This window comes from Lampetra planeri, unplaced genomic scaffold (assembly GCF_965212315.1).
Source record: "Lampetra planeri unplaced genomic scaffold, kcLamPlan1.2.h2 scaffold_125, whole genome shotgun sequence".
Lineage (NCBI taxonomy): Eukaryota > Metazoa > Chordata > Hyperoartia > Petromyzontiformes > Petromyzontidae > Lampetra > Lampetra planeri.
This window is the reverse complement of record NW_027613965.1, coordinates 164,179-234,128: the sequence shown is the minus strand read 5'-3', so window position 1 is coordinate 234,128 and position 69,950 is coordinate 164,179. Positions and strand designations below refer to the sequence as shown.

General features: G+C 53.4%; 3 protein-coding genes across 12 annotated transcripts in view; 1 reads left to right on the top strand and 2 right to left on the bottom strand.

The window, feature by feature from the left end:
* LOC144738987 (TNF receptor-associated factor 2-like) overlaps positions 1-17,835 on the bottom strand; it is a 19,806-nt gene extending 1,971 nt beyond the window's left edge. Inside the window, exons 1-8 of one of the 3 annotated variants that reach the window (XM_078621999.1) lie at positions 17,741-17,835; positions 10,115-10,376; positions 9,312-9,390; positions 6,912-7,010; positions 6,455-6,526; positions 5,505-6,083; positions 5,144-5,321; positions 596-744 (exon numbers count right to left, since the gene is read on the bottom strand). In XM_078621999.1, the coding sequence (XP_078478125.1) occupies positions 596-744; positions 5,144-5,321; positions 5,505-6,083; positions 6,455-6,526; positions 6,912-7,010; positions 9,312-9,390; positions 10,115-10,359 (1,401 nt within the window). In that variant the 5' untranslated portion in view covers positions 10,360-10,376; positions 17,741-17,835. Of the gene's footprint in view, positions 1-595; positions 745-2,400; positions 3,489-5,143; positions 5,322-5,504; positions 6,084-6,454; positions 6,527-6,911; positions 7,011-9,311; positions 9,391-10,114; positions 10,377-15,305; positions 15,504-17,740 lie in introns of those variants that run through there. The other 2 variants (XM_078621998.1, XM_078622000.1) reach the window with 2 other exon arrangements.
* A 6,016-nt stretch (positions 17,836-23,851) lies between these two features.
* Positions 23,852-39,671, bottom strand: WDR5 (WD repeat domain 5). Of its 2 annotated transcripts, none has more exons than XM_078621967.1 (14): positions 39,367-39,671; positions 37,754-37,930; positions 37,130-37,238; positions 34,409-34,482; positions 33,489-33,578; positions 32,224-32,313; positions 30,641-30,724; positions 30,434-30,489; positions 28,414-28,460; positions 27,637-27,712; positions 26,764-26,797; positions 25,422-25,496; positions 24,675-24,762; positions 23,852-23,965 (listed from the first exon to the last, which is right to left on the bottom strand). In XM_078621967.1, the coding sequence occupies exons 2-14, from the start codon at positions 37,838-37,840 to the stop codon at positions 23,865-23,867; spliced, it is 1,011 nt and encodes a 336-aa protein (XP_078478093.1). In that variant the 5' UTR covers positions 37,841-37,930; positions 39,367-39,671; the 3' UTR covers positions 23,852-23,864. The 2 variants fall into 2 exon arrangements, with proteins under 2 accessions (XP_078478093.1, XP_078478092.1); XM_078621966.1 differs by having other exon boundaries at positions 32,224-32,323; positions 33,490-33,578.
* A 309-nt stretch (positions 39,672-39,980) lies between these two features.
* On the top strand, positions 39,981-69,338 carry LOC144738986 (bromodomain-containing protein 2-like). Of its 7 annotated transcripts, none has more exons than XM_078621994.1 (14): positions 39,985-40,788; positions 51,508-51,892; positions 52,136-52,261; positions 52,514-52,652; positions 53,195-53,331; positions 54,192-54,524; positions 56,970-57,140; positions 57,937-58,065; positions 59,216-59,602; positions 61,959-62,296; positions 62,993-63,155; positions 63,274-63,394; positions 63,954-64,091; positions 65,122-69,338. In XM_078621994.1, the coding sequence occupies exons 1-14, from the start codon at positions 40,724-40,726 to the stop codon at positions 65,259-65,261; spliced, it is 2,772 nt and encodes a 923-aa protein (XP_078478120.1). In that variant the 5' UTR covers positions 39,985-40,723; the 3' UTR covers positions 65,262-69,338. The 7 variants fall into 7 exon arrangements, 6 of the variants coding, with proteins under 6 accessions (XP_078478120.1, XP_078478122.1, XP_078478121.1 ...); XM_078621996.1 differs by having other exon boundaries at positions 39,986-40,788; positions 52,124-52,261; positions 54,192-54,497; positions 56,976-57,140; XM_078621995.1 differs by having other exon boundaries at positions 39,986-40,788; positions 52,124-52,261; positions 54,192-54,497.
* Positions 69,339-69,950: the final 612 nt, after the last annotated feature.

Here is a 69,950-nt window from a genome sequence, read left to right as displayed (position 1 = left end):
GGGTGAGTGGCTGGGTGAGTGGGTGGGTGAGTGGGTGAGTGAATGGGTGGGGAAGTGGGCGAGTGGGTGGGCGAGTGGCTGGGTGGGTCGAGTTGAAACAATCAGAACCTTCACGTCGTGAACGCTCTTGCACCACGAGACAATTTAACTTGTTTGGCTGCGCGACTCACCATCTCGTGTAACCGCTCAGCCATCATCACTCACCCATTTACTCATTCACTCACTCAACTACCATCTCCCTCACTCGTGCCCACTCAACTGGTCTCGTGATCACCTCTGACTGGAGTAGACTTCTCCTGGACATTCAGCAGTTCGCCTGCTTAATCTCCTTTCATTCCTCGATTCTAGCATTACACCCATTCCCTTCATCTCCCCTCACCCCTCCACTCCTTCCCATCCCTCCCCTAGAGCCCTTTCGTAACCCCAGGCGCCCCGTGGTACGGCGACTCATTCCCCGGCGCTTGCACGTCCCTTGCCATTTAAATCACTCTGTTGTTGTTGTCAGTGCGTTGAAACTATGTTAGGCGTGCATTGAGCGAAGGCGGCTTGATGCATATAAGATAAGATAATCCACCCCGAGACTCCAGTGAGGCACCTTGTACTTGAACGGCCACGGCAAGAGGGCGTCGTGATCCCCCTTCATGATGACGAAGAACAGCGAGAGGTGGCTGCCACGGCCGGCGCCGTCCCCATTTGGGTAGAGCCGGAGGCACATCTTGTATCCATGCTGGCTTGTGTAGAACGCTGTGTGTGTGCACGCGTGTGCGTGTGTGTGCGTCACGACGAGGTACGGGTTAGTGACGTGGAACGGGACGAGCAAAGACAACGTGTACCACCGCCGGCATCGCCACGAACGCTCGCTCCGTCGATCCGATCATCGGCGCTGCAGAAAAACAACGGTCGAGCGACGGCGTCGCCCCTCGTGGCACCTTGTGACGCCACGTAGCACCACGTGGCACCACGTGGCACCACGTGGCACCTCGTGACGCCACGTGGCACCACGTGGCACCACGGCGGCTTGCTACGCTGACCGCACGGTTCTGCCCGCGACGCCACGGCACCTCCTGTAACGAGACATTTCTACGCGACGCCACCTCCAGTGACGCGCTTCCTGTAGCGAGTCGCTGCTTTCTGGTGACATCACTTCATGTGACGTCACTTCCTGCTACTGCATGCCACTTGCCATGACATCACTTCCTGTAAATGAGACACAAGCTCACGGTGACATCAGGTTATGGGAGACCACTCCCTGTCACAGCACGCCACTTCCTGTAACATCATAACTTGCTGCGGTATTTCATCAGCAAGAACATTTGTGATTGCGCACTCTTACACGAGTCCAGTCCCTCACGAATGCGCATTGATCACGCGCCGCACTCGGCTCTCCGAAACAACTTCGTTCTGAGGCTCTTGCAGAACTGGCTCGAACTCATGGATCCCGATCGTGAGCTGGTAGCGGCGTGCGAGGCTCCCACGCGGGTACAGCAGCAGGTCACCGCGAGCCGCGGGTCGGAGTCGATTTGGGTCTCATCACGAATCAAACTCGTGATCAGATCATATTTCACCACTTCCTCCAATGTCACTTCACGTAACAGCACGTCACTTGCTGTGGCGTCTCATCACTTCCCGTGGCTTCCCATGACATGGCTTCCCATGACATGGCTTCCCATGACATGGCTTCCCATGACATGGCTTCCCATGACATGGCTTCCCATGACATGGCTTCCCATGACATGGCTTCCCATGACATGGCTTCCCATGACATGGCTTCCCATGACATGGCTTCCCATGACATGGCTTCCCATGACATGGCTTCCCATGACATGGCTTCCCATGACATGGCTTCCCATGACATGGCTTCCCATGACATGGCTTCCCATGACATGGCTTCCCATGACATGGCTTCCCATGACATGGCTTCCCATGACATGGCTTCCCATGACATGGCTTCCCATGACATGGCTTCCCATGACATGGCTTCCCATGACATGGCTTCCCATGACATGGCTTCCCATGACATTGCTTCCCATGACATGGCTTCCCATGACATGGCTTCCCATGACATGGCTTCCCATGACATTGCTTCCCATGACATGGCTTCCCATGACATGGCTTTCCGCGACATTGCTTCCCATGACATGGCTTCCCATGACATGGCTTCCCATGACATGGCTTCCCATGACATGGCTTCCCATGACATGGCTTCCCATGACATGGCTTCCCATGACATCGCTTCCCATGACATGGCTTCCCATGACATTGCTTCCCATGACATGGCTTCCCATGACATGGCTTCCCATGACATTGCTTCCCATGACATGGCTTCCCATGACATCGCTTCCCATGACATCGCTTCCCATGACATGGCTTTCCGCGACATATTAACATGATTAATCTTCCTTCCATACGGCGTTCGAAAAGCGCACGGCAACCGGGCGCTCAGTTTGCTCGTCCAATCGGCGTGCGGCATCCCTGTACCCTCCAGCGCAAGCAAATGGATCGCGCCTCGCTTCCGTTGGTCCCACGTTGCCGTCCTCGCGATCAGCCGTCAAGCCGCGTTCCTTCCACGTGAGTCGAGGTTGGGGTGGTTCCTGCATCGGGTCGTCCCAGTCACTCGCCGCTTTTGTTCGCGACGTCGCAGGGCCGGACACAATCCGACTTCCCGCGCCACCGATCGCCAAAATTCCGTCTCGCCCACCGTCCGCGCATGTCCACGTCACTCCCGAAAGCTTTGCAGGCCCTTGGGCAGCGCACGGCAACGTCCCGGTGCAATGTTCTTCGCTGCAAGGCCCCGCGGCGGCGGCGGGTTACGGGTACCCCCCTGACATGTGGGCCCTCCTGCCCACCGACATTACACTAAAGTGAAAACACCCCCCCCAACCACCCATCATCATCCTGCTGCTGCTGTAAAACCCCCAATGGTTTAAAATGGTGTCGTGGACCTCACACTGATGATGTCCTATCGACCAAAGTGACCCCAACCCCTCTGAAAATTAGAGAACCCGGTCCAGGTGCGGTTAAGATTGCTGGGTTGGTCATGAATCTCTCAATACCCTCAGGAGCACACGTCCACAGTTTTATTTTGCCGGTGATGACTTGGCTCCAGCGGTGGCGCTTTGGCGCTTTGGCGTGCTTGTTGCAGAGAGGCACGCGCTCCGAACCCAGCCGGCCGCCCTGATGAATACTGCCGGCGAGACTTGGAGAGTAATTCTGCTGCTGTTCGCCGTCCGATTCGCCCGGAGTGGACGTGAGAGACCCCGCGACGTCGCTCACAAGAGTCGGCCCCGTCTTCGCGATGCCCGCGTCACGCTCCGCCATTCGCCCGCCCAGCGGCGGTGACGTCACCACGGCGCTTGCGCCAGGCTAGGTGCACTTTAAGGTCACGTGGGGTGTCGAACGGCCGCTTGTCAGGAGGTTCGCGGGACAGACCCAGGTGGTGCCATGGGTCGACCCACTTGAGATGACCGATGCACCACCCGTGTCCGCTACTGTGCACGCGCACCGCAGCAGCAGCAGCAGCGGCAGCAGCGGCAGCAGCAGCAGCGGCAATGACCACGTCCCCACTGGCAGCAGCAGCAGCGGCAATGACCACGTCCCCACTGGCAGCAGCAGCAGCAGCGGCAATGACCACGTCCCCACTGGCAGCAGCAGCAGCGGCAATGACCACGTCCCCACTGGCAGCAGCAGCAGCGGCAATGACCACGTCCCCACTGGCAGCAGCAGCAGCGGCAGCAGCAGCAGCAGCAGCAGCGGCAATGACCACGTCCCCACTGGCAGCAGCAGCAGCGGCAGCAGCAGCAGCAGCAGCAGCGGCAATGACCACGTCCCCACTGGCAGCAGCAGCAGCGGCAGCAGCAGCAGCAGCAGCAGCGGCAATGACCACGTCCCCACTGGCAGCAGACCGATGCCCCAACGTCGCTCATGAAGAGCTCTCACCTGAGTTTTGGCCTGGGTGGTGCTGGTGGTGGAGGGGGGGGGGGCTCAGGGTTCCAATTAAAATTAGTTCCGAACATCAAAGACAAAGATGCCCCCGTGGAGCCTCGACGGAACTTGTTGGGCGAGTGCCGACAGCGAGTAGCAGCGCCTATGAAGGCCGGAACGGCACGCGAAGGGGCAGGTCGGTGGCCGGCACCATGCCGGCTGCATTTGTCTCCCTAGCGGCGATCTTTATATTCAGGTTCTCGTTTGAGGCCGATTCAAGCTTTGGGAGGGCTCAGGACCGATTCAGATAATCATCACCGATGTTGGTGGCTGTGAGTGGGAATGGAACTCGGTTTGTAGCCGGGCTCATAGAGCAGCGCGCTAATCACTACACCACCGCTCCCAACATCCCAACATCACCACCACCTTCACTAGTGCCCTCGCCATCATCACGATCGGTAATATCCTCACCACCACCACCAGTAATGTCTATCATCAACTTCATCACCATCAGCTAATGCCACTCATCATCATTATCACCATCATCACCATCACGGACATCCCAAACAATGACAACGATTTCCCGTGTAGTCTGTAACAGACTGTTGGGGCGAGTAGCAGCACCTATGAAGGCCGGCACGGCACACGGTGGGTGGCCAACACGATTGTGCCTGGCCCACCTGTCTCCCCAGTGTTCATTTCCACACACCGCACCAGGTCTTCTCATTTGAGGCCTGGGGAGAGGCCCAGAACCGCTTCAGATAACGACCACTCCCCACAACTTCAACGCCACCACTACCAGCACCATCAGGCAGCCAACATCCATCATCATCATCATGGACACCATCATGCAATGTCTATCCAGCAGCCAGTGCCTGCCGTCATCATCATCAATATCCTAACCACCAAAACCACCACATCCAACATCATCACCATCACTAACATCCTCACCACCGCGCCTCCATCATCGTCACCATCGCGACGGCAAGACGTTAACTACCTCGCTTGGTCAAGATCGAACCCACGGCCTCCTGGATACCGGACAAGGTAGTTACCATCTCATAGCCACCGTGCTGCTGCTGCTGCTGCCATCGTAGCGGTGACAGAGCACAGAAGAAGTCTGTGCAGCCCGTGGCTGGCGCCGGGGTGGACGGGGCGGAGGAGGAGGAGGGGACGACGGTGGCGGCGGTGGGGGTGGGTGGGTGGGGGGGTGGTGGGCAACCTGGCGAGTAGAAGGCAAGGTTGCGCCCTTCGCTGGCGTCGCGACTGCGCTGGCGGAAGCTGGAGATCTTCCACAGGAAGACTCCGTCGAAGGTGGCCGCCTCGAGCGAGAGCAGGCGGCCCCGCAGCTCGGCCAGCGCCGCCTCCTTCGCCGCCAGCTGGCGCTCCACCTCCCGCATCTGAGCACGGGGGGAGCAAGCAGGGAGAAGAACTGCGGTGACGGTGGTGGTGACGATTGCGGTGCTGACGGAGATGATGCTGATGGTACTGATGGAGATGGTGCTGATGGTGCTGATGGAGATGGTGGAGATGGTGGTGATAATGGAGATGGTGGTGGCGACGATCACCGCCACCGCCGCTACCTTGGCCTGCGCCGCGTGCAGCTGCTGCTGCTCCTCCCGCCGCTGGCGCTCCGTCTCGCGCTGCGCCACCGCCACCCTCTCCGTCTCGCGGTCCAGCACCTTGACGATGTTCTCGAACGCGGTGAGCATGCGCTCCACGCGCGCCAGCCGCCCCAGCACCACCGCCGCACCACCCTCCTCCTCCGCCCCTCCCTCGGCCACCGGCGCCGCCGCCGCCGCTCCCTTCTTGCGACCGCCCTTCGCGGCGCCGGCTTGCCCCCGTCGTGGCGATACTGACGTCAAGCTGGCGCTGTTTATCCCGGAGTCCACCTTGTTCCAGCTGCCGCCGCCTCCGCCGCCGCCGCCGTCGCCGCCGTTGACGTCGAGCCGTTCCAGGAGCTCCTCCAGCTTGCGCACGCGCGACTCGACGGCGCCGACTCGCCGGGGGACGGCGCCGGCGACCCCGTTCTCGAGGGCGGAGCGCTCCGGCGCGGGGGGGACGAGGAGCGCCGAGCGCAGGGACGCGAGCGGCGCCAGCAGCAGCCGCAGGTGAAGCGGCACCGCCGCCTCCTCGTGCCGGGAGAGCTCGCCACGCGAGACCTGGTGCCGTAGGGGGGGGGGGGGGAGACGTGGGGGGGGCGTGCGGGGGGGGAGTGCGGACGGGATCGTTGCCATGGCGACGGAGCGAGAGAGCGCAGTCGTCGCGTCGGCGGCGATCGTTGCCGTGGTGACGACGATGTGAGGCTCATGGCGGTGATGAGAGCAGCGATGATGACGATGATGGTAATGGTCAAGCTGATGAGCATAACGCTACTGCTCCGACCGATGCCAATCACGACGACGATGTTGGTGATGGCACCCAAGCAATTGCTCGGCAGAAATCGCTCATCGGTAACCGACGCGCGACAGGCGTGACGTGACCACCACCGCCGCCACAAATTCGTGCTGGAATCCATCCGTGCGGCGCTCACCTTGACCGTGCAGCCGACGTCCTGGAAGGGGCAGGGCAGGGTGGAGAACTCGCAGTGCTCCTCGTGCGCTGACTGAGACGCACACACAGGGGAGAGAGTCAGGGGAGAGAAAGCCGAGATGGGAGGGGAGAGAGGGCAGCGATGGGAGAAAGGAGGGAGGGTGGAGAGGGGATGTGAGGGGGAAGAGAGGGAAGTGAGGAGAAGAGAGGAGAGATTAGAGGGGAGAAAGAAGAGAGAGACAGAGAGGGAGGGAGTGCAGAGGGAGGGGAGAGGGTGTTCGTTGCGTGGCGCGCTAACGACTGCACCACCGCTCCCCCCTATCTATAATGCTACACCCCCCACCACCACCACCACATGCATAGCAGCCCTGGGACCCTATCCCCCCCACCCCCCCTATGCCAATCCCTGAACGAGGTCCCAGGCGTGGCGCCCGCCCCTCCCTCCGCCCCCCCCTCACCCAGTACTCCTTGACGGTTCCGGTCCAGGGGCAGCCTTCGTTAACGCAGCGAGCGGAGAGGCAGTCGATCTCCCGTTGAGCCGCCCTGTCGTGAAAGGCCTGCCAAAGCATCACCATCATCATCGTCGTCGTCGTTGTCAGCAAAATCATCATCCGCAGCAGAATTACCATCATCCGCATGAGCAGCAGTGGCATCATCATCAGCAATATCATCATCAGCAGCATTAACATCACCATCGGCTTAAAGCTTTCACGACTGCAGGGATTCATCTTCTTGGTTCTTTCGTGACTTTACCGAAAGAACCAAGAAGATCACCATCGGCGTCATCGTGATCAGCATCCAAAGCATTATGTACCCGTAGCATTATGTATGTTGAACTTTTTTCGCACCGTACGTAGTCAACCGTGCTAATTGGATGTGCGGGGGGGGACAACAAACTAAACCCAAGGCAGTTCTCACGAAATTAGTTCGTCAATCTACATCATTTAAAAGTGCACAGCTCCAGTAGCTTCCTAATATTTGGAAGGAAACAGCGTTCCAGACGGCCGCCGAAGGGCATCTGAAAGTGCGCGCGACACGGTGGACCGTGTTTGTTCGATGGCGAGCGAGCAGCAGCGGCGTCAATACTTGAACGGCGCCAACCGGAATCATCAGCTGGCACCGCTCAGAGCCTGGCTTCCAACTCGAGTTTAGCCGCTGCCTGTGGTCAAACAGTGTCACCCTCAAGTGGTCTCAGGCCCCATCACCGGCGACTCGCAGAATGTTAAGAGCTACACGGATATCTACGCAGACTTGCCTAGAGACTCACCGGCTTACACGCCGATGAACAAGACTCTCAAACGAGAGACACACGGACTCGCACAGAGACACGCAGTCTCGCAGAGGGAACCACAAACTCGAATAGACTGAGTTGCGATTAAACTGGGTTCTCAAGCGCCGAGGGTTGGTGGCTTCAGCCCGGTATCCGACGACTCGCGTAGAGACCCACAGACTTACGTGGAGGCTAATGGTATCACAGACTCATAGACTCGCACGGGGACGCACAGACCAACACAGAGATCCAAAGACTCACAGAAAGACTAGACCCACAGACTCAGTGGATGGTCTCAGCCCGGCCACCTAAGACTGCACAGACAAAAACACAAACCGTCACAGGTGTGCTCCTCATGCGGATAAAGGTAAAAAAAATATGTCTATTCTTCTTGGACACAAGGTGCTGCAATGCTCGCTGCAGAGATTACAATGGAACATCTCACATTGCTGCCTTGCGTTGAACCGATGGTTCAAGGCAATCCTGACCCTGCTGATGAGGACCCTGAATGTCGAAACCGGTCCAGAGTTTTGCTTGTGTGAGACACGGGCTGTGTGTGTGAGACACGGGCTGTGTGAGACACGGGCTGTGTGTGTGTGACATGGGCTGTGAGACACGGTCTGTGTGTGTGAGACACGGGCTGTGTGTGTGAGACACGGGCTGTGTGTGTGAGACACGGGCTGTGTGAGACACGGGCTGTGTGTGTGTGACACGGGCTGTGAGACACGGGCTGTGTGTGTGAGACACGGGCTGTGTGTGTGAGACACGGGCTGTGTGTGTGAGACACGGGCTGTGTGTGTGAGACACGGGCGGTGTGTGTGAGACACGGGCTGTGTGTGTGTGACATGGGCTGTGAGACACGGGCTGTGTGCGTGAGACACGGGCTGTGTGTGTGAGACACGGGCTGTGTGTGTGAGACACGGGCTGTGTGTGTGAGACACGGGCTGTGTGTGCGAGACACGGGCTGTGTGAGACACAGGCTGTGTGTGCGAGACACGGCTGTGTGTGTGAGACACGGGCTGTGTGTGTGAGACACGGCTGTGTGGGTGAGACACGGGCTGTGTGTGCGAGACACGGGCTGTGTGTGCGAGACACGGGCTGTGTGTGTGAGACACGGGCTGTGTGTGTGAATCACGGGCTGTGTGTGCGAGACACGGGCTGTGTGAGACACGGGCTGTGTGTGTGAGACACGGGCTGTGTGAGACACAGGCTGTGCGAGACACGGGCTGTGTGAGACACAGGCTGTGTGTGTGAGACACGGGCTGTGTGTGCGAGACACGGGCTGTGTGTGCGAGACACGGGCTGTGTGGGTGAGACACGGGCTGTGTGTGCGAGACACGGGCTGTGTGTGCGAGACACGGGCTGTGTGTGTGAGAAACGGGCTGTGTGTGTGAGACACGGGCTGTGTGTGCGAGACACGGGCTGTGTGAGACACGGGCTGTGTGTGTGAGACAGGGGCTGTGTGAGACACAGGCTGTGTGAGACACAGGCTGTGTGAGACACAGGCTGTGTGAGACACAGGCTGTGTGAGACACAGGCTGTGTGTTTTAGACAGGGGCTGTGTGTGGCTGTCTGTGTCTGGCTGTACCTTCGTGTTGTCGAGAATGGACAGGTGGGGGTCGAACACGTTTTCATCTGTGCATTTGGCGCAGGTCATGTGCCTCTGCCTGCCGAGGAGACACAAAGGGGGGCGCCACGGCAGCGAGATGTTGACTACCTCGCCTGGCACACAGGAGGTCGTGGGTTCCATCCCGACCCTGACGCCTGCTGCTGCTGCTGTGTGTTTGGAGTCTGCGTGTCTCTCTCATCATCATCACGGTGGCTATGAGATGTTGACTACCTCGCCTGGCACACAGGAGGTCGTGGGTTCCATCCCGACCCTGACGCATGCTGCTGCTGCTGTGTATTTGGAGTCTGCGTGTCTCTCTCCCCCTGGTTTTTCTCCGGGTCTCCTGGTTTTCCCCTCAACGTCACGCGATCACAGTATTTGGCTGCTCTAAATTGCCACGTGATGAGCCACTTCGTTGAATTGTCATCTGTGATAGCCACGTCACTTCTGAAAAAGAGCTAAATACTTTCCTGGGGGCCTTACCTGGTAAAATAATAGACGCTGCCAAGCTTGGTGGTGTTCATTCAGACGCTGTCTTTCCGACAGACCTGTTCTTCACCTGAGGACGGCTGCTTGCGTTGTGGCCGAAACGTCGTGAGAATTGAATTTTATTATGTTTAATTATTATTATTTAATTATCTCCCTTCTACGTGATGACTTTACCGAAAGAACCAAGAAGAGGAAAATAAAAACAGTTTTAGTGATTAGTTTAGTTCAGAGTCACAGGCCTGGCAGCATCGACGACGATTCTCACGGGAGAGTGAGAGCATCTCTTGGCTCACCGGACCAGCTGAGCCAGGCAGGCCTGGCAGTAGCGGTGGCCGCACTGCGTCTGCACCGGCGTGCGCAGCAGCAGGCGGCAGTGGCAGCACAGGTGCTTGGGGTCGGGCGCTGAGGAGCCCAGGATGGCCGGGTTCAATCCAGCCGCAGCCTCCGCCGCCTCGTCCCCCTCGCCGTCCTGGCCGGCGGCGTCCCTCCCGGCGATCGACTCCGGCCCATGTGCGCTCGCTGGCACCGCGTGGGCCATGCACGGCTCAGAGGGGCCTGCAGGGAGGGAGGGAGGGGAGGGGAGGGAGGAGAGGGAGGTCAGGCAGGTGCCTTCGCCGCTATGGTGCTGGTAGCGCAGCAGCAGGGGATCTGGTGATGGGTTTTTGAGGGTGATTTGTTTTCATGTTGGTGTCTATGAACACAGTAACACACAATGGGACTAATGTTACACGGGAAACCCGCGTTATAGCCTTGATTAAAAAAGGGAGCACATAAGCAAAAAAAAACTAACAAAAATTATAATAAAAAAAGAAGGGAGGGTAATTGAGCACATGTGGTGTACTGGCCACCCACCCGCACTCTAACAGCACTTGCCTCAGCAGCCCATGTGGGCTACACAGCGGGGGAGGATCTTTGCCTGTGTCTGTGTGTGCCATTGTTCTTCACAGTCAACCCACTGTGTTAGTCTATGGGTCAGTGTTAGTCTATGGGTCAGTGTTAGTCTATGGGCCAGTGTTAGTCTATGGGTCAGTGTTAGTCTATGAGTCAGTGTTAGTCTATGGGTCAGTGTTAGTCTATGGGCCAGTGTTAGTCTATGGGTCAGTGTTAGTCTATGAGTCAGTGTTAGTCTATGGGTCAGTGTTAGTCTATGGGTCAGTGTTAGTCTATGGGTCAGTGTTAGTCTCTGGGTCAGTGTTAGTCTATGGGTCAGTGTTAGTCTATGAGTCAGTGTTAGTCTATGGGTCAGTGTTAGTCTCTGGGTCAGTGTTAGTCTATGGGTCAGTGTTACTCTATGGGTCAGTGTTAGTCTATGGGTCAGTGTTAGTCTCTGGGTCAGTGTTACTCTATGGGTCAGTGTTAGTCTATGGGTCAGTGTTAGTCTCTGGGTCAGTGTTAGTCTATGGGTCAGTGTTAGTCTATGGGTCAGTGTTAGTCTATGGGTCAGTGTTAGTCTATGGGTCAGTGTTAGTCTCTGGGTCAGTGTTACTCTATGGGTCAGTGTTAGTCTATGGGTCAGTGTTAGTCTATGGGTCAGTGTTAGTCTATGGGTCAGTGTTAGTCTCTGGGTCAGTGTTACTCTATGGGTCAGTGTTAGTCTATGGGTCAGTGTTAGTCTATGGGTCAGTGTTAGTCTCTGGGTCAGTGTTAGTCTATGGGTCAGTGTTAGTCTATGGGTCAGTGTTAGTCTATGGGTCAGTTAGTCTATGGGTCAGTGTTAGTCTCTGGGTCAGTGTTAGTCTCTGGGTCAGTGTTACTCTATGGGTCAGTGTTAGTCTATGGGTCAGTGTTAGTCTATGGGTCAGTGTTAGTCTATGGGTCAGTGTTAGTCTCTGGGTCAGTGTTAGTCGCTGGGTCAGTGTTAGTCTCTGGGTCAGTGTCTACAGTAAACCCACTCAATGGAGGAACAGCGACACGACACGGACTCTCTGCTGAAGCCCTCTTGTCGTGGGGAGCAGCAGCAGCAGCAGCAGCGAGACCTCCACTTTCGCTTCTCGTTCCTGAACCGTATTGTTGCTGCTATAAATAAAATATTATTTATTTATTATTATTCAGGTGGAGCACACAGACTTTTCTGTGAATTTTTATTATTCTTTAAATTCCCCTGCCCGCCCCCATATCCGTGGGATTCGTCCGCCCATATCAGATGATAGTGAAGGCGGTGGCGGCGGCAGCAACTACGCAGTGAGGAGCCGTCGCTACCAACAATTGCCTGAGCTTTGCGGTCCTCTTTACGTCAAGGTGTTCTCGGCACCGATCAACGACAAGTGTTCGCAGTGCGGGAGGAAACCGGAGCACCCAGAGAAAACCCACGCGTGCGTGCAAGGGGGAAACACTCGATCCTGTACAGACGGAACAGGTAAGAGAGAGTCCACGGGTTTGCTCTTACCGCCTTCTCCTGGCAGAACCAGTGTTCAATGCCCACGGCAAGGGAGTTCCACGACCGTGTGTGATCCACCAACCGTCGCAGGCTGCACAGTGTTGCATTACAAGGCAGGTGGCACCACCACCACCCAGCTAAAATAAATAATGTATTTTTTCACGAACATTTTTCTAAATATCACTATTACGCTCATTTTCCCAGCGTCTTGGCGAGTCGCGCTTCAAAAAAGGGATGCTGCTTAGCTCAATGGGCTTTTCTTGGGAAATAAACTTCTGATTCAAATGTTTTTTTCAGAGGTGGGGGTTGGGACTTTTTTGGTAATGTATGATCTCAACGGAGTGATTTGCATGGTAATTGTTCAGCCTTGGGGATGTTTTGGCCTATACTGGGTTACACTGTCAGTGGTTACTCTTTAGCACCCATGCAGAACTACCATAAAGTGGCGGTGACGTGACCACAGCACTTGTGCCAGGTTCGATGCACTTTAAGTGCACACTTTGAGGCCACGTGAAGTATCGAAGGCTCTCTGCTAGCCGGTCACGGGACAGACTGACCGAGATAACTGGCTGTTGCACCACCACCTGTGCTCCCCATTGTGCCAACTCGCTGTATTTTATCCGCCCAGTGCAACGCTCGTTGTTGTGAGCGTCGCTTCTCCAACCACTGCTGTTGTTGGGAGGGCGACTGCCTCTACTGCCCAGTAGCGTTTTACAGAGACCTCCTCCACAGAGGCCAATCTTGACACCGCTGGTCGGCAAGTCCACTCAGCTCCACATACTCCTGTACCGCATCAGTCCATCTCTTCTCTAGCTTATGCTGCGCCCGTTTAGCCTCCTGTATCCGTTCAAAAGGAAGCTGCTTGGGTATGTGGTGGCTGGGCATGCATGCGACATGACCCAGTCAACGCAGCCTTGCCTGCTGGAAGAGCTCACTGATGGGAATGTGTCCAGACCTTTCAAGGATTGTGAGATCCTCACACTATCCAGCCTGGTGGAACAAACCTAGGATGGATCGCAGGCAGGCCTAAAAGTTTTAAACTGACATAGATATTCCATGAGAAGATATAAACTACCCGCCTGGTACACAGGAGGTCGTGGGTTCGATCCCGACCCCGACACCTGTATATTTGGAGTTTGCGTGTCTCTCTTGCTCTCTCATCACCATCACTGCGGGCAATATACCGTTCCGTGGTAGTCAAGCGGTAGCGGAGGTCTCGGTTTACAGGTTGATCTACATTCCCACCCTCACCTATCGTCATGCGCTTTGAGTAATGACCTAAAGAATGAGATCGCGGGTACAAGGGGCCAAATTGGGGTTTCTCCGTGATCGGGTCAGGAGTTCCGTAATCCGGGAGAGCCTCAGAGTCGAGCCGCTGCTCCTCCGGATCGAGAGGAGCCAGTTGAGGTGGTTCGGGCACCTTGAAAGGATGCCCCCCCCCCCCCCCGGTAGACTCCACCTGGAGTTCTACCAGGCAGCAGCAGCAGCAGAAGCGTCCCACTGGGCGAAGAATTCGAGACCGGCCCAGGACCACGCTGGCGGTGGGACGGTGTCACTCAGCTGGCCTGGGAACGACTGGGAATTCCTCAGGAAGAGCTACAGTCTTTGTATAGTTTATAGTAGTGTATAGTGTATAGTAGTGTATAGTTTATAGTAGTGTATAGTGTAGTGTATATTAGTGTATAGTTTATAGTAGTGTATAGTGTAGTGTATAGTAGTGTATAGTTTATAGTAGTGTATAGTGTAGTGTATAGTAGTGTATAGTTTATAGTAGTGTATAGTTTATAGTAGTGTATCGTAGTGTAGTGTATAGTAGTGTAATGTATTGTAGTGTAGTTTATAGTAGTGTATAGTAGTGTAGTGTGTAGTAGTGTAGTGTATAGTAGTGTAATGTATCGTAGTGTAGTGTATAGTAGTGTATAGTGTAGTGTATAGTAGTGTATAGTTTATAGTAGTGTAATGTATCGTAGTGTAGTTTATAGTAGTGTATAGTAGTGTAATGTATCGTAGTGTAGTGTATAGTAGTGTATAGTGTAGTGTATAGTAGTGTATAGTGTAGTGTAGTTTATAGTAGTGTATAGTGTAGTGTAATGTCGTGCTGGAGTCTGTCCCCAGCAAGAGAGAGGTGTGGACCGCCCGACTCACCACGCTGCCCTCACCGGGACAGGCGGACTGACTGAGAGTCGAACGAGAAGCGACTTCGTTACCATTTCTGAAAGCAGCCAGATCGCTTTCGAACACGAGCTACATCGCTTGGCGATGGGCCTCAGCAAGTCAAATAAAAGTGTCAGCGTTGTATAATTCCAGGGCTCCACGTTTGTCAAGCGCAGAGAGACCATCACCACATCACTCTCTCTCACGAACTCAGCCTCATTAAAGTTTGTTCTTGGGTGAGATCGCGTTGATAGAAATGTGCCACCCTGGCCTCTCCCGAGTTCTTAGCTAAATCAACTAAACCAACTTGAGCTCACGTCTTGCTGATGCTGGACCGTCTTCAACAATTGACAAAGCAGCAGACAAACCTCCATCAGTCTTATTATTTATATATATACCGTATATCACACTCGTCCTGGCACATATTTTTAATTTATATTGTCTTATTTACGCCTCGATATATGTATAATTGTGTTAAAATGTATTTTCTACGTAAGCCCGAGGAGGCATTTTCCTAAATCGCCTACCGCGATGCAGGCACCTTATGTGGACTGCGTGTCCAGGCAAGACTGGAGGAAGGGACCAGGCCTCAGGCCTTCTCGCAGGGTTTAAACTTATTGTTTAACTATTTAGACGTTGTCTAAACAGTACAATACTTTACTGCTTGGAAATTCACCAGCCATTTACCTCAAGGGAACTTCCTTCTCTAAGCTTAAGTTAGTAATATAATTATATTACTATTACTGCACTGTACGCCGTTGAAAGCGTTCATTTCCATCAATACTTCACCACCCCGGTCCATTAAATTGGTTGGTGAATTGTAATTAAACTTGATTCGAGTCGCCACTGATGAAAGCCGCGGGGAGAATACGAGGTGAGTGTGTTTCTCTCTCCCTATACAGTAATTAAAATATGAATATACTATAGCAGTGAAATAACCATAGTGTACTCACCCGAAGATGAGGGTGTAAGTAAAAGCGTTTTACTCATCAACATGTCCTCCCCTACATTGGGAAAGTACTGTAAAGTACACAAGCTCTGCACAGTACACAAGCTCTGCTCAGTTCCGATAATTGCCCGTGGGACGACACGAAGTCTTCCCGATGTCGGGAAATCCCCGCCCACTGCTACAACGACGCGAGGTGCTGAAAGGGGAATCCCCTTCAACGCCCACCCACCCACCATAGCCCCCACCCACCATAGCCCCCACCCACCACAACCCCCACCCACCACACACCCCACACCCACAAACCACCCCCCCACAACCCCCCCCCACAACCCCCCAACAACCCCCCCCATCACCCCCCCACAACCCCCCCCCACCACACCCCCCCCCACAACCCCCGCCCACCCCACACCCCCCACCACACCCCTCCACCGCACACCCCACCCCCACACACCCCCCACCACAACCCCCGCCAACCCCACACCCCCCACCACACCCCCCCAACCACACACCCCACACCCCCCAACCACCCCACCCTACCCCACCCCACCCCCCCCATACCACCCCCCCCCCACAACCCCCCCACACCACCCCCCCCAACCCCCCCTCACCACAACAACCGCCATTCGCCACTAAGTGGCGGTGACGTCACCACGACGCTTGTGCCAGGCCAAGTGCACCTTGAGGCCGCGTGAAGTGTCGAACGCCCGTTGGCAGGAGGTCACGGGGCAGACCCAGTCGACTGACCGAGATGACCGAGATGACTGGCTGATGCACCACCTGTGCCCCCTACTGTACCAACTTGCTGTGCTTTAGCCACCCGGCGCTCCGCTCGTTGTTGTGAGCGTCGCTCCTCCGCCCTCCGTTGTTGTTGGAGGGCGACTGCCTCCAACTGCCCAGTAGCGTCCTTCACGAGCCTCCTCCACAGAGGCCGATCTTGACACCGCTGGTACCAGTCATCGGCAAGTCCACTCAGCTCCACGTCCTCCTGTACCACATCACTCCATCTCTTCTCTAGCCCGTGCCGCGCCGGTTTAGCCCCCTCGATCCGGCCGAACAAAAGCTGTTTCGGCATGCGGTGGCTGGGCATGCGGGCTACATGACCCAGCCAACGCAGCCTTGCCTGCCGGAGGAGCTCACCGATGGGAGTTTGCCCAGATCTTTCCAGGATTTGTGAGCTCCTCACACAATCCAGCCTGGTTAAACCCAGGGTGGATCGTAGGCAGGCCAGCCTAAATGTTTCCAACCGGCGAAGATGCTCCATTAGGGGGGTCCACGTTTCGCAAGCGTGGGGAAGGGAGGGAATGACCATGGCCGAGAAGACCTGAAGCTTCGTGCGGAGCGACAGACCAGGTAGCTTTCACACCGCGTTACGCAATCGATGAAAAGATATTGCCGCTCGACTGATTCGGAGTGAGACCTCTGTTGTTAAAACGGAGCCAGTCATGAGCACACTGCCCAGGTATGGGAAACTCTCCACTCTCCACTACTGCCCCATCACCGATTAGGAGTTGTGGGGGTGGAGTGTCCGATAGTACAAAATACCCAGGCAGGTGCTTCGTTTTGGTGGGGCTGATGTAAGGCCCCACCTCTTAGTGGCACGCTCCAGTCTCAGCAGCAGCGTCTCCAACTCCTCCTCTGAATGAGCAGCAATTACCAAATCATCGGCATACATAACGTGGTTGACCAATAGGCCCAGGGGGGTTCGTCAGCAAATAAACACACGTCTGAGGCCACCACCATCACCATCACCACCACCATCTGAGGACACCACCATCATCACCACCACCACCACCATCATCATCACCACCTCCATCACCACCACCATCTGAGGACACCACCATCATCACCACCACCACCACCATCACCACCATCTGAGGACACCACCATCATCACCACCACCATCACCAGCACCATCTGAGGACACCATCACCACCACCATCACCACCACCACTATCACCATCTGAGGATACCACCACCATCACCACCACCATCTGAGGCCACCACCATCACCACCACCATCACCACCATCACCACCACCATCACCACCACCATCACCACCACCACTATCACCATCTGAGGATACCACCACCATCACCACCACCATCTGAGTACACCACCATCACCACCACCATCTGATGATTCCATCACCATCACCATGATCATCTGAAGACACCACCACCATCACCGTGATCATCTGAGGACACCACCACCATCACCACCACCATCACCGCCACCATCTGAGGATTCCATCACCCTGATCATCTGAAGACACCACCACCATCACCACCACCATCACCACCACCATCACCGCCACCATCACCATGATCATCTGAGAACACCACCACCACCACTTTCACCGTGACCATCTGAGGACACCACCACCATCACCACCATCACCACCACCATCACCACCGCTTCACGAAGGAAACGCGACCATACCTGGTGTTGGAGAAGGGCGAGACGTCCATACAATCCGAAGCACAGCAGCCCCAAGGATGCTGATCGGTGAAACTGTGTTCCGGTTTCAGGATGTGAATGCTCAAGCCACAGCACACGGGCTTAAATAAATAAATAAATTCCGCGGTAACCCCCCACACACGTAGCCGTGGGGGACGGGGAGCTGTAAATCCCCAAATACACAGCAGCAGCAGAAGGCATCGTCAGGGTCGGTACCGAACCCAAGACCTCCTGTACACCAGGCGAGGTAGTCAAGATCTCATAGCCACCGTGATGATGATGAGAGAGAGAGACGCAAACTATAAATATACAGCAGCAGGCATCGTCAGGGTCGGTACCGAACCCACGGCCTCCTGTACACCAGGCGAGGTAGTCAACATCTCATAGCCACCATGATGATGATGACAGAGAGACGCAAACTCCAATATACAGCAGGAGCAGCAGCAGGCGTCAGGGTCGGGATCGAACCCACGGCCTCCTGTGTACCAGGCGAGGTAGTCAACATCTCATAGCCACCGTGATGATGATGAGTGACAGAGACGCAAACTCCAAATACACAACAGCAGGTGTCAGGGTCTGTACCGAACCCACGGCCTCCTGTACACCAGGCGAGGTAGTCAACATCTCATAGCCACCGTGATGATGATGAGAGAGACGCAGCAGCAGCAGGCATCGTCAGGGTCTGTACCGAGCCCACGGCCTCCTGTACACCAGGCGAGGTAGTCAACATCTCATAGCCACCGTGATGATGATGAGAGAGACGCAGCAGCAGGCATCGTCAGGGTCTGTACCGAACCCACGGCCTCCTGTGTACCAGGCGAGGTAGTCAACATCTGAGTACCGAGCCCACGGCCTCCTGTACACCAGGCGAGGTAGTCAACATCTGAGTACCGAGCCCACGGCCTCCTGTACACCAGGCGAGGTAGTCAGCATCTCCTGGCCACCGTGGGTCTCATGACTGGGCCGCACTGGCGATCAGGGCGGTGTTTGTGCGTGAACACCGGTGACCATTATTACAACCGGTGTTTGGCCTCCCCTAAGTCGACTCAGCCTTAAATACGTACCTGGGACGATGTGGAAAGGGGCCGTCCATAAATGACGTCACGCACCCAGTGTGGGGGGGGGTCAGACACTTGTGACGACGGAAGGGGGGTTGAGAAATGTGACGTCACATCAAAATGCGCAACTTTAATAAATAAATAAAGACAACACGTTCTACTTAATTAATTAGACTTTTTAAAACATTTTTTCTCCTACAACATCAGAGTGTAGCGCCACATTAAATACGTACTACAATGACAATAGTTTAAAGCGATTTGAAGCGTGTTTTATTTTTTTGGGGGGGGGGAGGGGGCAGAGCTTTGTGACGTCATATTTGAGGGGGGGTCTGACTTTTTGTGACGCCGTGTGACGAGGGGGGGGGGTAAGAAATCGTCCAAAATCGCGTGACGTCATTTATGGACGGCCCCTAAGTCGACTCAGCCTTAAATAAGTACCAGGTACGATGTGTAAACAACGCCTTTTAATAGGACGTTGAGGCTTTGCGAACAATCTTTGCGTGTGATTGTATGTGCCTGTGTGTGAAAGTGCACCTAGCCTGGCACAATCGCCGCCACCGCCACTGGCTTGTGTGAATGGAGGTGTCGTGTCCACGTGTGACTGTGATGCTGTGTGCGCATCGTTGTGATGCAGCAGCAGCAGCAGCATCGCCGTCATCATCGTCAGACACCATCCATCGATGTGATAACTTTCATTTCAAAGATTTTAAAAACGCCGCCCACGGAGTAGATACTGAATCATTATGACGCGCGTGACTGAAATAGCGGCGTTAATAAAGGCGACGTGGAAAACGGCCTCGTGGTAAGACGATATAATTCTGTTTTCGCGAATGTTTTACTGGTAGGAACCTCCTGGTTACACCAGCCCACAGGGGATTATTGTGTCCGTGGTGCAGGGAGGGGCTGGGTGGGGAGAGGCTGGGTGGGGAGGGTGGGGCTGGGTGGGGAGGGGAGGGTGGGGAGGGGCTGGGTGGGGAGGGGCTGGGTGGGGAGGGGCTGGGTGGGGTGGGGAGGGGCTGGGTGGGGAGGGGAGGGTGGGGAGGGGCTGGCTGGGGAGGGGCTGGGTGGGGAGGGGCTGGGTGGGGAGGGTGGGGCTGGGTGGGCTGGGAGGGGTGGGGAGGGGTGGGGCTGTATAGGGAGGGGCTGGTCACCCCGTGGTGCCCTTATAAAACTCAACGTTTCACCTACTCACGCCGGCTTGTGCCCGCCCTCACAGTCGGGCATATTTGCGGAATACACCACGCCCTGGCCGTTGACCCTGCAGGCCATTGACCGAGCAACCCACCAACGTTCCTACCAGCAGCTCCCTCCGCAGCAGGAGGAGGAATGTGTTCACCGTCACGGGTTGAACTCGGAAGATATTTGCAGTTTCCAGCCGCGGAATGTGTCGACCTCGGGGGGAGGCCCAGCGGGGAGGGGCGGCCAACAGTGGCGGCTCCGCGTTCCGCTCAAGTTGTCGGTGACGTCCAGGGCATGGCTCGTCGTTTCTGTGCCGGTGTCGGGGTTTGTGATTCGCCATCAGCCACGGTCTATCCACAGCTGGACGATGGCCTCCCCTCCTCGTCATTCTCGCGATAATTGCACGGCCGGAGAGTTGTTGGGTGTCTCGGTCGACGCCGGCGGTGAGGTCCGTCTGGGCTGGGAGGTCCGTCTGGGCTGGGAGGGTCGTCTGGGCAGGGAGGTCCGTCTGGGCTGGGAGGTTCGTCTGGGCTGGGAGCCCCGCGGTGGGGGTTGTGTCGTCACGTGGTGTCTGGCGACGTCCCCATTGTTCAGCACGAAGGCCGCGTTTAAACTCAGAGTCGGCCTGTGGCCACATCTGGGACACTGAAGCTTACTGCTGCCCGGTCCGATTCTGTTCTTTAATTACTCTAACGCAACAGGTAAGTTGCAACCTGTGTCGAACCCAGCCATTCCTGTGCCCCCACAATCTTCCTGATGGCGCCTCTCCTTTTAGGCCCCGCCCACAAATGGCGTGGCCCCACCCCTTGCTATGCTTTGTGTTGTGTACATTATTGATTTTCCACAATGTGATCAACTTACTTAGCACATCCTCAATTATCGGCAAGTATTTAATATTGCCGATAGGCTAAGTAAAATATTGTAGAAAAATCAAACATTTGTAATCGCACATCAACAAATATCTCACGTCCTAAATGATACACAAGTCCAGTAAAGATCCCAAACTATCCCTCAATATCAGATTTCTTCCAAGAATCCAAAACTCGCCCCCAAATGTGGCTTCTCACCGAATCCGGCTTCAAGACGATTCAGACCACACCCTTCATCAGCAGAGCCACTCCGACCGGGGGAAGGGCCGCCGTAGTGCAAGGAAAATTCACCACCCGAGGCGCACTCGTGGTTCGGGTTATCACTCCATTTTACTTCAAAACAAACTGATGACAATTTAAAAAAATGAACACCGGCCGAAATGTCTCGACGCGCGCGACCCCCAGTCCCCCCCCCAGATCCTCAACGCCAGGGGCTCAATGTCTCCATCGGATCTTCGTCCGGGATGCCGATTTAAAAAATAAAAATAGACGATAATCACTGGCGCCCGACTCGTGAAGAGCCACGGTCATCATAGCGACAGGAATACTGGATGTGGTGTGCCGAAATAGTGCCGCTGGTAGACTGTAGGAGCATGCGGGACTTGACGCGGAGAAGCCACGGCCACGGGCGGCGAGAGGCATTCTTAGATGCGTTGTGGCCGATCGCTGGTCGACTGAAATCGGTGGCGGGCACCTCGCAGTGACAGAAGTACAATGGGCGTGCCGGGTGCCACCCGGAGACAGGCGATGGCGCCGCTGTAACATCGCTCGTGGCATCAGACCGTGCCCGTTACCCCCCCCACCACCCTTGCAGTCTCCGGGACGGTCCGGTTTTGCAGCGAGGAAAATGAAAACAAATCGGTAAAGAGGCTGAAGTTCGTTTGGTCCCGCGTTGACGCCAAGGCCAAGATGACCCGCACACAACACAAACCCCTCTAACATAAATCCCCATTCAGCCTTTCTATCTCGAAGTTTCCAGTTTCCCGACACCGAGGGGCCAGGAAACGAATGACAAAATGTGCAGCGGACACCTACGGGGCGGTCTGCCCGTGAATCGTGACGAGGGTCGGGCTTCTACCGGGTCCACCAATGGATGTTGCCTTGTCTGCGTTCCAACTCGGAGGCCAGCAGCCGCACCTGGCGATTGGTGGCAGCGGTGCTGGTGATGCTGTTGTTGTGGCCGAGCCGGTTCACGGAGGTTTTAAGTTCTTGGGCCACCCCCGGTTTAGCCTCGAGACGACAGAGGCCCAGCCTTGTTGGCACAGGAAGGGTTGCCGGGGAAACTTCCCCCACCAACTAACCGAGGTTCCCAAACAGATCAAATCACTTCTCTGGCGACGGGCAATCGCACCCGCCCCGCCGTCTGCACGCACCCTGGCGTTCGCGTCACGAAGGTGAAGATGCTTGTGCGCCCGTTGGCCAGGTTAACGGGGTGGGGGGAGGGAGGGCCCTTCGTGGCTGACAGAAGTGACCGTGTGGCGCTTAACCTGTTGCTGTGGGCCGTGTGTGCGTGAAATCCAAACCTGCTGGCCAATAAAACAAAATGAATGGGAAGTTTAAAATATAAATAAGAGCTAAGAGCGGGCCGTATGAAATTAAGTATCTGGGGGGGGGGGGGGGTCAAGTTTAGATCCCGTGGGACCGAATGTTGCCCATCTCCTGCTCTGGGAGGGAAGGAGAGGGGGCAGACTGAAGAGAAACCTCGCAATCCGTGACCGCAACCCGAGTCGATCAGTCGGATCTTTCTCGCAACCAGGCGACGCTCGGAGCAACGGGGCGACACACACCAGGGCCACCTCACCCTCTTCCCCTCTCTCGTCACAACCTCCCGCCCCCACCGCCACTTCTGTCCACCCCCGTCCAAGCGTGTCTAAGGTCATGACTCAGTGGGGAGATTGTAGGGCGACTGTCAGCAGGGATAGTTGCCGCTGCGTTTCCCGCCGTCAAGGTCACGAGTCGCCCCAAAATCTGCAGACATCCGATCGCGGCTCCCCCTGGTGGGCGACTGGGACGGCAATAAACAAACGGATGGCAGAGGTCATGCGCGTCACACTTGTCAAACCCTGAAAAATGTATGGCGGCTTCCAAGCCGGTGCATGCGTGGGATGCTTTAAAATGAAACGTATTTAATGAGCAATTGACTCGTGACTTAGTGACAGCGATTGGTTCGAACGATAACTAAGTGACTGCTTGAATGAATGACCTAGTGACCAAGTGATGGGCTGATTGTGTAACTGAGCGAGTGACTGAGTGACCTGATTGAAATACTGGACTGACACATTTATTGAATGACCCAAGTGACTATGATTAACTGAATGCCTGACTGGCTGACCGATTAGACCCAGTGATTATTAGAAGCTCAGAGTTCAAATTCTCCTCCTGTTTCACACGCTGCCTTCAGCGATGCAGAGGTCACGAGGGGGGGGCCTGGAGTCTCCCATCTTCCCGTTTAAACCTCCGCTCCCGGCCACGATGTATGTACAGTAAACTTTGTACGTATGGAACTTCTTTTGCACCGTACGTAGCCAACCGTGCTAATCGGAGTTGCGGGGGGGGGGGACAAGCTGGGATGTCTCCATTTGACTCGGGGCGTCACGAGAGATGGACAAATTCGCCTTCCCCCAAGGAGATTTCACCTTCCTCCTCTCTCCTCCTGGTGCAGTTCGTCCCGTGGCCGTACATCGCGACCTCTCCCGACGCCTTCCTCCTCACGCATGGCACGCGCGCCCCCCCCCCCCCGCCGTCTCGGAGAGGAAGCGCCTCCCGCAACAACGCCACCCCCTACCGCCCCCCACCGCCCCCCGGCTTGCCCTTACACGGTTTCACGCGCCCGCGGCATTTGTTTCCGCTGGCCCGGCCGTCGCCATAAAAATTCCGCTTGCGGACCGTGACCCTTTTAAGCCTCCCGACAAACGCACAGGATTGTGGGTACGACTGTGAAGCGGCCGCCCCCCACCCCTCCCTCCCACCCCCCCAACCCAACCCAACCCCTGCCCGCCCCTAACAGTCGCTCTTCCACAGCTTGATGGTTTTGTCGTTTTCAAGCGCGGCCGACGCGATGATATTCTCTGTGGGGTGGCACGCAGTACACAGCACCACGTCTGTACGGGGGGTCGGGAGGGGAGAAAAAGGCAGAAGGGAGAGTGGCGATGAGTACGGGCGGCAGGGTGGTGGTGGTGGCGACACTCGCGCCTCTCTGCCGAGGCCCTCCTGGCGTGGCCGACAGCAGCAGCAGCAGCAGCAGCAGCAGCAACAGCAGCAGCAGCAACAGCAGCAGCAGGACCTCCACATTGGGCAGAATCAGAATGAGAATATTGATTTGCGCTGGAGGAATCCGATGAGCTATAAACCTCCTTTGTCCACAGCTGTCCAGTCGGGGCAGGTCAGAATATTACAACAAAAAATAATACAGAAACACGACAGGAGTGAAACTTATAGGCCAGGTAAACAAATCACTTTAAACATTATACACAAATAAAACTAGACTCTTATTTATCTTACTAGGTAAGGCAAGGTCAGGACCGTCCATAGGGGGCGGTGCGGGGTCCGGGGCAAGTCACACTGCGTGGGCCTCTCCACGCTTTCTAACTGAACCGCAAGTAAATACGTCCAACGCCGTGACGTCGGAGCGCGGAGGCCAAATCCCCCAAAGCGCGGGGCCCGGGGAGGTCGCCTCGATTCTCCGCACACTCGGGACGGCTCCGGGCAACGTCAGAGGTCAGGGGGGGTGGGGATAGGATTGCGAGTCGGAGGGGCGAGGAGTGTGGGGGGTGTGGGGGGTGTCGGGGATGTGGGGGGTGGTGCATGCACCCGTGTGTCCCTGCAGTTTCTGCACAATCTCCTTGGTCTGCAGGTTCCAGATGTAGACCAGGTTGTCCTCGGAGCCGGACACGATCCACTGCGGGCCAGCGGCGAGTCCCCACGCACACACACACACACAGACACAGACAGACACGCACACAGACACACGCACACAGACACACACGCACACAGACACACACACGCACAGACACACACACATACAGACACACACACACAGACAGACGCACAACGCACGGCGGTCAACAGCAGCCATGGTTAATTCACTGCTGGATGAAGGACTCCCTTCACGCCCCCCTCCCCGATAATAAAGACACCACCACACACAACAACATGATGCATAACAACGGTTCTTTTTGCGTTAGATTGCATAAATGTGTCGTTAAACCCCACCACAGCCAATTAGTAAGGTTTTTTCACGTAAACAAAATGTCAATTAGTTACTAGTTCAGCACGCCGCTTGTGTGTTGGAAGAGTGAACCCACAACATTTACAATGCGAGTACTGTGACGTTTAGCTGGTCATTACAACCAGCTCCATCAAGCGATTTAGCAGAATTGTGAAGAAGTCTTCCTGCTTGGTCTTAAAAAGAGTAAAGGTGATGTCATCAATGTGAACTTATGAGGTGCGAGACCAGACAGGGGGGTTAATGTCAACATGAGCCGACGTGACAACAACCCGACACCACAAACACCACCACACCACGATGATAGCAGCAGCAGCAGCAAGGGCTCGCACCTTCCCTCCCGTGACGGAGAAGTTGGCGAAGATGCAGTACTTCTCATTCTTGTGTCCCGTGTACCTTTTCAGGCACTGCACGGGGGCAAAGACAAAGATCACCCGCAGGGCCTTCAAAGACGGGTTGGGGCAAGTGCAGTTAGCGAGCACCTATTAAGGCCGGCACAGCACACATTAGTGGGGCGAGTAGCCAGCACAATGCCCGACCGTGTTTGTCTACCCAGTGGCGATGTTGAGTCGACCTAGGGGAGGCCCAGAACCAGTTCAGATAATTATCACTCGTGTTGGCCGCAGAGGTTGCAACCGGGTACCCGATACCCGTACCCTACCCAATACCTGTACCCTACCCGATACCCGGCTACCCGTACCCGGCCGGGTACGGGTAGCCGTCTACGACCCTGGTGCGGCCGGGTACGGGTAAGGAATCAAAACCCGTTTGCGACCTCTGGTTGGCCGTGAGCGCGAATTGAATTCGGGCCGCTGGGTTTGTAGCGCAGCACGCTAACTGCTACACTGTCACTCGCCACACATGTAAAGACCCGTGTCGCCTTCACGAGCCTGTCACGGGGCAAGTGGAGTTATCGAGTGGCAGCGCCTGTGAAAACTAAACTCAAAAACGATGACATTCTTTACCAGATAAGGCCCACTGAGCTGTGTAGCTCTTTCTCAGACGAGAATTTCTGCAGCCAGAAATCCACGTGGCCATGGGGAGAGAGAGTCAACTCCAAATATATAGCGGGCGTCGTCGAGCTCGGGATGAAACCCACAGTTTGCTGCATGACAGGCGAGGTGGCTAACATCTCGCCACGTGGCGGCCCGTGAAGGAGGCCAGCACTGCTGACGAGGAGGAGGTGAGTGGCCAGCACCAACGCGCCCGCCCGGCCGCCCGAGTCGATTCTTCGTGTTCCCTCGTTTGTTTAGGCATTGCGACAAGTCACCTGATGTCGTCCGTGTAATGTTTCTGTAACTCAAGTGTGGTAATAATAGTGCTGCGATTGGTCCGATAACATGCTGCCCAAGGCCAACTCGCGCGACAGGAGGAATCGAATTTTTAACAGCGATTCACGCCGCGTGCAACGCATTCGTTATGTCGCTTGACGCGGTTGCTTTTGCCGATTTCTATTCATTTCATTGCGGTCTGTTATTTTTAATTTGCTTTAGCGTTCGTCACTTCCGTGACCCCCAGGTGACACACGCTGTTGCAAAATGAGGACTCTCTCTCTATCCCGGTCTCCCCCTCTCTCTCTCGAGTTCTCACCTTCGCCGTACAGAACTGGAGTTGCGCATTGTGTAGCGAGGTGTTGGCTGTGTGGGTGGACTGGGGTCAGTGAGGGCATCTCACCTTTCCCTTGCTGTAGTCCCACAACTTCAGGGTACTGGGGTGGGGTAGGGGTACAGCTGTGTTACACAAAGACAAAGGTCACCCGTAGAGCTTGTACAGACTCTTGGGGCAAGTGCTGTTTGCGAGCAGCACCTACGCAGGCCGCCTCCGTCTCTCCAGTGCCGATGTTTACACACCGCACCACCTACTCATTTGTTTAAAGCCGGGTCAGAATCAGATTATTGATTTATTTATACCGGAGGAACCCGATGAGCGATAAAGCCCCTTTTTCACAGATGTCCAGTCGGGGTGGGTTAGAACGTTACAGCAACAATACAACACACAATCGGAGTGCAAATTATAGAAAATGTAAGCAAATAAAAATAACGAAATGTAAATAAAACTAATCTCTTTTTATTTTACCAGGTAAAGTCCACCCAAGGGAAGGCGCTTGCTTCAGATGATCACCTCTGATGTCTTGGCAGTGGTCGGGAATCGAATTCGTTCATAGCGCAGTGTGTTAATCACTGCACCACTGCTACACAACGCATACCCCCCCCAACATATACGAACGAGAATGTACAAAGATCCCCTGCATAGCCTTAACAGACTGTAGGGGCAAGTGCTGTTAGCGAGCACCTATGAAGGATGTTTACACACCACACCAGGTACTCATTTGAGGCCGAGTCGACCTAGGGGAGGCCCAAGACCGGTTCAGATAATCGTCACTGGTGTTGGTCGTGAGCGGGAATTGAACTCAGGTCGCCAGGTTCGTAGTGTAGCGTGCAAACCACTGCACGACCGCCCCCCACACACGATGTACACTCGCACATCCAACATTGTGACCGTGTGAGTGTTCATGTAAGGCGCTGGAGGTGCGTGCGAGTGCCCCACCTGTCCAGCGTGGCGGCAAGGATATACTTCCCGTTGGGAGAGAACTTGACAAATGACACAGGGGGGTTGTCGTCGTCTGCAGGAAGAGGGGGGTGAGGGGGGAGACAAAGAGAGTGAGGGGGGTGTGGGCCAGGCTAACCCGGGGCAGCTCACACAGGGACAGCCTGCACAGAGGTAGCCACGCACAAGGGAAAATCATTTATAGATTTGAAGCTTTCGTGACTGCAAGGATTCATATTCTTAGGTTTTTCGGTAAAGTCACGTAGGTAAAAATTTTTAATTAATAAAAGTTAAATAAAAATCACGACGTTTCGGAGGCAACACAAACTTCCGTCTTCAGGTGGAACCGTCACAGCACGATAGCTATCACTTGATACAGCAATCGTGCTGTGACGGTTCCACCTGAAGACGGAAGCTTGTGTTGCCTCCGAAACGTCGTGATTTTTATTTTATTTTTATTAATTTTAATTTTTTACCTACATGGTGACTTTACCGAAAAAACCTAAGAATAGGGAAAATCATGCCGTGCAATGATTACGCATCGATCCATCTCTCTGAGGATGCATTCGTGCGGTCGCGAAGCAAGCGCCAGAGTGCGTGGACGACTGCCGGCCTGGGAGAGGGATTGCGAGGCCGCACGAGGCCCTGCTTGACCCCAGCTTGACCCGACCCCCTCGTAAAACACCTGATCACTCTGTCCGAGTCCACACGGACTCCACTGCTTGGTGAGATGGTGAGTAGTTGGGGGGGGGGGGGGGGCTGGAGGTGGGGACCCACCTATGAGTGTCTTGAGACACTGTCCTGATGCTGTATCCCAGATCCGGCTGTGCGGCACGCGGGGAGGGAGGGGGGGGAATGGGAGACAATGACGAGACGGTGAGATTCACAGACGTGTGGGACAAGCGGGTAGAGAGCGAAGAGAAAGGGGAGGGCAAAGTTGGCAATGAACGGGGAAAAAAACAAGTGCGGCAGTAACAGTGCACGAGTGGAAAATTAAAAACTCTCCAATAGTGTGCCATGACTGTGGTCATCCAGAACAGACCGCACAACGCGTAGCGACGCAATGCCTGATCCACGAATATGAAGGAGATATCACGGCAATAAACCCCACTACTGGCGGCTTGACCACCTGGATGTGAAATTGGAGTTGATGCTCTGCATCAACATCAGCTATTCGAAAGAACAATAAGTGATGACGTAGATGCTGCGTTAAGGCAGCGAGTACCGGCCGATTCATCATCAACATCAACATCATCAACTAATCCCATATCTGCATTTCCCATAAATATGCTAAATTCCTCTTGATATGCAAATTATGTTGTCAAGGCGCTCTTCCCCCTCCAACCCAGCTTAAATATACGCTCCAAGCCTGGGGTGTTTCATTCAGACGCTGTCTTCCCGACAGACCTGTTCTTCACCTGAGGACGGCTGCTTGCGTTGTGGCCGAAACGTCGTGAGAATTATTTTATGTTTTATTTTTATTATTTTATTATTTCCCTTCTACGTGACTTTACCGAAAGAACCAAGAAGAACATCAACAACATCAGCAACATCATCATCAACATCAGCAACATCATCATCAACATCAGCAACATCATCATCAACATCATCAACACCAACAACATCAACAACATCATCAACATCATCAACATCAGCAACATCATCAACATCAGCAACATCATCAACATCATCAACATCATCAACACCAACAACATCAACAACACCAGCAGTGCCCTGGCCACTGCTGCAGTGAGAGCCTGGTCAAGCAGCCGTCGTCACCTGCGTAGACCCCTCCAATGCCACCGACGCACCCGGCTCCTGCCGCACCACAACGTGGCGATGTCATCGCCGCTCCCGATCTGCGCCGCACGCGTTTGGACTCTAACTAAATTTCCGAATCTGTTTGGCTGCTCTCAATGTCCACGTGATAAGCCACTTCATTGAGCTGTCATTTGTGAAAAAGAAGCTAAAAACTCAGTGTGCTTTACCTGTTAAAACAAAAAGTGTTTAATTTCGATGTAAAGCTTTCGTGACTGCAGGGATTCATATTCTTGGTTCTTTCGGTAAAGTCGCGTAGAAAGATATTCTTAGGTTTTTTCGGTAATAAAACCTAAGAATATGAATCCTTACAGTCACGAAAGCTTCAAATCTAGAATCACGTAGAAAGAACCAGGAATATAAACAGTGTTTTGTTTTATTTGTATATTTTTGTCAGCGATTTGTTTACCTTTCCTAGACTTTGCACTTCTGTTGTGTTTTTGTATTGTTTGTTGTTGTAACTTTCTGACCCACCCCAACTGGATATCTATGAAAAAGAGCTTCATAGCTCATCTGATTTCTTCAGGATAAATAAATATTCTGATTCCGATTATCTTGGCGTTAAGCGCGCACAAGCGCCCCCTCCCACACTTCGGCCTTCGTTTCCATGTCGATAAGTTGCGTGGGATGTAGTCTAGGTGTAGTGTGTGTGGGTGTTGTGGTGTGTGTGGATAGTGTGGTGTGGGTAGTGTGGTGTGGGTAGTGTGGTGTGGGTAGTGTGTGAGTAGTGTGTGGGTAGTGTGGTGTGGGTAGTGTGGTGTGGGTAGTGTGTGGGTAGTGTGGTGTGGGTAGTGTGTGGGTAGTGTGGTGTGGGTAGTGTGGTGTGGGTAGTGTGGTGTGGGTAGTGTGGTGTGGTGTGGGTAGTGTGGTGTTGGTAGTGTGGTGTGGTGTTGGTAGTGTGGTGTGGGTCGTGAGGTGTGGGTAGTGTGGTGTGGGTAGTGTGGTGTGGGTAGTGTGTGGTGTGGGTCGTGTCTCTCACCACAGCCCGTCATAGCTGCTGGACACGATGAGGGAGCCGTCCCGGTTGAAGTGAACCTGACACAAGAGCGACACGGATATCAGCTCACACGGCAGTGGTGCGGCGGTGTGCGGCGGTGTGTTGTGGTTGGGTGTGATGGTGCAGTGCGGTGGGGTGCGATGGTGCGGTTTGAGTGTGCTGGTGTTCCGCAGGTGGGGCGCATCTCACCGCTGACACGGGGTCGGAGTGTGCGGGCAGCGTTTTGAGACATTTTCCCGTCTTCACATCCCAGATGCGCACGCTCTCATCAAACTGGGGTCACAGCGACGACAGGGTCGATTAACGACAGCGACAATTAGCAGGGCGCTGGTGCTGTGGTGAAGGCCGTGCTTCACCACAGCACCAATACCCGCCACTCACCACCAAGCGATGGTGACGTCACCACGGTGCCGGTGCCAGGCTAGGTGTACACTTTGAGGCCACGTCAAGTATCAAAGGCTCACTGACAGGAGGTCACGGGACAGACCCAGGTGCCATGGGTTGACGGACTGAGTAGACTGGTAGATGCACCACTGTGCCCCCTACTGTGCCAACAACGCCATACATCACACCACATCACATCACACCATACTACACGTTACACACGTCTCCTCACACCCAAGACAAAGATCCCCTGCGTAGTCGTTAACAGACTGTTGGGACAAGTGCCGTTTGCGAGCAGCACCGATGAAGGCCGGCACGGCACACGGGTGGGTGGGGAGGGGCCGGCACCACGCCCAGACACCTTTGCCTCCCGAGTGACGATCTTTACATACTCCATCAGGTACTCGTTTTTGGGGCCGAGTCGACCTACGGGAGGCTCATGATCGGTTCAGATAATCGTCGCTGATGTTGGTGACCATGAACGGGAATCGAACTCCGTCTCCCGGGCTCATAGCCACTGCTCCCCCCACACGCTCACGCATAGCCGCTCACGCATAGCCGCTCACGCATAGCCGCTCACGCATAGCCGCTCACGCATAGCCGCTCACGCATAGCCGCTCACGCATAGCCGCTCACGCATAGCCGCTCACGCATAGCCGCTCACGCATAGCCGCTCACGCAGAGACGCTCACGCAGAGACGCTCACGCATAGCCGCTCACGCATAGCCGCTCACGCAGAGACGCTCACGCAGAGACGCTCACGCAGAGACGCTCACGCAGAGACGCTCACGCAGAGACGCTCACGCAGAGACGCTCACGCATAGCCGCTCACGCATAGCCGCTCACGCATAGCCGCTCACGCATAGCCGCTCACGCAGAGACGCTCACGCATAGCCGCTCACGCATAGCCGCTCACGCAGAGACGCTCACGCAGAGACGCTCACGCATAGCCGCTCACGCATAGCCGCTCACGCATAGCCGCTCACGCATAGCCGCTCACGCAGAGACGCTCACGCAGAGACGCTCACGCAGAGACGCTCACGCATAGCCGCTCACGCATAGCCGCTCACGCATAGCCGCTCACGCATAGCCGCTCACGCATAGCCGCTCACGCATAGCCGCTCACGCATAGCCGCTCACGCAGAGACGCTCACGTAGAGACGCTCACGCATAGCCGCTCACGCAGAGACGCTCACGCAGAGACGCTCACGCATAGACGCTCACGCATAGACGCTCACGCAGAGACGCTCACGCAGAGACGCTCACGCAGAGACGCTCACGCAGAGACGCTCACGCAGAGACGCTCACGCAGAGACGCTCACGCAGAGACGCTCACGCATAGCTGCTCACGCAGAGACGCTCACGCTTCATGTGTGCACGATCCTCACCGAGCCCGAGACGATGAGATTCGACTGGGGATTGAAGTTACAGCAAAACACGTAGTTGCTGTGTCCCTTCAGGGTCTTCAGGCATTTACCCTGCAGGGCCATCAGGGGCAAGGGAGGGCGGAGAAGGCAAGGCACGGTAAAGGCACGGTAAAGGCACGGTAGTGCTGCATGCACCACGAATATTCTGGGCATGTCATCCAATCGATGACTGTCTCCGATTTGTGGCTCCGTCATCCAACCAATAAAATGAGCTCAACTACTAAACTATTTTTTATTTGACCAGGTAAGGCCCAATGAGCTATAATGCTCTTTTTCAGAAACGACCTGGCTAACACAAATAACGCTCAACAAAGTGGCTTAATGTGCACATTTGTAGTGACTTGGAGCGTCACTACCGTGTGGGCCTACACACGCGTGATGCCACTACGCGGGGGAGCGTCACTACTACGGGGGTCCACACACACACACATGACGTCATCACGTCTGGTTGCGGGAATGACGTCACGGCCGCTTCGGGGGGTTTGGAGGCCGTGGGTCAGTACCGCGGGGATTGTGTGAGGCTGTGGCACTCTGGGTGAACCCGGCTGGACACGTGACCGGATCAAGGTGGGGGCCGGGGGCCCCTTGGGGGCCACGTGGACAGAAGAACTTCTTGAGAGTTCTTGAAGGTGGGCGTAGGCCGGGGTGTGGCCCGAACACGCCGAGGCGCATATAAGCGGCCTCCGCAGCGGGTGCGGGGCTGCTCGTGTCCGGGGTGAAGATGCCTCGTGAAGACGCCTCGTGAAGAAGAGTCAAGCCTCAAGTCGTCAGCGTGGCCAACCAGTAGCCCCCTCCTGGCTTGGCCACGCTAGTCGTATCAGAGAGTGTTAGTGAGTGATGGTGTGTGTTGGTGCGTGTTAGCGAGGATAGGTCGGTGGTCACCACTCTATGTTAAGAGTTACCTTTGTGTGGATAATAAATAGCGTTGCCTCCCAAGTTCCAGTGTGCGCCTGAGTGAACCCATTACACATTTATAGCAGCCAAATACTCTATAAACGCATGTTTCTAAATGTGGAGGGAAAACCCAGAGGACCCGGAGAAAATTTTGCATGACCACGGGGAGAAAGACGTGTAACCAAATATACAGCAGGCGTCACGGTCAGGATCGAACCCACGACCTCCTGCATACCAGGCGAGGTAGTTAACATCTCCTAGCCACCATGGTGCGATTGGGCATTTGGGTCACGGGGTCCACGATCAGGGTCAGAGATCGAGTTGATACCTACCGAGTTCATGTCCCAGATCTTCAGGGTTTTGTCATCGGAGGCTGAGACAAGGAGATTCGAATCCGAGGACCATGCCACGTCGGAGATACCCTGTGAAGATCATCAATCATCATCAGCATCATCATCAGTAGCAGCAGCATCCACAGAATCGTCATCAGCATCACCTGCTGTAGCAGCAACATCATGAGTATTAATTGCTAAGAGTAGCAGCACCGTGAGCATCATCATTTCCAGCAAGAACAGCATCAGTAGTATTATAAGCAGCTTTATGAACATCTGCCGCAGCATCATCATCAGCATTATCAATAGCAGCAGCATCAGCATCTTCATCAGCAGCATTACAATTATCAGCAGCATTCACCACCATCATCATCAGGAGCAGCAAATCGTATATCCCACTCAATAGGGACTGAGCTATGAGCAGATATGTGAAAAGGTCAGATATGTGAATGTCTACAGAAAATTAGAGTTGTTATGCCAAGCGCAAATAGTGCACTGGGCCTGAGCAGTAAATTGGTCACGGTGGAAATGTGACTGTCGGATAGATGATGTCCTGTACCATCACAATAGCGTACTCACAGACTGGGGTTTCAAATTGGGAGCGGGAGTGTCACGGTTAGACCTCTGCGCTATAAACCCAAAGAACCGAGTTCGATTCCCGCTCACGACCAACAACAGCGTAGATTATCTGAATCAGTCCTGACCTAGGTCGACTCAACCCCAAAAATGAGTATCTGGTGCAGTGTGTAAACATCGGCAGTAGAGAGACAAGAGTGGCTGGCCAGGCGTGATGGTGGACATCCCCCCCTTCGTGTGCAGTGCCGGCTTTCACAGTTGCTGCTAGCTAACAGCACTTGCTCTCAGAGTATGGCAAGGTTATACGGGGAATCTTTGTCTTTATTTGAGCGGATCCCCCTCACCAGCTTGTGCCCCGAGATGGTCTTCTCAAACTTCCCATCGTATGCACCCCAAATCTTTATTAGCTTGTCAGCGGCTGTGAATGAACAGGCACACATACACACATCACACACACATACCGTACACTATAACATGCAGTACATACTTCTGTTCACTGGATCACGTTATATCCAATTCGCATCCGCGTTATAAAAAATGTGTTCCCCGATACATTCATATGCGTGCGATTTTTGTGTACGTCGCGTGATTTATAATCAACGGTCGTACGGCTGACTCGGCATAGCTTCGCACAAGGCGGGATGCAGTTGAATGATGCTACCCTACACGCGCCTTAGTGTTTGTTCAACCTGTGCACGCATCTCACCTGTTATCCCGGACTGTGCTTTACCCTATATTATTGATTATAGTGCGATTTTTCTACAATGCGTTGTTCTTCAGGAACGCAACAAGCGCGTTATAGGAGAATAGACTGAATTTATATACCCGTTAACAAAACTCAGCACATTGGTCAACAACACTGTGTGGCTTTAAGAGGAACCACTTAAATATGTTTTAAATCGCACCTTTTTACGTGCTATGTAGAAGAGTAATTGCCTGAAACGTCGCCCATTTATATATTTTGAAAAGTGTGCAACAGGACACGCACGTTAGGTGCACACACGGCTCAGAGTGGCGAGTGTTATAGGATATTGTCCACCCAGCCTGACATACGAGCATCTGGTGCGGTGTGTACAGGAACACCCTGCACTTTCGCCTGGTTGCGAACGTCAAAGCAGAGCCTTTATTTAGCCTTGCTCATGAAGTTTGACTATGTCAAGCTTCTCTTGCAAATTGAGAACCTTATGGGTTATTTTAGCTTTACTATCACCACACTTAGGACCCATTATGAATATATTAAAGCACAAAACTAAGTATTTTACAGTAATCACAAAAATAAGCACCGTATGAATACTGTACACGTGTTTAATAATCACGAAAATAACTATGAACACTGTAGTATTATACTGTTATCACAAAAATAACTATGAATTGTTTACAGGAAAATCACAGAAATAAGTACAGTACATTGTGTGTTGACCGACTCTCTGTGTTGCATTACATCACATTTCGATATTTTGCGAGGTTATTTAATTTTAGTGTCTTTCTCCTAATTTTCAAGCTTGCGTGCCGTGCCACGTCGTCATCTTACTTGCGCAGCAGCAACACGTTGCCGTCCACTCATTGATATGCTAATTTTCTCTGCCCCCTCCCTCTCTCTGTCCCCGCCCCCCCTCCCTATATTTAAGGGACCGTTTACAGAAACGACCCCTCTCTCTGTGCCGATATGTGTCCTCTCTCTGTGTGTCCTTGTGATGTCTGTCTGCTTGTATGTCTGTCTATAGTTTTCTAGTTAGATTTTTGTTGCTATTTCTCTTACGCCTGATGATGATTGCTTGTGTTGCAATCGAAACGTCGCTATTATTTTAATTTATTATTTTATCTTTAGACGTGACTTAACCGAAATAACCAAATAATAAGTACAGTATTAATAACGTATGAATAAACACAAATATAAGAGATGCTCACTGAACGACTTTTATTCAAAGACTGAACGAAAAAGATGGCGCGTGGCACGAACGCCGTGGAAGGTTTGGGATGACATCGGACGAAAGAGAAAAGCAAGCGGACGGAATTTGAAATGTGGTTACAATTGAAAACGGCCAAAAGAGCGAAGCGACGAAAGTCAAGGTATTGCTGTATGTGGATAGTAGCACCTACTAAATATTATTTCCTTTGAAAGGCCAAGGCAGTCTTATTGACGAGTACTCCAGAATACACACTTAATTCGAGACCCAAACATCGCAAACCTCCTGGCTTGACATTCCTTCCTGAAGACACTGCTATAACTATCAACCGCATCAGAACATCAACATGCTGATGCAGCACCCCATCGCCTTCATGAATGTAAATTTAAGACAGCCACAGCAGTAGTGTGATTGTGGCCACGCAACCCAAACTATGGACCATATAATAAACCCAGTGACACACAGACATAAAGACTCAGAGATAGAGAGACCCACAGAGATACAGTAAAGACAAGACAAAGTTGTGCGAGTTTGACCATCCAACCCACACTATGGACCGCACAGTAAAGCCACCGATGTCTGCGCTCCTTCAACGGAGGAGGAACAGAAACACGACTTGAACGCTCTCTCTGCTGAAGCCATCTCGTCATGGTCAGCAGCAGACCTCCACATTGGTATACAGCTCCTGAACATACGGCCATCGGGCGCAAGAATAGCATTGACTCACGAGTTGAGTTGTTTGTTATCTGTGCTTGGGCGCCACAGTGGCGAGATGTTAACTACCTCGCCTGATATACAGGAGGTCGTGAGTTCGATCCCCGACCCTGACGCCTGCTGTATATTTGGAGTTTGCACGTTCTCCCTGTGGTTGCGTGAATTTTTCTCCGGGTACTCCGGTTTTTCCCTCCACATATAGAATCAATGTGCGTTTAGAGTATTTGGCTGCTATACATTGCCAAGTGATAAGCCACTTAGTTGCGCTATCATTTGTGGCCGGGTCACTTCTGAAAAAGAGCTATTTAGCTCAGTGGGCCTTACCAGGTAAAATTAAAACTAGTTTAGTTAAATAGTTGAGTTTGTGCACCACTGCTGACACAGCAGCGTCACCACATCAGCTGCTTTAACGTCGCCGCTGTCTGGATTATGGAGAGAACTCACAGGAACTGGCGAGCCACTCTCCGTTGGGGCTGAACTTGACGGAGGACACGGCCTTGGTGTGGCCGGCCAGCGTGAACTTGAGCGTGTAGTTGGGCTTCATGGGGGTCGGCTGGGGGCGGAGAGGGGGGTGGGGGAATGGGGGGACAGACGGGGGAAGAGACAAAATCATCATCGTCGTCATTATCTACATCAATTGGCAACTGCATCATCACTATCATCATTGCCATCATCATCATTGTTAAATTACTTAAAAACTAAGCATTTTTTTTCATTATGTAAAGCCCACTGCGCTATACAGCTCTTTTTCAGAAGTGACCTGGCCACAAATGATAGCTCAACCAAGTGGTTCATCGTGTGTAAATTTATAGCAGTCCAATACTCTAAACGCGTGACTTTGATGACGTGGAGAAAAATCCAGACAAACATGGGGAGAACATGCAAACTCCAATATACAGCAGGAGTCAGGGTCGGGATCGAACTCGCAACATTCTGTATACCAGGCGAGGTAGTTAACACCTCGCCACCGTGGTGCCCAGAATCACCATCATCACGGTCATCCCAATCGTTTTCTTCAGTATGGGAAGGGAGCAGTCATCCGGAGGGCACCCCCTGCGTGCGCCGCACCTTGCCCTGGCTGTTGGAACTCGCTGGTGGCGCCGTCGCTTGCGACTTCTCTCCGTCCGCCTCTGCCTTCTTCTCCTCCGACGCCATCACGGGATCCGATCCTCACGCAGTTACACTCCTCTCCCCTCCCTCTCCCTGGCCGTGGGAACCCGCGAGCGAACGAGCGCACGCTGACTTCTGCGGACGGGCAACGGGGTGTGACGTAGGCACAATAAGACCGGCACGGATGGTAGCAGCTATACACACATCAAGTCACAGTTAATCAACGTATGGTGGACCTGCAAAGGCACCCAATTAAACAGCGTATTACTTGATAATACGCTTCCAAGCAGCACTAAGCCTGTAGCTCTTTAAGACAGAACTAGGACTTTCTTCACAATTCTGGCTATCGCCTGATGAAGCTCGTTCTAATCACCAGCGAAACGTCGAACTCGAATTACTCTCCAACACACAGCGGTGTGCTGAATTAGTGGCTAATTGGCACGTTTTGTCTACGTGACAAACCTTACGAATTGGCTGTTTCGGGTGGTGGCGGGTGTAGCGACACATTTATATTTACGCGATCTAACCCAAAAATAATAACGCCTTTATTATGGATTTGTACAGAATTTAGACGTAACAGAAAATGGCTTGAGAATATATTTTCCCCTTTATTATGGCAAGAAAACAGGTGTTAAGATGTTAAAACACCAAACTGAAACCTTTTAGCAATCAATTTAAAAGACAATGCAGATATTATCAGAGTACGTATTTTGTTTGCATTCTGACCACAAGTACTGTGGTTAATGCAGACATGATTCCTTGTAAAAGGTTTCACTTTGGCGTTTTAACATCTTAACACAGCTGTTTTGTTGCCAGAAAATAGGGGAAAACCTATTCTCATATTTTGGTACTGGCAAAGGAGGTCCCATGATGTGGCTTAACGATATAAGAGATCGGTGTGATGAAGATGTGGCACTACTGGAGCACATTGGCACAAGGCAGAGAGGAAAGCGGAAATATGACGAATCGTGCAAGACACCTATGGGCCCATCTGCCCATGGATCGTGATGATGACAGCATTTAATCTGCCAGTTGGGAAGACAGTCGATATCAGCCACCCATTAGCGACGTGGCATCAACGACACTAATTAAACTAATGAACACTCACATTAACTATAACATTTATTACGAAACAACAGTATTGTACTGTATCATATTTAGCCAGTCATTTGTTAAAAGTGCAGTCGACAGCAGCCGGTCAAGAGCGAGAGCAGAACCTCATCGACACTAATTAAACAAATGATCACTTTACTTAACAATGATAACATTCATCACTTAGCGTATGAATACTATGACAACATTGCACAAGCATTTTACTGAGTAATGGTCAAGTGCAGAGTCAGCTACAGCAGACACTCACGGCCTAAAACGACACCCGACTAAACCAAATTAAACACTTACAACATTCACAAATACGACATTAATTTCATTAAGGATAATAAAAAAAACCGAATCATTACGATGATGATGAAATTAACACAAAGACCCACGATTCGCTGCCACACGCCACAAGGCCACGCGTCAAATCTGTTAACACACCAAGCAGAGATTCCGTCAAACCTCAAACTTACCGCGTCGCCTATCGGCTCGCAGACGACAAAAGAAGCGCAACTGTGAGGAAACGACCTCTCAATTGGGGAAGCTTAAACGTTGAAATCTTAATTTATTATTATTACTGTATACAGCTTAGGCCTTCATCTAGTCGAGCTGGGGCAGTGGCGCGCGCATCGCGGGAGGCGGGGCCGTGAGGAGGGGGGTCAGAGGTCACGTGAGGCGAGGGGCGGGTGGTGATATCGTTACAAACACCAACTGCGCATGCGCAGCTACACCCCCCCGCCGCTGAAGTCTCATTTTTTCCCGCGCAATCGAGCCGCGCAGTGCGCATGCGCGCGACGCGGCGAATTACGTGACCAGCGATTGTCCAAGGGCAGTGGGCGAGTGAGGCGGGGAGGGTAGAACGAGGGGGGAGGAGCTGACACCAACTACGCATGCGCGTGCACACAGCCTTTTCATTTCCCGCGCGTTCCACCGCGCAGTGCGCATGCGCGTGAGCCGGTGGTAGTGACGTCGCCTCCGCGTGGACCTCAGGGAAGTGGTTGGGGGGGGTTTGGCGAGGGGCGGGGTTGGAGGGGGAGGGGCGGGGCTGGAGGGGGAGGGGCGGGGCCGCGCTGGAGGGTCAGCCATCGTTTTATTGCGATCGCAAGGCGAAAACTACGACGGCGCGAGTGCCACGGCTCATCGGGCGCAACGAGCATCGTCCGTTCATGGGTCGCTTCTCGCGGGGGTTTATCCGCCGGGAGGGGCCTGCCTCTCTCCACTCACTCCGTGCGTGCTGGGGGGCGGCAGCGGCGCCTGTTCTGCTTTGAGAAGTCGCTTCGCGTCGTCAGCCATAGCGGTGACGTCATCGCTTCTTCTCGAAGTTTCTGCCACGTGACCCGGCGGGGGCCCCCTCCGGCTGCGCCACGTGACTGCGCGCGACCAATGGGAGGCGAGGACGGGACGGGGGGAGGGGCGAGTGTCACGCCCAGTGGAGGCGGCGGTGAGCGCCGCCATGACCGTCGCGGAGGCTCGGGGACGTTCCGAGCCGAGACTCGGAGGCGAACGCGGGTGGACGGCGGCGGACGCCATCGAGCGAAGAGAAACTGCCAAAGGAATCTATCGCCGAGAGGAAAGCCGGGCAAGGATTTTGGCGCGGCACTGGCACGACGAAGGGCGGGGCCATGAGGACGAGAGGGGGGGCGGGGCCACGTCGACTGGTCGCGGCTTGGGCCCCCCCCCTCCGCTGCACGCCACGTGACCCGGTGCGAGCCAATGGAAGCGCGCCATGACGGGACGACCCCCGTATATAAGCGGCGCTCGCGGGCAGCGCCATTGTAGGGGCGGCCTGGGCTGAGGCAGCGCAGCCCCTCGCGTCATCCAAGTCGTCTCATGAACGTGCACAGCCATCCGGCGCCACGGAGTTGTCCTTCCGCGAGCCGCGGCGGCGACGCACGGTACGCGCGCGGTATTTGTGTGCGCAGAGGCCCCGATTGGGAGTGGCGGGGTCGGGAGACGAGCGTCACCTCCGGGGTGCGAGGACGCCGCTGGAGGCGCCATTTTCTATGTTGTGGTTTTTTTTTTAACCCCCCCCACCCGCCTTCTCGCCCCCCCCCACCCCAACTTCGTTTACATTATTACACCAACACAAAGCCATAGCCGAATCGAATAGAGGAGGCCGAGTAGCCGTTGCCGTTTGTGGAGCGGCCTCCGAGGTAGGGAGACTGGTTGAACCGAAGCGGCACGAGCCGAGCTCCGACTCGCGCAGCCATGTTGGCTGAGGGGGCGGGTACAGGGGGCGGGGCTCGTGGAGAGGGGGGGTAGCTCTGCGCGTGCGCGAAACCAGCGCGCGTCCTATTGGCCCGGATCTCAGTCACGTGAGCCGCGTCGAGGGGCGGGGTGAGGGTGGCTGAGGGGGGTTGGCGCGCTCTGCCCATCCGAGTTCGATTCCCGCTCCAGACCAGCAGCGATGGTGGTGATGGTGGTGGTGACGATCGTCTGAGCTGGTCGTGGGCTTCCTCCTCCCCGAGGTCGACTCGGTCTCGAAAGTGAATAGCTGGTGCAGTAAACATCGCCACTGGGGAGACAAAGGCGGTCGTGCGTGGTGCTTGCCATCCACCTCATGTGCCCTGCGGTTTTTCATCGACGCTGCCACTCGCAGTATGGTGTTTGTTGTGGCTTTGGGGTCATCAATTGAGATGATTGGTGATGAGAATCAAGAGCCAGCCGAGATTATTGGTGAGTTTTGGGGTTTGTTTATAATGAGTTACGGTTGAAAGCGCCGTGATTATTTGCAAGCGATGTTTACACAACACGGGTGTATCGTGGCAATGTCGTTAGGTGCGATGGCGATGTTTTCCAGAGCTAAATGTCGAGCTTTGCCTCGCCGCGAGGAAGAGGGCATCAGGGTCGATGTATTGTCGTTTTGTTTGTAATCCTCCGCTGAAGCCACAGCGGCGGCGAGATGTTAACTCCCTCGCCCGCGATACGGGAGGTCGTGGCTTCGATCCTGACGCCTGCTGCATGTTTCGCGTTCTCCACGTGGTGGCGTGGATTTTTCTCCGGGACCTCGGGGTTTTGCCTCAACAATTAGAATCAACATCACGTGTTTAGGGTATTTGGCTACTAATATAAATGGCCACGTGATGGAAATCCACTTCCTTGAGGTCATTTCTGAGGAAGAGCTATATCGCTCAGTGGGCCTTAGCTGGTGAAATAAAAATAGTTTTTATAAGTACATACTACAGTGTGTGTTTCTATACCTTAATGTTTTGTGTTGCATGGCCATACTCGTACTAACTGTGGCTTGGCTTTAATGCCAAGCGTCTTAATCCCTTGTCCCTACCTTAATGGATCTCTACGAGTCTCTGTGTATCTCGATATCGTGTGGCATGATGTTCCAATGTCCACGATGTCTGCTAGAGCATCGGGAGTGAGTTGGTGTAGTTGTGCAATGCAGTGCATCCGTTCAATGGGCGCAGACTACACCGGTTTATTGAGCGGTCCGTCGTACAACACGGTTAATGTACAGTACTCGTATGTAGATATTGAGCTTCTTTCGCGCCGTAGCCAATCTGCGGTACTGTATTTGCATGTTTATACAGTGTCGTTGGGGAGCGGTGGCGCAGCGGTTAGCGGCACTGCGCTACAAAGGCGGTCGCTGTATGCTGAGGGGTAGAAAGGGCTTCGTCTAGACAGAGCTGCGGTGGTTGTGGTGACTATGGTCCATGTTTAATGGGTTTGTTTGTGGAGTCATTTTAATGGTAAAATAATAGTTTGTTCACTTTAGTTACCGAGGAAAAACTGCATCAAGGCAGAATTGTTTTTAAGGAGGGTCTTGCGTTGGATGTTTTAACACCATTGGCATTGTTACCACTGTACGTGAGGAATCCCATGCAGAATGAGGGGGAATATTTGCACAAAGGTGGCCGAACTCAGGGGTTTTCTGTATTCAGGCCACGAGCGTTACCCACTGCAATCGACCATGTACCTCCGTTCTATATACTGTATATACATACGTGTCGTTCTGTATGTGCTGTGAAGTAGGTGTGTGGGCTTTGGTGTGGGTGTAGAGTCGGTGTGGGTTTTGTGGTTGGTATGGGTGTGCTGTAGAGTAGTAGATGTGTGGGTTTTGAGTGGTTGTTGTGGGTGCTGTAGAGTCGTTTTGGGTTTTGTGTGGGTGTAGAGTCAGGGGTGTGGGTTTTGAGTGGTTTGTGTGGGTGCTCCAGAGTCGGTGTGGGAGCTGTGGGGTGGATTTGGCGCGTTACGTTTATTCTTACGTGCATGCATATACATGCCTGTTGTCCCCCCCTCACCTCCGATTAGCATATGCACACATATCTATAGGACCTTTACTGTTCGCCCTTCTCTGGTCTAACACCGTCTATTTGGTGTTTGAACATAGTACACCTGTGTTATTGCCAGAAAGGGTAAAACCTATTCTTATTTTTCATATCCATGCATGTTTAACTTCTTGCTCGCCGTGTGTAGCCACTCCTGACAATCCAAGGTTCGGGGTGGGGGGGTATAACACACAATAGATGCTATCTAGAGTTGCTTAAAAATAAAGCCAAGTTGCTGCGAGTTGTAGTACACAGCCCACCTCGATAAGACTTGCGCTAGGGACTCGCAATAACCCCCACAGGTATCACGTCAACTCAAACAGGACTTGCATTGACCCTATGGAAATCGCAGCACCGATGACTCACATCCTCAACATTATATGGCGGGCAGGTTGGCTCTGGGTGCTGTGGAGTAAGCGTTGGTGCCGTGGAGTAGCTGTGGGTGCCGTGGAGGAGTAGGTGCGAGTTTTGCGTGGTTGTGTGGGAGCTGTGGAGGAGGGGTGAGGTGTGGGTATGTTTGTACTTGGTATTGATCCTATTTGGATGCTTACAGTTCTTTTTGGTTTCACGCGATTTGAAGTTGCCTTTTTCCTTGCCTGTGGAATTGGTGTAGGGGGATTTGGGTGTGGGTGCTGTGAAATGAGTGGTTTATGTTCGTGTCTGTGGGGGTACTTTTAATAATACAAGTGTGTAGTGTATTTGTTTCCATAGGAAAGTCAGACTAAGTCAGAAGACTCTTCCACAAAGTCTTGCATTGGTTGTTTGGCGAACACCAATGGCATTGTAATTGTTTTTACCTCTGGGAGGAATGTAGAAAACCCGGAGGAAACCCACGCAGAAGAGGGAGAGAACATCCACACACTGGTCATCAATCTGACCCAGGCCCATATTGTCGTGTTGTGATTCTTGTGGGTCTAATGTGAGACATCTCGGTGGGGGTTAAATGTGATTGAGTGCTAATGTGGGTTGATGCGAGTCCTGTAGGGGTTGATGTGATTTTTGTAGGGGTTTCGTGTTTTGCTGGGAGCCTGTCATCTTAAATGAAGGGCCTCCCCTAGACACATTGGTACTGTTTCAACACAGCCCCTTCCTCTGCAAGTCCAGACTAATTCCTTGCCCCGTCACCCGCCAATACCCACGGCAGGCTGGCCTTAGAATGGTCCAGTCTCGGTAGCTATTTACCTTCACCCACCCCCCTATATTGTCGTGAGCCACAGCTAATGAGAAAATCATCGCAAATGGTAGTCACGTGATTATTCATTGTTATTTTCACGCATGAAAGAAATTGGAAGTACGGAAGCGGTGCCACCTCCCAGCTATGGGGTACCAGCTATGGGGTTACCAGCAAGTGCAATATCTGGTCTGGGCCCACAGACTGTCATCCTCACAGCAGCGGCTCTTGGCTAACCATCGAACAAAGACCGTCACCGCATCTCGTGGCACTTTCAGATGCGCTTCTGCGGCCATCCGGAGTGCTCTTCCCTTCCTATATTAGGAAGCCACTTGGAGCTATGCACTTTTAAATCTCGATTTAAAATAAGTTAAACAGACACAACACTACTATACACTACACCACTACTATACTAAATTTAAAACCTATTTCTTTCAAACTGCTTTGTTTAGTTTTTTGTCCTTCCCCCGCACCTGATTAGCACGGTTTGCTACACACAGTGCAAAGGTATTCCAACATACGCACATGAGCTCTGTGCAGTTGACTCTTCAGTGTCTTTGAGCGAATTGTCCGCATCGTAAATGAATCATGCTTGCGTAAGTCAATAGATTTAACAACACACGAAGGTATGTTAAAATAAGCTTAGAGGCCTTAGAAATTCACTGCTGTATGAAGGTCTACCTTTGAGCCGCCGCCATCTCTCGTCATCTTGCGGCTGCTATCGCAGTAGTTGATTTCAGTGCTCCCATCTCCACGCTGAACCTACCTCCCGGGACCTCCTGTACCTCTGTACTGTGGTATTGGAGAGACCACAGCCTTAAACCACGATACTCATTGAAATCAACCGACACTTGCAACTTAAAACAACCTTCATCTAATTCGTGCTTGCTTGAAGGTACATTTACGAGACGGGAGAGGTGGAACACGTGGGTTCGAGAGAACGCACGCTGGTTAATAAGACCATCCTAACTGGTGAGGATGGACGACGGTCACGTAAAATAAGCGTGGCAACCAAGGAACGGGGACGTGTCTTACTAACCGAGGAGATGGAGCGGATGAGCTCAGCTCGTGTGATGATGCTCATGATGAAAGATGTGTGTGTAAACAAGCAAGAGAAAGCATGACTCATTCCTGCATGCGTGTCATGTGACCACCACCACATTGCATTGCACATTGCTCTCAGCCTTGTGAGCTGCCTCCCTGGGAGACGAGTGTATAGCTGTATTGTTTATGAGGAGGGGTAGTGCAGTGGAGAATCACACTGCTCTACAAAACCGAAAATGGCAGTTACGAATTTCTGAACTTTCCCTGCGTTGACTTGGCCTTAACCAAGTATCTGGTGCGGTGTAATCATGAGCGCTAGAGAGAAAAAGGCGGGCCTGGCGTGGTGCTGGCCACCCACCCCCTCGTGTGTCGTGTCAGCCCTCATAGGTGCGACTCGCTAACGGCAATTGCCCCAACAGTCTTGTCAGGGCTATGAGGGGAGGAGGGGGGGGCTATCTTGGTATTATTGTTGAGACCACAAGTTCAAAAAGTTGGTAATGTACGCATCCCAAAATGCATGACCTCTGGATTGCTAATCAGTACCATCACTGGCATCCCTTCAATTTTTGCGATTTTAGGTAGATGATCAATTTGCTAAATTTGAAAAATTACATTGCAAATCACCCCACTGAGAAAGCACCTAGAATGCCCCCCCTCCCTTACAGCTGTGAAACTATTATAGCCTTTGTCAAACACCGCTTTTGTGCTATAGCCTTGCGCTTATAAGAACGGCACGAAGCAGAAAATGTACAAAATTACAACTGAGTGATATTCAAAGCGCCGTCGCTCTGCCAAGTATCCTCCGCCATGTCCTGCCCGCCGCTGCCGCTGTCTCCGTGGCCCCGGCTGACGTGTTCGTCTGTTTGGTTTGCGCTCTTGGAGAGGAGGAGGGGGGGGGCTTAGCTGTTTCTGAGACGTGGCGGTGGCACCGCCGCCATGTGTTTGTGGCTGTAGTCTAGGCTACTGGGGCGGGTCGGTGGGGAGTGGTGTGGCATGATGCTGTTTGAGTAGTGTGGGGGGGGGGGCCTTTGCTGCATTTGTTTGAGTCGGTGGGGTGAGGATTTCTATTCTGTTGTGTGATGGCTGGTGTGTTACGCTAAATGAGCCCTCAAAGCACCTTTCAGTTTCTCCGAAGTTTCAATTTGTACGGTTTAAAATAATTATTTTTATTTGGTGCCACAGTGGCGAGATGTTTACTACGTTGCTTGAAATGCCAGAGGTCGTGGGTTCGTTCCCGACCCTGAATGCCTGCTATATATTTGGAGTTGGCGTGTCTCCCCGTGGTTGCGTGGATTTTCCCCCGGGCCCTCTAGTTTCTCTTGTTGAGAGAAAAATGAGAGTGCCTGGGGAAACGTTGAGAGTTTGGCTGCTGTCAATTTCCACGTGATCAGCCACTTAATTGGGCTACCATTGGTGGCCAGTTCTCTTCTGAAAAGAGCTATTTACCTTAGTGGGCCTTACCTTGTAAAATATAAAATAGTTTAAATAAAAATTTCAATTTCCCCCCCCACCAGCCAATTTGCATTCCAGGATAATTATTTTGTTTAATGTTGATTTATATTTGTGCAATTGCTCAATTTCATTGTTATCTAGGTAACACGGGTCACTCTTGCAAATGCGCTACGTTCCTGGTCTCGTGAGTTCAGATTTTAAAGAGATTTGACCTCGCCTGAGTGAGATTCCCAGCCACGAGAGATGGTGGCAACTTGGAGAGTACTTAATCCAGCAGTGGATCTGTCATAGCTGATTACGTTGTGGTTCACAAGTAGAGATGGCAGCAGACTTGCACATTTGTCCAACTCTGTCTGGAGAAAGGCTATTTATTACCTGGAACGTTACGCTTTTAAGTTATCTTGCAAGATCGTGTAAAGTTGCTTTTTGCGATCTAACTTTGACACAATGTAACAGGTTATTCAAAATAATAAATTGAATAAGAAATGACTGCCCCTTTTGTTAGTCCACTGGATGAAGGCCTCCCCACGCTGTGATGGCCATGAGGGTTGTATGACCGTACTTCACGCTGGTTCGGGCAGGCCAGGGATGGATGAGGAGGCGGGACCGGTTCGAATATGAATGACCATCCACTGATGTTAACCATGGCAGGGAATCTAACTCGGGTAGCTGGTTTTATAACAACGGTGCCGCTGCTCCACCCCATTTTTATAAAACAAATTCATAACGGATTTTGTTTACGGTGACTCATTAGGAATAACACCCGTGACACGTAAAGGAATTGACAGAAGATCTGGATATTTTGTCAAACTGACCTTCTTGAGGGGGAAACGTGTGGAGGTTTAAACCGCTCCACACCTGAGCGACCGGTTAATGTTGCGCAACCAAAGTCGGTATCGAAGCCGCACATCTCAATTGTCTCCCACGACTGCGAGTGAAATAGTTGCGCAGCATGGAAATGATATTCCATTCACGTGCATGGTCATGTGTTGGGTACCGAAATGGCAGTGGCGGTCAGCTGGCCACTACGAAAGAACGACTACTGGTTACTCCGTGCCGACCTAATTTAATGGGTGGGGTGCCCTGATCTAATCCGATCTACTCAATAATAACAACAAGTATTTATTTATATCCCAGAGAGCCACGCTGAGTCACGCGACTCTTTTTTCATTGGGTTTTTATTTGAAGATTTTTTGAGCCAATTACCCAGTCTATGTAAGTGGGAGGGGATGCCTGTATGCATGTTGACCTTCTTTCGCACCGTACTTACGTGCATACATACGTTGACCTTTTGTAATGTACGAAGCCAACAGTGCTAATAGGTGCGGGGAAGGACAAACTAAATACATGCATGGCGAAAAATCCCGTTTATGTAAAGACCAAAATCCATCCCATTTTCTGCATGTAATATTGTTTGTATTGCTTTTAATGGGTGCCACGGTGACAAGATGTTAACTAACTTGCCTGGTCTACAAGAGGTCGTGGGTTTGATCCCGACTCTGACGCCTGCTGTATATTTGGAGTTTGCATGTTCTGCCCGTGGTCGTGAATTTTTCTCCGTTTCCTCCGGGTTTTCCCTCCACATTTAGAATCAACATTAATGTGTTTCGAGTACTTTGGTTGCTATAGTTTTCGACACCGTGTGATCAGCCGCTTCGTTGAGCTGTCTCTTGCGGCCAGGTCGCTTCTAAAGAAGAGCTTACACAGCTCGGTGGACCTTTACCTGGTCAAATTAAAATAGTTTTGTTTAAATAATCTACTTGACCAATCCATGTTAAGCATAAACTTAAATTAAACCCCACCGATGTCGCCGAAAAATCACACAAGACATGTCCCGCAACATAAAATCCAGCGCTGCTACTGTAGTTGGAGTCAAAATCATTTCCTTATAACTGCTTTTTGTGTTTAGTTTGTTATCCTTCCGCCGCACCTCTGATTAGCATGGTTGACCACCTACGGTGTGAAAGTTCAACTTGCATACATGCTCCACTAGACTATACAAAATTAGAAAAATAATTTCTTTAGAACTCAGTTTTGTGTTTAGTTTGTTGACCCCCCCCGCACCTCCAATTAGCACGGTTGGCTACGTGCAGTGTGAAAGAAGTTCAACATACAGCCCGCAACACGCTCGGCACTGCTTCACTTTATTCTGTTAAAGGAGCTATCATTTGTGGTGGCCAGATCACTTGTGGTAAGATAAAAATAGTTGAGTTTTATATACTTTTTACAAGTGATTTGTTTACATTTTTCTATACTTTTCACTCCTATTGTGTGTGTGCATTGTTGACGGTTGTAACGTAATGACCCGCTTCTACTGGACATCTATGAAAAAGAGCGTTATAGCTTAGATCCGATTCCTCCATGAATAAATATTTTGCTTGTGATTCTGAACTGTGCTCATCGGAGGTGCGAAATATATAAAATCAAATTCCCACTTTATTATGCAGGACACGGTTACAGCTGCCCACATTGTTTCAAGGACACTGTCTGCTCACTGCCCCCCCCCCTGCTGCCATCGCCCCCTATGTGCCCTAAGGGCATCGGTGGTGTTTGGTTTCTGTGGAGAGCTGTGCAAGTTCACTGACTCGTGTGCCCTGGGGGCACCTGTGGTGAGCTGGGTGCGTTCACGGACTCGTGTGCCCTGGGGGCACCTGTGGTGTTGGGTTCTTTGGCGATCTGCGGAGGTGAGGTGTGGTGAGCTGCGTTAAGTTCACTTAATCCTTGTGGCCTCTTCGACCACCTGCGGTGTGTGTGCGCGTGACCTCACCGTGGGGAGCGCTAGTGGAGTGGTTAATGCGCTGCACTACAAAACCAGCAACCCGATTTTCGATTCCCGCTCACGGCCAACACAAACGAGAGACAAAGACGGGTCGGGTGTGGTGTTGTCCCCCCACCTTCCCTCGTGTGCCGTGCCGGCCTGCTTGCTAACAGTACTTGCTCCTACAGTGTGCTGCAGGCTATACGGGGTGGGCATCTTTGTCTTTGCTCACTGGGAATGTGTGAGTTCCGTGGCCCGCTTGCCCTGAGGGTAGCTGTTGCTACTGCCTTGTGCAGGCTGTGGGGTTGATCGCTGTGACCTCGGTGCGTAGCGTCTCCAGTTACGTCGGGATGTGTGTGCGTGTGGCCAAGCTGGCGTGACGCGTGCCTCTCCCCCGCTCCTCAACATCCATGTGCTCGTGATTTTGCGGCGGGCGCGGTGACTTGGAAGCTCGGGTGCTGCTCGTTTTGGACGAGGGTTACTTCTGAGCGTTTGCTCATGTGTTTCAATGCGTTTTAGAGTATTTGGCTGCTATACATTTACACGTGATAAGCCACTTCGTTGAGCTATTATTTGTGGCCAGGTCATTTCTGAAAAAGAGCTACATAGCTCAGTGGGCCTTAGCTGGTAAAATAAAAAAAATAGTTTGTAGTTTACATCGGCGGTGGTGGTGGTGAAGATATCAATAATGATGATGAGGACAATAGGGATGATGATGCTAGTACGTGGGCAGCGGTAATTATGCAGTTCGCGCATTGCGCTACCAGTCTGGTAATCTGAGTTTGATTCCCGGTTCGTGGCCAAACATCAGTGACAAATATCTAACCTGGTCCTGGGCCTCCCCTAGTTTGACTCGACCTTAAATGAGTGCCTGCTGTGGGTGTGTTAACATCAGGACTCGGGAGACAGGTGGGATGGAACTTTTATAGCTCATTGGATTCCTCCAGTATAAATAAAGATTGTGAGTAGAGGAGTGCTATGTGCGAAAGCATTTAGTAGTGTGTGTGTGAGAGTGAGCAGTACTTGCTTAGGTTGTGGTGGTGTTATTAGGGTGTCGAATGTGGTATATGAGAGTCTTGCCTGCCATGTGTGAGTGTGGGATGGTGGGCTACTGTAGTGCTCTTGGAGGGTGGGTGCGTTGGAAGTGTGTGGTGTGTTCTAATATGATACAATGGCGCTATGTGCGCTATTACTGTCACTGTGGAGGCAATGGCCACTCGCTTAAAGTAAGGTTTTGTACTTCCTGTAAAAACGAGTTTTTTCTGTTCCACGCCACGGTCCAATGGTCACGAAGTTAATCTTAACAATTGTAAATTCCCTTTTGGGGTCACAAGGTGATGCAGAACATTTTTGGTGCCCACCCCTGCCACCTTCTGCCACCCACTTCCCATAAGCCTCACCGTTTTCTCTGCATCTTGGAGTAGTGAGCTGCGGTATTTACAGCAACCGATCCATCTTGATACACCAACGAGAGTTGCCCGTGATCTTCAGATTGCCTTCAAAGTACTCCAGAGGTCAAGGCTCATTTCTTGGGGTGACGGGGCTTTTCAGAATATTTATTCACACTGGAGGAATCCGATGAGCTATAGAGCTCTTTCACATATGTCCAGAAGGAATGTCTTAGAAAGTTACAACAACACGCAATAAATAAACAAAATACGTTAGGAGGACAAAGTATAGGAAAGATAAACAAATGGCTTGACATAAAAAAAATGGTTGTATATCTTACCAGATAAAGCCCACTGAGCTATTAGCTTCTTTTTCAGAAGCGACCTGGCCACAAATGGCATGCATTGGTGCTGGCCACACAAGCGGGGAAATCCTTTGCGGTAGCCTTTGCTGCGTCCGTCCAGCACCGCCTTCTGCGCTCAATCTCGCCCCCCCCCCCCCTCTCTTGGCCGCCCCGTAGGTCACAGGGCGAGCTTGGCAACGGCATGAACGGGATGGTGATGGGCGACGCACCGAGCGGCGGGGGCAAGCGGATCCGCAAGCCCTCGCTGCTCTACGAGGGCTTCGAGGGAGCGCCGGTGACGGCGGCGCCACGCGGCGCTGCCACGGCGGCGGCCGTCGGCGGCGGCGGTGGTGGCGGCGCCCGAAAGCCACCGGCGGCTGCCTCGCAGGGCGGCGCCGGCGCACCAAGCCCCCAGCAGCCGGAGACGGCGAACCCCAACAAGCCAGGGCGGCTGACGAACCAGCTGCAGTATCTGCAGCGCACGGTCATGAAGGCGCTGTGGAAGCACCAGTTTGCGTGGCCGTTCAACGTGCCTGTCGACGCCAACGCGCTCCACCTGCCGGTCAGAGGCCACCGCGCACGCAGCTTGCACACGCGCACATCCCACGCACGTGCCTCACCCGCTCCCACATCCCATTTACCCCCCACGCACGTCCCCACTCGCCCCACGCACGCACCTCGCCCACCAACTCGCAAGTCTCGCCCGCATGGCTCGCCCGTTCACAGTGGACTGACAAAGAGATGTACATCGTCATTATTACGATTATTTTAAAATGGGAGCGATCTGCCGCAGGACTACCACAAGATAATCAAGCAGCCAATGGACATGGGAACCATCCGCCGGCGCCTGGAGAACAACTACTACTGGAGCGGCGGCGAGTGCATCCAGGACTTCAACACCATGTTCACAAACTGCTACCTGTACAACAAGGTGCGAGCGGCCTGCACACTTTGGGCTGTGATGTTTGGGGCCTCTTTGGTGCCTCGTCATTTGATGATGATCTGTTGTTGATGGAGGAGCGCCAGTTGCTCTGCATAGAGACTGATTGACAGAGCCTCGTAGACTCAAGGCTTATAGACACACATGGATACTCATTGACTCGCATAGAGGCTCATAGACTCGCATAGAAACTCTGTCCCAGCCACTGTTGAAGGTTCAAGTTGATGTTGTCTTTGTTTGCAGCCCACGGACGACATTGTGCTAATGGCACAGACGCTGGAAAGGCTCTTCCTGCAGAAGGTGGCGCTCATGCCACAGGAAGAGGTGGTGCTGGCCTCGCCGGGACCCAAGGCCGTCAAGGGCAAGATCGGACGCAAGCCCGGTGAGACGATGGGCGGCGGTGGTGGTGGTCGCTAGTGCTGTGCGGGAAATCCTGGCCAGCGTTCTTACAATTCTGCTTTTGGTATGCCCAGGAGTCTCAAGACTCTCCTTCCAAAGAGGGTCCTGCCAGGTTTGCTCAGTCACTGGGCAATGTTGCTGCTGCTGCTGCTACTACTGTGTGCTCTTTAACTGCCCCTTTGCGGGCAACCATACGTTTTTTTAAATGTAATTTAATGTAAAAATAATTTATTTAATATGGCAGGGAATGGGTCCCTATGGAATGTCTTGGTGACAACAGTTTACAACAGTCAAACGGTTAAAGAAGAACTAAAGGGGAAAAAAACTAAATAGACAGTTTATTCCATTACCTATTTTGTTTATTTAAGTCAGAATGTGAGTCTGCCGTATACCCGCTGCTGTGTTTGTGTACAAGTATTTCTTTGAAAGGTTGCCGACCCCCGGCTTAAGCGATCGCGAATCAGCGGCAATCGTGCGCTTGTTACCCCCCACGCTCCCCCCCCCCCTTCCCCTCGCCCCCCTCAGTCATGGCGCCGGTGATCCCGGCAACGCCGGCGGTGGTGCGAACTCCTCTCCCGCCGCCGCCGCCGCAGCAGCCGCCCCCTCGCGCCACCCCCACCGCAGCGGCCCTTCCCGTGATGCAGCCTCATCCTGTCGGCAAGGTGAGTTGGTGGGCCGGCGGCCGTCTCGCTCATCGTGGCTCACATTCAGAATCTTGATTTGTACTAGGGAAGGAAACCGATGAGCTATAAACCTCTTTTTCGCAGATGTCCAGTTGGGGCCACTGGGTCGGAACTTTACAACAAACAATACAAAAACACGATAGGCGTGCAAAGTATAGGAAAAGTAAACAAATCACTTAAAAAACACTTTTACCAGTTAAGGGCCACTGAGCTATGAGCTTTTTCAGAAGCGACCTGCTCGCAAATGATAGCTCAACAAAGTGGACTGTCATGTGGAGATTTATAGCAACCAAATAACTATAAACACGTGATGTTGATTCAAAATGTGGAGGGAAAAACCGGAGGTCCCGGAGGAAAAAAATCCATGTGGTGGATAAATATATGACCAGCACTGCTCTCCTGATTGTGGGAGCCATCGGATTGTAAATCGGTCGGTGCTTCGGTTGGCCGTTGGAAGCATAGAAGTACGGTACAGCAATGGACTTGGCTGCACTGCTCACTGCTGGAGGTGGGGGGGGGTAACGATAGGCACGACGACAGCGACCTGTGTTTGGTGAATGCAGGGTTTTCTCTTCGGAGCACAATGCATGCCTTCAAGCCTGCTTAGCTTAACGAGCTCATTGCGGGCGTCATGCGAATGAGCATTGGTGAATGACTGTGGTTGATCAAAGACTTGAGCGAGCGATTTGATTGGTGCTGGTTGATAAGTACTAGTGGGTCGTTAAATAGTTTGGCGATTTAATTGACTTGGTTTTCTGACCGGTTGCTTAATTAGGTGGCCAACCAATTAGTCTGCCGTCCGATTTTCTTTAATGTACGTTGGCCGTTGACCGTCGCAGACAAAGAAAGGCGTGAAGCGGAAGGCCGACACGACCACGCCGGGCCCGGCAACGCCATCAACCGCACCGCCGCTGCCCCCTCCGTCGCCGTACCTGGCGCCGGTGCCCTCGCTGACCTCCACGCCGATCGCGGTGGCCCCGGCGCTACCGCCCATCACCGCCACCATCATGACCTCGGCCGCCAAGCCCATGGCCGCCGACTCAAAGGCCGCCAAAATCCCGGCACGGCGGGAGAGTGGCAGGCCCATCAAGCCGCCGCGCAAGGACCTGCCGGATTCGCAGCAGCAGCACCAGACCAGCAAGAAGGTGGGGAGAGGGGGGCGACAGTGCCAGGTAAAGCCAGTTAAGTGTCATAGAAAGGCCTCGGATTTATGACCGTTGATTTGATTTTTGCTACGTGGATGATGATGATACTGTTTCCCGCACCTACGAGTTTTATCACGGTTGGCTACGTTACGGTGCGAAACAAGTTGACGTACATTAGGAAATTTGTGCCTGGCTGTTGTGCGAGGGAGACCCGTGGTGTCCGTGAGCGCAGCAGCAGTAGCAACAACAACAAAATGAAGACGTAAGCGTCAACATTGCAGAGGAGGAGTGCCCAACTAGCAAATGAGGTGTTTGTTGTAAACTAAAGATGCAAGGGGTGCCAAAAGAGGTTAGGTACAGGTGCAAAGTGGTGTACACTCTTGTGTGTTCAACAGGGTCGAGTGAAGGGGGGAGGGGTAATGATCGGGTGCTCTGGTTGTAATCTCCGCATGGCTCACAGGGGGCTATACCTCGTAAATGCAACTTGAAGCTTTAGAACGGTGATTAGGATCGTGGAAATGATCCGTAATTTCTCTTTTGAGTTTTATTGTGCGGATATGTCAAGTTGTGATGACTATAACCCTCCACCACCTGAAAGAGCGAATAAAATCGATTTGTGACGTTATGGGCATATGCGCCAATTGATTTGGTTTATCATCTAAACCAGAAGCAGCGGAGAAGGAACGTTGACAATCCCAAGCTAAGATGTTGCCAACTTTGTGCGCTGACAACCGGCGTCATCCTGTGTTTAAGGAAAGCTCTGCCCCCATCACGTGGGAGAAGGCCCCATAAGTAGGTGCCATGACAGGCACACAACCAAAAGTCGTGGTAATGTTTAAAGTATTGTAGGTGTGGCTTGTGTTTGGTTGTGGTTAAGAGGCGCGGTAATGGTGGCAACAGTCGGGTTTGTTTACTGCTCAAGTAAAATATAGCATTGTTGCCCTGAGTGTATGTGTGGTGAAGCGGTGTGCATTATCTCCTGTCCGATAACCCGTTACGTACACGGTGCCTGACGACCTGCCCCAACCAACGCTCGCTCAGGAATAGGTTTATCTATGAAAAGTGTGGTGGTATACAAAGACAAAGATCCCTCGTATATCCTTAACAGACTAGGGGAAAGTTGCACATGAGGGGGTGGGTGGCCAGCACCACGCCCCTCGTCTCCCTAGTGGCGATGATTACACATCGTACCAGGTACTCATTTGAGGCCGAGTCGACCTAGGGGAAGGCCCAGGTAATCGTCACTGGTCTTTGCCATGAGCGGGACTCGAACTCGGGTCGCCGGGTTCGTTGCGCAGTGCACTAATCGCTACATTCCCGGTATTCACTTCCTCCTTCAAAGACGTTTGGCCAGTGTGGAAGAGTACGCCAAAGTGTTGCAGGCCCTTCTACCAGCATTGCGGTGAGCAAGATATTCGAGGGCTGCACCTTTACCTTTCACAACAATGATAATAATGAAACTATAAACTTTTATTTCGATTTAAAGCTTTCGTGACTGCAGGGATTCATCTTCTTGGTTCTTTCGGTAAAGTCACGTAGAAGGGAAGTAATAAAATAATAAAAATAAAACATAATAAAATAATTCTCACGACGTTTCGGCCACAATGCAAGCAGCCGTCCTCAGGTGAAGAACAGGTCAGACGCTGTCTTTCCGACAGACGCTGTTCTTCACCTGAGGACGGCTGCTTGTGTTGTGGCCGAAACGTCGTGAGAATTATTTTATTATGTTTTATTTTTATTATTTTATTACTTCCCTTCTACGTGACTTTACCAAAAGAACCAAGAAGATATAAACTTTTATTTTACCAGGTAAGGCCCACTGAGCTATGTACCTCTGTCTCAGAAACGACCTGGCGATCACAAATGATAGCTCAACGAAGTGGCTTGTCATCATCATCGTGCACATTTATAGCAGCCAAATACTCTAAAACGCATGTTGTTTCTAAATGTGGAGATGACAACCAGAGCACCCGGAGAAAAATCCACGCAACCACAGGCGTCAAGGTCGGGAACGAACCCACGACCTCTTGTATACCAAGCGATGTAGTTAAAATCTCGCCGCCTTGGCACCCTGACAACGATAATGATGATGTGACCCTGTAACAATCGCCCAAGCTCCATGGTCCTCTACATATTCAGGTGTTTTCAGCCAATTAATGTTTATACATGTGGGAGGAAACTGGCGTAAAGGGTGCGACTCCTACCTCGACACACGCCCACTGGAAAGGAGTTGAACGGATGGCGATTTGCGGCACGCTTTGTGTGTGCGCGCCGCCTTCTGGCATAGCCGACGTTACGCCTCCTCGTCAGCGCCCATGGATAAGGGAGTTTTGCGGCGATCCATTGACAGACCGTCGCCGCCTCCCAGTTTCTGATTACAGACCGCACGCGTCACCAGCACCCACCCACCCACACAGGCGTCGCGGGCGTCGCAGGCTCTAATGTGAGACCCCGCTTTTGGGCTCGCCTCAGGTGAAGCTGTCGGAGCAACTCAAGCACTGCAATGGCATCCTGAAGGAGCTGTTTGCCAAGAAGCACGCGGCGTACGCGTGGCCCTTCTACAAACCCGTCGACGCTTCCATGCTGGGCCTGCACGACTACCACGACATCATCAAGCACCCCATGGACCTCAGCACCATGAAGGTGAGACTCCGCGCCACTCGCCCGCCCCCCTCGCTCGTTGAGCCCTGCGCCCCCTCGTCCCTCCCTCCCTCCCCTCGTCCCTCCCTCCCCTCGCGATGTACCGCGCACGGTGAGCTTGTCACAAAGGGGGTTGCGTTCGCAGCCCGTCGCGGAGGTTCGAGCTTCGAATCCGGTGGCCGCCCTGGGTAATGCTGCGGGGTCGGCGGTGGTGGTATTAACCACGATCACGCGTGCCGTCATTTGCAAGCGTAGACCTTTGTGTACCGGCGTGAGGGTTCCAAATGAACTAAATTCGAAAATTGCCGGCACGACACTCAATTGGGATAACCCGTGCACACACAGTAACATCACCCCCTACTTCTCTCTGCTATGAATCAGGATTTGACTTCAGTTGTGTGGGTGGATGGATCGATGGATGGGTGGGTGTTTGAATGAGTGGGTGGGTGTGTGAGTATAGGGAGTGGTAGTGTCACGGTTAGCTTACTGCGCTCTGAACCCGACGACCCGAGTTCGATTCCCGCTCGCTTCCAACGCCAGGTGACGATTATCTGAACCTTTTCTGGGCCTCCTCCCCTAAGTTGACTCTGCCTCAAATGAGTACCTGGTGCGATGTGTGAACTTCCCCACTGGGGAGAGAAAGGCGGGCGGGCGTGTGTGGGTGGTGCTGTACCACCCACCCTCTCGTGTGCCGTGCCGGCCTGCATCGGCGCTACTCGCAAACGGGGCACTTACCAACAGTCGTATTAAGGCTCCATGGGGTGGGGGGGATCTTTGTCTTTTGTTGTTGCGCACACAGATTAAGATGGACAACCGGGATTACCGGGATGCGCAGGAGTTTGCTGCGGACGTGCGGGTCATGTTCTCCAACTGCTACAAGTACAACCCGCCGGATCACGACGTCGTCTCGATGGCGCGCAAGCTGCAGGTGAGACCAAACAAAACAGCGTCTTCACGTCTGCTCCCATCTCAACATATCCCACTCGCTGTCAGCGTCGCGAGACTAAGAATCGATTGTATGTATGTTGAATTTGTTTCGCACCGTACGTAGCTGACCGTGGCAAAACACAAAGCAGTTCTAAAGAAATAAGTTTTCAATTTAGACGATTTGAAAGTACATAGCTCCATCGGCTTATATCAGAAGCAAAGAGCGTTTCCAGACGGCCCCAGGAGTGCATCTGAAATTGCGCGACGCTGTGGCCGTCTTTGTTCGATGGCCGAGCCAAAAGCTGCTGCTGCTGTGAGGATGGTGACCGGAGTTTCCGTGATGAGAACCATTGCAAAGCGACGTCCGCACCGGACGAGGATATCTCAGAGCTCCCTCCCGAGAGATCCGTGCATTTCGATGTCTGTGTTGCTGCTGCCCTCTGTGTTTTGCTGACCTTTGGCAAACGTGGCGGTCCAACCGCCGATGTTTTTTATTAATTTTCTCCAGAGGTGTGGACGTTAGCCAAGTTTAAGTGCAGAAGATAATTTTGTTTGATGGGTGTTGTATTGTGGCAGCCTCTGGGAGACAGTCAACTCGGTACATTTAAAAATCCTATTTCATCACAACTGTGCGAGTGTGTGGGTGTCTCTTTAACTCGCTTAAACTCAAGTCAATATGAGTGTGTGGATCTCTCTGCGAGTCTACGGCTCTCTTGAGACACTGGTGATGCTTGAGATCCTTGTTTAATCGTGAGCAGCTACCTGGATTTGTTTAGTCCAGATTCTCAGCGGTACCTTAATTCACTCATTAATTTGCGTTATGTACGTATCCAGGTGTTAGTTTGTCCCCCCCCCCCCCCCCCAGCATCTCCGATTAGCACGGTTGGGCTACGCATGGTGCAAATTAATTTCTAAATACTAAACTATACATTCCACTATACACTAAATATTCCACTCTACACCGCGATACTAGATTAAAAACTAATTTGTGTAGAACTGTTCTTTGTATTTAGTTCGTCCTTGCCCCTCGCCTCCTGATTTTAGTACGTTTGGCTACGTACGGTGCGAAAGAAGTCCCAACACACACACACACGTGCAGTCCATGCAGGTGAGAGTCACTGACCAACTTTCTCTGTCTGGCCCCTGCCCAGGACGTGTTTGAGATGCGCTTCGCCAAAATGCCGGACGAGCCCCCGGAAGCGAATCTCTCACTCACCGTACCCTCGCCACACTCGGGTGGTGGCAGCAGCGGCCGCCGCCACCACCACCACCATCACCACCACCACCAGCAGCAGCAGCTCCAGCTTCAACTGCAGCAGTTCCAGCAGTTGCAACAGCTGCAACAACTACAGCAGCAGCAGCAATTGCGGCCCGACAACAGCATGGGGGACCACCGGGGCGACGAGGACGACTCGATGTCGTCCTCTTCCTCGTCCTCTTCCTCCTCGTCGTCGAGCAGCGGCAGCGAGAGCTCGGGCAGCGAGAGCTCCGACTCGGAGGAGGAGCGAGCCAACCGATTGGCAGAGCTGCAGGAGCAGGTGGGGGGCCTATAGGCACCGCCGCCGCGTGCCCTATCGCTCATTCATCCACTCTCTTGCCCTATCGCTCGCTCGCCCTTTCACTCGCCGCTCACCCTATCAATGGCCATATCACTCCCCATTTCCCTCACCCTATCGCTTACCCATCCCGAGGTTGGGTTCCTCCTCGTGCCTCTGAGTCGTCCTGTCTCTCTCTGCGAGAGCAGCAAGCACAAATCCCGTGCGTCGGTAGCGGCGGCGGCACAGGGTTACGAGTGGACGTCATTACTCTTGCGATGGGGATTACGTGTTGGGGTGGGGTGGCAAATCAACTGAAAAAAAAAAACTTTCGATTTTTAAGAATTGAGCCGTTGTCGATGCATACCCAGCCGAGAGTTCCCTCGGCTTGTCGACTCGGAGGTGTTGTTCTGACGCTTCGTTAACTATAAATCAAAATACAAAGACCCTATAAAGTTTTTGGTCAGACATGCGCTTGCCTCGGTGCTTTGCGGAGACATCGATTTAGTGTCTCGGTCAACGCGTTTTTAAATCTCCGGGGGTGCGATGTCGCGGTGACGTTTCCCCGCTGCCGTGCTCCTAGCGCCGACGCGCGTTGACCCGTAACTTCAAAGTGTTATTTTCTTCCTAGTCGTTACGAAGCTTCAGGCTCATGTGGTGGGGGACAGCCTGGGACACTCGGCCTAGGTACGTACCGATAGACAAGAGATAACAAACGCCTCCGGTCCCATATTTATCTCTCTCCACGTAAAAAAAAAGTTTACCACGCAACTCATCGGCCGCCCATGACCTTCTGGGAAAGCATCTTGGTTCAGCAGAAGCAACATTCTGGACCGGTTCTAACATTCCGTGTCTCGTTAGCAGTCGGGCTTTGGTTGAACCATTGCGGGCGAACTGCCAGATGTGTATAGGCAAGGGCTGGCTTCGACATTCAGTAGCAGTCGGGGATCTGCTTGAAACAATGCTGGTGAACTTTCAGATATTTAGAGGCGAGGACCCATTCTGTAAGATACGCTGCTTATAGGTTGCAATCCCAGAAGGCCTTGCAGCTGTGATGGGTGGTGTAAACAATTCTACTATTTGTGGATTGATAGATGTGGGAGGAAAGCGTTATTTATCCTGTTATTTATTTACTTTTTATCCCCCCAAGGACGCCTAGCGATTACGCAATCGTTACGTCTTGTCTTTGTCAAGACTCTTGTCACGTGATTCTCTTCAGTTGGGCTGGGTCTGAAATGTATGGGTGGGGGGGGGGGCTGTGTGGTGTTCACGCACTCGACCAGGGCGGCCCACCCGATTCGGCACTTGCCCCGACAGTCTGTTCAGGCTATGCGGGGGGTGTGTGGGTGAGAAGATGTGTAGCTGTAGCCATAGCGGTTACGGTGTGACTTCTACGATCTGAGTTCAGTTCCCACGCATGGCCACCAACACCAGTGACGATTATCTGAACTGGTCCTGGGCCTCCCCGAGGTCAACCCTGCCTCAAATGAGTATCTGGTGCGGTGTGTAAACATCACCACTGGGGAGACAAAGGCGGCCGTGCTTGGTGCTGGCCACCCACCCCCTCGTGCCCCTGTGCCGGCCTTCATAGGTGCTTGCGAACAGCTCTTGCCCCAACAGTCTGTTAAGGCTATCGGGGATCTTTGTCTTAGTGGGGAGTGGTAGTGCAGTGGTTTGCACCTCGCGCTACAAACCTGGCGACCCGCGTTCGATTCCCGCTCGCGCCCAATCGCAGCGACGACTAATATTTGAACCAGTCCAGGGCCCTCCCCTAGGGCGACTCTGCATCACGTGTGTACATTGTGTGGGGTGGGTTTAAAAGATGAGCGCTGGGGAGACGCAGGTGGCCGGGCCGGCGTGGTAGAGTGGTGTTGGCCACCTACCCACTCTCCCACCTCTTAATGCGCCTTGCCGGTTTGCACAGGCGGTGGCGAGATGTTAACTCCCTCGCCTGGTGTGTAGGGAGGTTTTGGGTTCGATCCCGACCCCGACGCCGACTGTGTATAGTTGGAGTTTGCATGTCTCTCTCCCCGTGGTTGCAGGGATTTTTCTCTGGGTCCTCCGGTCTTTCCCTCCACTTTTAGAATCGATGTGGGTTTAGAGAGTTTGGCTGCTATAAATTTAGAGTGTTTGGCTGCTGCTATACATTTAGAGTGTTTGGCTGATAAAAAATTCCTCGTGACAATAAGTCACTTGGTTGAGCTGTCAATTGCGGTGGTCCAGGTCGCTTCTGAAAATGAGCTAAACACTCGGTGAGCCTTGACCTGGTTTAAGAATGTTTTTTTACTGTAACAGCACTTGCCCCAGCAATCTGTTAAAGGCTACCCGGGTAATCTTTGTATTGTTTGCGTCCCTGCAGTTGCGAGCCGTGCACGAGCAGCTGGCGGCGCTGTCGCAGGGCCCCATCTGCAAGCCCAAGAAGAAGGAGCGCAAGGAGAAGCGGCGCAAGAAGGAGAAGATGCGTGAGCGGGAGCGCGAGCGGGCACGCAAGGACGAGGACTTCAGGCCCAACACCGCCAAGGGAGGTATCAAGGGAGGTGGGAGTGGAGGCGGCGGAGGAGGAGGAGGAGGTGGAGGTGGTGGTGGCGGTGGTGGTGGTGGAGGTGGAGGAGGCGGCGGTCAGAAGAAGGGTGGTGGTGGGCGGCGCGGCACCACGGGAGGCGGAAACGGCAAGGTCACCTTCCGACCCTTGGCCAGGTGAGTTTTGCTGCACGTGTGGGGTCCTGCCATAGGAATGTGGAATTGTCACCACCGAGCAAGGGGGTGGAAGCAATTTCCCCACGAGTTTATTTCGTTTAACCTCGGTGAAAACTTGAGAGAGATCCGGTGTAGGGAGTGTAGTTTGCAAGAGTAACTTTGACTGGGGGTCACCAACGCGGCAAAAGTAACAACGCAAATACAAGCGGAGCAACGAAGCGAATTAGGAATCTGAGCGATGGGGACTGTCTCTCTCAAGAGTGAGGGGATGAACGCTGACGCAGTGCCGAGGCCAGGATGGGGAGTGTAGATCGGTTCGCGATTGCACGGGAACCGCATAGCGGCGAGAGAGGGAGAGAATGTTTGGTATTGGCCGGTATTAATTCACAGCCATCATGCAGCCCTTCGTCAATTCACTGCTGGATGGGGAAAAAAAGGCCTCCCAACACGCCGTGTTTGTTCTTGAGGCTTGCTTGGCCATACTGCACACCTGATTGGTGAACTGCTGTGGGGGGGGGTGGTGTACAGGTACCCGTACTGATGTCACCCACCGTTGCCGCTGATGTTAGCCACGCTCGTCGTCGGTCTAGTTGCGCAAGCTGGTCAGGCTCTCCACCCATCACCTCGTCCCTCTCCTTGCTGCTCTATAATTGCCTCATCACCTCTCCCCACATCCCTCTTTGTCTCTCTCGCCAGACCGTCGAAGAAGGCGAAGGCGGCGGCTGCGGTGGTGCCCCCGTTTGACTCTGATGAGGAGGACGAGGCAAAGCCGATGTCATACGATGAGAAGCGGCAGCTGAGCCTTGACATCAACAAGCTGCCCGGGGACAAGCTGGGCCGTGTGGTGCACATCATCCAGGTACTGGACACGTGTGTGCTGTGTGTGAACAAAGAGCTTTACAGCTCATCGGATTCCTCCCGGTCTTGAGGTCAAGGTTGCCTGATTCTGTACACGTGGCGGTTCTCCACGGATGCAGGCACGCGAGCCGTCCCTGCGGAACTCAAATCCCGAGATCGAGATCGACTTTGAGACTCTGAAGCCGTCGACGCTGCGCGAGCTCGAGCGCTACGTCATGTCCTGCCTCCGCAAGAAGCCACGTAAGCCCGGTGGTGAGGGGGGGGGCGCGCATGCAGGCGCCCGTGTGTGTGGCCCAACGAGCCGTGTGAACGTCGCCACGTGGGAGACCAAGGCGGCCGGGCGTGCGTGGTGCTTGCCACCACCCAACCCATCCACAACCCCCCCCCCCCCCTCTTGTGTCGTGTGTATCGGCCATTCGTCGATGCTGGCTCGTGAACAGCTCTTGTACCACGAGTCTGTTCAGGCTATACGGCGGGGGGGGGGGGTGTGTGAGATGTGTCGCGGGTAGCGCTGCTACGAACCCGATTACGACCTAAATTCGATTCCCGCTCGCGGTCACCAACACCGTTGACGATTATCCAAACATTTCCTGGCCCTCCCCTAGGTCGACACGGCCTCAAGTGAGCACCTTGTGCGGTGCGTCGTATACGTCGCAACTCGGAGAGACAAAGGCGGCCGGGCGTGGTGCTGGCCACCCACCCTGGTGCCATGCTTTCCTTTGCAGGCGTCGCTCGCTATAACAGCATTTGCCTCGGTCTGTTCAAGGATAAACGAGGGATCTTTGTCTTTGTGCCGCAGCGGTGAAGAAGACCGCCGGCAAGAGCCGGGAGGAGCTGGCGCTGGAGAAGAAGCGGGAGCTGGAGAGGAGGCTGCAGGATGTGAGCGGCCAGCTCAACCCCACCAAGAAGCCGCCCAACAACAACAACAAGAAGAAGGGTGAGGGAGCCCTCACGCACCTCGTCTCTCACCCCTCCACCTCACTCGCTCCTCTCATGCCCACTCCCCTCTCTAGCCCTCGGCTTCTCTCGGCAAGGGGCTGGGGGCATCCTGCATCCCCATCGAGCCCCCCCCCCTCCACTCGTGGCCTGGTCTAAAGGTGCTCCGCGTGGTTTTCAGGAGGTCGTCGTGGGTTCGATCTCGACCGTGACACCTGCTGGAGTTTGCGTGTCTCCCCGTGGTCGCGTTGATTTTTCTCCGGGTCCTCCAGTTTTTCCCTCCACATTTTGAAAAAACATGCGTTTAGAGTATTTTATTGCTATATATTTCCACATGATAAGCCACTTCGTTGGGCTACCATTTGTGGGCAGGTCACTGCTGAACAAGAGCTACATAGCTCGGTGGTCCTGACCTGCTAAAATTAACAGTTTCGTTTTATTTATTTGTATTTTTGTCAGCGATTTGTTTACCTTTCCTATACTTGTGACTTTCTGACCCACCCCTACTGGACATCTGTGAAAAAGAGCATCATAGCTCATCAGATTTCTTCAGGATAAAATAAATATTCCCCGCTCGGGTGATGAGTGCACAACGTCAAGTTGAGGTGCAGGCGCCGCTCATGTGCCCATTACCTCCTCTGGGTTGCCCATCGCTGCCTTCCACAGCCTCACCTACCACCATCACCCACCACCTCACCTCACATCTCCACACTCTCAACTCCAACTTCTCGCCTCAGCCACCTCGCCCCTGTCACCGTCGCCACCCTCTCGTCTCAATCGGTCCTAGGCCTTGGCTTCAAATGGGTACCTGGTGCGGTGCGTTGCAAACATTCGCCACTGGGGAGGACCTCCAGTGGCCTGGCGTGGTGCTGGCCAAATAGCCCCGTGGGTGCTGTGCCTCCCTTATCGGTGCGACTCGCTAACAGCGCTCGGTCCAGCAGTCTTTCATGGGGGTGGGGAGTCTGTGTGTGTGTGCCCCGCGCGTGCTCTTGTAACACGCGTGTGCTTGTGGAACACGCGTGTGTGTGCAGCGGACAAGCCGGCGGAAGCGCAGGGCCCCGGGGTGGCGTCGCGTCTCTCCTCCTCGTCGTCCTCCTCCAGTTCGGGCAGCTCCAGCACCTCCAGCGGCTCCAGCACCTCCAGCGACACCAGCGACTCGGACTCCGGCTGACTCCTTCCCCGTGTCCGGGCATCACAAATTCCACCGCCCACCCCCCAACCCCGTTCTGGTCGTCGGCGGACGACGTCGGCGCCAGCGTCGCCGGTCCTGTCGGCGACGACCAAAGGAGCGCAAGGAGACCGCCGTGCCGAGCCGGCGCCCGCCGGCGGCGGCGGCGGCTTGGGCCGACCGGTGGAGACAGCAGCTCGCCCGTGACCGCCCCGGCTCGATACGGTGGCAGGGAGGGCGCACGTCGGGATTGGGGCCGACCGACGCGCCGGTGCGGAGTGGACGACTGCTCGCTGCCGCCACGCCCATCGGCGGAGGTGTTATTGCCGTCGTCGTCGGAGTTTTATTTAATACTTTATGAAAGAACTGCCATGCGTTTTTGCTGCGATCGACGGGACTGGGAACTCTCTCACGGGTTGTTTGGGGGGTGGGGGGGGTAAAAAAAGAGAAATCTTCGTAATGGCGAGAGGAGGAGGAGAAGAAACGATGAGACTTGTACAACTCTGAGCGAGCGCAGATGGACGACAAACGATGAGCGAAGATTTGAGATCCCTGGCATCTTAAGCCCAGTGTGGGAACCGCGGGGTCACACCCCCTACCCCCCCCCCCCCTCGTGTTTTTCTCCTCCAACTGCATCCGCCGTCACCGCCGAGCAGGAGACGCACTGGGAAGTGGACCACGTGGCGGCGGCGGTTTAGAAATCGACAGCCTCCCCCCCCCCCTCCACGATTTGAGAGAGAGGGCGGATGACGAACCCAGGCCGCTGGGCCATTGAGACAAAATGTGGTCGTGGTGGGAGTTGCTGCGGAGGAGACTCAAGAAGCGGCGGCACTGGGAGAGGAGGAGGACCTTTGGACGCGGATCGGCACACGAGAGACGTCATCCCGGGAGCGTGTCCAGGAGCCGGAGCCGGTGGCGGCAGCTGCTGCTGCTGCGAGGGCTGTGGAAGCGTGCGTTTTAGCTGCGCGAGGAGCCGGTGCCAGCGTCGCTGCTCACCCCCCCCCCACTGCCGTGTACAGACGGTGCTCGCTCGCCCCTCGGACTCTCCACCGGCGCTAAGGGGGAGGGGCTGCACGCCAGCGGAGAGAGCGGCGGGGAGGGACCGGTTGGTCTGATTTCTCTTAACTCGCGTTGACCTTCAGGTGTTTTCCCCGTTGTTGTTGCTGCTCGGAACGTGAACATTTGTCAAATAAAGGCATCGTTAACGGCGGTCGATGCGAGCCGACGAGGTGGCGACCTTCACTGGGGGGGTTGTTCCCGTGACGCCACACCACCTCAGCAGACCACTCCGCCACATTCATGGGGAGGGGGGGCGCAGGGAGTTGTTCCCGCTGGCTGGCTGCGTGTGGGGCGGCTGTTGGGATTCTGCGTGCGGTCATGTGCACGGCGTTGCCTGCGCTTGCTTCCTGTGCCAGCCACTTCGCTTGGATTCGGTTCATGATTCCCCGCTCGGAGGTTCCAAGTTGTGTGGAGGAGCATGACGACCGATGTCTTCGTTGCGTTCTCGGTGCTAAGTGTCAAAACGTCGCCGCGCGGTTGACGTTAAAGTGACCGCGAGAAAGAATCCCCTTGAGAGTTTAGAACGCTTCTATGTAAACGCATAGAATTACTTAACAGTTTACACTTCTGCTTTGTGTTCACCGGAGGGAGATCTTCCCGGGGCCTGTGTTCTTGTCCACTTCCCTGCCACGCCGGCGGCCAGCAAGGCGTAGCGACGCGTGTTTGTGTTGACGTTGCGTTACGGGGGTAAGGGGGAGATGGGATTGTTTGTACATTTGCGACTGGGGGGAGAGGGCGGGAGGGTGGGTGGGTTTGTACATTAGCGGGGTAAGCATATGTGTAGAGTGTGCGTGTAAAGACGTGTCCCAATGCCTGCACCGTGAATGGTGGTGTGCCGTTAACTGTGCCGGCGTTTTTTAAGCTGAGGAAGGGTGACGGAGAGGGGGTGCTGAGAACGAGATGAGAAGGGAGATGAGAGAGAGACTTTGACACCAACTTTCCCCGGCACACCGCCTCAAGTTCCCACCTTCCCCCCCCGCTCCCCTCCCTCGCCGGATTGCCGACAGACGCCGCGTTTGCCCGGCTGCGATGCTCGTGTCGATGTGGCGAGCCTGTGTACAGGACGCGTTAGCCGGCCGCGGTGAGGGGTTCGTGTTGAGGGGGGGGGGGGTTGTGTCCACACAACCGCTGCCGCCGCATGTCCCCCCACACCCTTCGTAGGAGCTTCCCCCACCCCCCCCCCCTCTTTATTTATTTAATTTCCTCCGAATGCTGGTGGCTGAGTTTTGTTCCTCCGGTTCTTTGTCTGTTGTCGTTTTTTTTATTGACAAATACTCTGGCTTTTATGTTTTAATATAAAAAACAACAACTCAACAAACCACCGTTCCACGGTTGTGGCATTGCGTCTGTGTTGTCCCCTCGGTGTGGTCGTCGCTGCTCGTGCACGGCCGCCTCGGTTGATGGACGGGTCACGCCACGTGGGGGTCTGCCAGTGACCTGGCCAACGGCGTCAACCTCGCACATGTCCTGGGGATGGGCCTCGAGGTGCACCTAGGCTGGCACAAGTGACGTGTCGAACGGCAGTTAACATTGCTGCACGTCTCCACCTGGGGGCTGTGAATGAGCTTCTGCAATGTCGAGGATGCTCTGGGAAGGTGCCCAGCAAAAGGCCTCTGAAACAGCTCGGCAGTTCACCGGCGTCTGAGCAAAGCCCGACTCTCCCGCTGCTGGTGAAAGGCTGAATGTCGACAACCGGTCCCAAGTGCTGCTGACGTAGAACCAATGTTGTTGAAATGATGCACTCCCAGAAGGTCGGCTGGCTGATGGTATGAATCCAAGCACAATGGGAAGGACTGGATGGAGTAGACCTCTTATTTAATGTCACTCAAACTTTGAGGTCAATCTGGAAAAACTGCTGTGTAGAGAGAATACGGTACTAATGGCGAGATCGTGGACATGTTCCAGAAGCTGCAGGGAGCTGGGGGGCAGTGCAACGCTTGTGCCTCAGCAAAAAGGACCTGGGTTCGATTCCTGATGCTCTTGCGTTTCCGTGTGACGTGTGTCCTCACCCTGGGTTCTGCAATGTGGGTGTGGAGTTTGCATGCTCTTCCCCTGTCCTGCATGGGTTTCCTCCCACAGACACCTTGAACTCATGTTGGATCAACGTCCCAATGCAGCCAAAGTTACCTGCGAATACATCCATTGGGATCTTGCAACAGGATCATCGGCCCGTGTCTGCAAATTAACAAAAGTAGTTTTACACAACTCATTTCTAGAGGACGCTGTTGCAGAGTTGTGCCCGTGATGACCAGGTGGTTCACGTCTGACCTTGCTGATGAGTCGCTTAAGGGTCAACTCGTGAGTACGTGACGCGGTGTTTATACTTGGGCACGGGGTACAGAAAGCTGCCCGCCATTGATCACAACAAGTTTGCTGAGGGACGCTGATGAGCCGCTAAAGGACTGAGATCCCTGCAGAATGGTGCTTGTGTTTGAACCGATGTGGTTCAAGCGAGCTCGACTGCTGATGAGACACTGCATTTCGAAACCATTTGAGAATATTTATCATAAACTTGCACCATTGTTCCAGCTGCTTGCCGCCCCTGTCTACAGTACCTCTACAGTATGTAGACTGCAGGTCCCGTGTGCTCACCCATTGTACCGTGGCATGTGCCTGGGTGGCACTGCTCGGCAGATTTACACAAAACTCTCGCCCTGTGAGCCACGTGGCCGGCTCTCTCCAGGTTGAGTCCCCACCAGCAACGCAACTTTCCACTCAAGTTGCACTCATCAGATCAACTCTACTACGAGAATTGCCCTGACCCCACCCCCCGTTACAAGCAGACGGACAGAACAAATGCACGGTGATGATGCTGCTGGCAGTGGTTCACAAACAACAGCTCTAACACGCCCATTAACAGTGTGGCCGTCAAAGAAACCATAGAACAGGTGACGTTTCGGGCAATGGCCCTTAATCTTGAATGGAGAAATGTGCTAGAAAGAAGAGCCATTGCCTAAAACATTGTAATAAACAAACGTGTTTTACAAGAACAAATGTTAAATAAATACAACTTTAATGTTACATTGTTGAATCCATAACGTTAATGAGCATAAGTGAGATGTAAGTCATAGGTATTCTAATTCTATAAACGATTCCATGTTGAGGTGCATCACGTAGTGGTGTTACATGGCGCAGCCACGTGACAACTGCTTCATGTGACGTAACAACCGTGGAAAGCTGTGACGTCACGGTGACGTCACAGCAGAGTGGAGTCTCCTCTGGTCGAGGCGGCCACCTCGCCCAGCGCTGCTGCTCCACTTCTCGGGCTTCAGAGAACTTCGCCACCATCACCACCAACACCACCACTACCACCACCAACACCACCACTACCACCACCATCACCACCATCACCACCAACACCACCACTACCACCACCATCACCACCAACACCACCACCAACACCACCAACACCACCACCAACACCACTACCACCACCATCACCACCAACACCACCACTACCACCAACACCACCACTACCACCACCATCACCACCAACACCACCACTACCACCACCACCATCACCACCATCACCACCACTACCATCACCACCAACACCACCACTACCACCACCAACACCACCACTACCACCACCATCACCACCAACACCACCACTACCACCACCATCACCACCAC

Bases quoted from the DNA above. Each gene is read 5' to 3' on its own strand.
- WDR5 (XM_078621966.1), bottom strand. From the start codon at position 37,840: ATGGCGTCGGAGGAGAAGAAGGCAGAGGCGGACGGAGAGAAGTCGCAA. The intron at 25,497-26,763 runs GTGAGATGCCCT...GCCCCCGTGCAG, and splicing joins GGGACTACAGCAAGGGAAAG to TGCCTGAAAAGGTACACGGG. The intron at 24,763-25,421 runs GTGCGAGCCCTT...GCTGGCCCGCAG, and splicing joins TCTCCGTCACGGGAGGGAAG to TGGATCGTGTCCGGCTCCGA.
- LOC144738986 (XM_078621992.1), top strand. From the start codon at position 40,724: ATGAACGTGCACAGCCATCCGGCGCCACGGAGTTGTCCTTCCGCGAGC. The intron at 51,893-52,123 runs GTCAGAGGCCAC...GATCTGCCGCAG, and splicing joins CCAACGCGCTCCACCTGCCG to GACTACCACAAGATAATCAA. The intron at 63,156-63,273 runs GTACTGGACACG...CCACGGATGCAG, and splicing joins GTGTGGTGCACATCATCCAG to GCACGCGAGCCGTCCCTGCG.